At 43.4% G+C, this 60,948-nt stretch overlaps 1 pseudogene; it reads left to right on the top strand.

Moving 5' to 3' along the window:
* The first annotated feature begins 3,944 nt into the window (after positions 1–3,944).
* Positions 3,945–5,852, top strand: LOC137760603 (tigger transposable element-derived protein 1-like; annotated as a pseudogene).
* Positions 5,853–60,948: the final 55,096 nt, after the last annotated feature.

Raw genomic sequence — 60,948 nt, 5'->3', positions numbered from 1 at the left:
TGTATACGAAGACCCCATCACTGGTGGTAGGTGAAGTAATCATAGCCTCTGGCAATAGGTAACAGTCAATTGTTAAAACCAATAACAAGGGTCAAGTCATAATAAATCCCAGCTGGGGGAGTGCTGGGCCTGCTAAGAGAAGAAAGGAGTTTCAGGACCTGGCCAGTATGTACTGATAGAAACTGGGGGAGTGTGGATGGGACTGGGTCCTGAGCCTCCTAGGTCAAGGTGGGGTGGGGAGCAGGGTGCTGGACAGGACATAAGGTTGGATAAGAGAAAGTATGTTAGTTATCTATTGTTGCATGATAAGACTCCCGCAAGCTTAGTGCCTTAAAACAATACACATTTATTTTTCTCAGTTTCTATAGGTCAGGAGTTCTAGCACAGGTGAGCTGGGTCCTCTGCAAGGCTGCAATCATTGTGTCAGCCAGGGCTGAGATTTTATCTAAAAGCTCGACTGGAGAACGATCCACTTCCAAGCTCACACTGTTGTTGGCAGGATTCAGGTCCTTTCTGACGTGCCGACTGAGGGCTTCAGTTTCTTCCTGGCTGTCTGCCTCAGCTCTTTGCTCTGGCCCCCTCCTTGGGACAGCTCATGACATGACAGCTTGACAGCTTATTCAAAGCCAGCAAGGGAGAGAGCCTCCTAGCAAGACAGATGTCACAATCTTGTGTAAAGTAATCACACATATCTCAGCACATGTCCGGATCACACTCCAGGGGAGGAATTACACAAGTGTGTGAACACTAGAAAGCAGGATTGTGGGGTTCACCATGAGTCTCTTGCCACAGAGAGTTTATTGATATGGGAGAATTCTCCTGTGATACAGGACTGAACACCCTGGCATGGGCCCTGGGAAATAGTGCTAAGATGCTGCTCAGAAAAAGCAACATCCCACATTAAGCGAAGTAGAAATGTCACACTGCTGTGGCAGACGGTGGAAGAAAGGGCCAGAAGGCTCAGAGCAGTGGGCATGCAGGAGGGGCTACTTCATATGACACTGGAAAACCCAACAGCTCTGTTCTTCAGGAGGGCCTAGAGGACACTGTGTTTACCAAACTGGTAAGTAATGCAAAAAGGACAGGGATGCCTAGTGTCTGTTACAGAGCCTGACTTGACTAGTGGCAGAAGTGGAGAGGAGTGATGGATTCTGGACAAGATTTGTTGACAGGTTGAATGAGGAGTGTGAAAAAAGGAAAGGAGTAAGGGTTGACTCTAAGGTTTTGGGAACGAGCAAAGTGCATTTACTGAGCTGAAGAAAACTGTAAGGATAATTGCTCTGTGGATGTCAAAAAACCAAATTTAACTGAGTAAATTTTAAGGATCTTATTGGCTTTTTTCAGTGATTCATGAACCAAGAAGCATCCAATCCAGCAGATAGAATAACTCTGAGGAGCTGTATGAAATGAAAGACTATTACAGGCAAAAGGGAGCAGGAACAAGTAAGTGATTCTAGGCAAGAGAGCAGATTGGTTATTGTAGGTTTACTTTCCTTTAGGGGATGGCAGGGTAGCAGGCAGATAACCTAACTGGTGCTGATTAGATGATTCCTGATTGACTGGTTTAAAATTCTGCTCCTGGGATAGCTGAAATTGTAATTAAGTCTCAGTTTGGTGATGTGGGGCTTAGCATAAGTAACCCCAATTTGAGTCTGTTGTCTTGTTTTTTAACATGGGGAAATCAAGAGTTCTGTTAAGAGTGAGATGTCTGTTAGACATTCAGATAGAGATGTGAGTAGGCCGTTGGATATATGAGTCTGGAGTTCAGGAGAGGTCTAAAGAGATATAAATTTGGGAGTTATTAGCTTATGGATGTACAGACCATCCATGGGATTGGATGACATCACCTAGGGAGGAAGTATAGATAAAGAAGGGGTCAGAGAAATTGAGCCCCAGAGCATTCCAACATTTGGAGACTAAGGAGATGAGAAAGCCAGGGTTTGTTTTTTTTTTTTATAAACAACAGACATTTATTTCTTATACTTCTGGAGGCCGGGAAGGTCAAGCCAGGGTTCATCACAGGACTAACGAGGGAGGGAGAGAGAGAGGGAGAGAGGGGAGAGAGAGAGGGAGAGGGAGAGTGGGGAGAGAGAGAGGGAGAGGGAGAGGGAGAGAGAGATCTGCAAGAAATGAGGGGAGGGACCAGGATGTAAGAAGGAACGCTAGGTGGGAGTATCATCTGATGTCATGAGCTTCAGAGCTGAAGATTTTAGAGAAGAGTGAGAGCCTATGCTCTGCGGAACAGGCTGTGGCAGGACTGACAGCCCAGGAGAGGCTGAGTGCTCAGGGTGCCCCCAGGGTTCAGACATTGCAAGTCATGAAGGGAGAGATCAGAGAAGAGGTTGGGGATGTAGGGATTTTATTGATGATGGAGAGATTACTCCTCTCTGCTCCTGCCCCCTCCCCAGGCCACCAAAGAGCTTACAGTAATTTCCAGATCATTGCTCTCCTACCCCTGCCCCCATCTTCCCAAGAGAATGCCTCAGTCAGACTTTGGTGGAGACAGTTGTGCTCAGAAGTTCTGAAGACACGAGAGACTAGACCAGGGGACCGAAGGAAGGAAAGGATTTTGAAAGGGGTTAAGTCCTAGTAAATAGCTGGGGTGGGAGAGAACATGGGAATGTGTTCCAGGTGGGATTAGGAAAGAAGGGAAATGAGGAAGGTGGTAAAGAAATGCCTAGATTGATCTATATTCTTGTGGGGCTGGACAGAATTGGGGTAGAGAAAAGAGAAGGTATGAGAAGTCCTGCAGGGGTTATGAATTGGACTCCCTTGAAGGTCAAGATATGAGAAACAAATGAAAGTCCTTTTCAATAATTTCTTCATTGAACTGTACTTCCTTGAATGCAGCAGTGCTTTGGGGCTGAGCTTATGGGTACTGGCTAGGGTAGGGTTTAAGGTAAATAAAGAAACTTGGACCCCGCCTCAAGCCAAGGTTCTGGTCCCTGGAAGAGGCAAAAACCAGGTAGGCAATTCTTATAGAATACTCTCATGAAAATCTTCCCAAGCCTATTCATTCATTCATCAATCCATACATCATCCAATCAGTCAATCAATCAACCAACCAACCAAGCAACCAATCCCTATAACGTCAGCTCCAGGGGGCAGGGACTCTATCTCATTTTCTCTTATATCTCCAACACCTGGAGGAGTGCAACATACATCCTGCAAATGTACATTGCCTCCTGGCTTATGCAAGCCTCTGTGCCAAGTACTGCTTTATGCTGGTGTACGAGGTAGGCATATTCCCGTGTTGCCCTTATGATATAACTCTCTATTGGAATCACAAATGAATAAATACATTTATAATTATAAGATGTGGTTTTGTTAAATGCTATAAAGGAAATGCCCATGTTGGTGGGATAAAGAGTAAGGAGGGTCTTGAATTAGACTGGTTAAAGTAGGCCTCTCAGCTCAAGCCTGAAGAAGGAGACATGGCCACCCATGGTGGTGAGAGAAGGAGTATTTATTTTCTAAGCAGAGACAACAGCAAATGTGAAGGACGTAAGGACTGAAAGGACAGACATACCTCTTTTTATTGCATTGTGCTTTACTGTGCTTTGCAGATACTGCATTTTTCACAAATTGAAGGGTTTGTGACAACCTTGCATCAAGCAAGTCTATCGGAGTCATTTTTCCAATAGCATTTGCTCACTTTGTGTCTCTGTGTCACATTTTGGTAATACTTGCAATATTTCATACTTTTTCATTATTATAATATTTGTTTTGGTGATCTGTGATCAGTGACCTTTGGTGTTCCTATTGTAATTGTTTTTAAGTGCAACAAATCATGCCCTTTTAAGATGGCGAACTTAATAGATAAAAGTTGTGTGTGTTCTAAGTGCTCCACCGACTGGCCTTTTCCCCCATTTTTCTCCCCCCTTGGGCCTCCCTATTCCTTGAGATACAACAATGTTGAAATTAGGCTAATTAATAACCCTACAATGGCCTCTAAGCATTTAAGTGAAAGGAAGAGTTGCACGTCGTTCACTTTAAATCAAAAACTAGAAATAATTAAGCTTAGTGAGGAAGGCACGTGGAAAGCTGAGACAGGCTGAAAGCTAGACCTCTTGCGTCAAACAGTCAGCCAAGTTGTGAATATAAAGAAAAGGTTCTTGAAGGACATTAAAAGTGCTACTTCAGTGAACACAGGAAAGATAATTAGGTGAAAGAGCCTTTTTACTGATAATGGGGAAAAGTTTTAGTGGTCTGGATAGAAGATCAAACCAGTCACAACATTTTCTTAAACCAAAGCCTAATCCAGAGCAAGGCCCCAACTCTCTTCAATTCCATGAAGGCTAAGAAAGGTGAGGAATCTGCAGAAGAAAAGTTTGAAGCCAGCAGAGGTTGGTTCATGAGGTTTAAGAAAAGAAGCCATCTCCATAACATAAAAGTGCAAGTAGAAGCTGCAGCAAGTTATCCAGAAGATTTAGCTAAGATAGTTAATGAACGTGGCTACATTAAACAACAGATTTTCTTTTCTTGCCTTTCTTTTTTTTTTTTTTTTTGGCCATGTTGCGCAGCTTGTGGGATCTTATTTCCCTGACCAAGGATTGAACCTGGGCCCTTGGGAGTGAGAGCATGGAGTCATAACCACTGGACAGCCAGAGAATTCCGAGATTTTCAATATAAATGAAACAGCCTTCTATTAGAAGAAGATGCAATCCAGGACTTTCATAGCTAAAGAGAAGTCAATGCCTGGCTTCAAATCTTCAAAGGTCAGCCTGAATCTCTTGTTAGGGGCTAATGTAGCTGGTGAATTGAAGTTGAAGCCCATGCTCATTTAGCATTCTGAAAATCCTAGGGCCTTTAAGAATTAGGCTAAGTCTACTCCGCCTATGCTCTGTAAATGGAACAACAAAGCCTGAATGAAAGCACATCTGTTGACAACATGGTTTACTGAATATTCAAATCCCGCTGTTGAGACCTACTGCTCAGAAAAAAAAAAACAGATTCCTTTCAAAATATTACTGCTCTTTGACAACACACCTGGTCACCCAAGAGCTCCGATGGAGATGTACAATGAGATTAATGTTTTCATGGCTGCTAACACAACGTCCATTCTGCGGCCCATGAATCAAGGAGTAATTTCGACTTTCAAGTCTTATTCTTTAAGAAATACATTTCGTAAAGCTATAGCTGCCATAGATAGTGATTCCTGTGATGGAGTTGGGCCAAGGAAATTGAAAACCTGCTGGAAAGGATTCACCATTTTAGATACCATTAAGAACATTTATAATTCATGGAAAGAGGTCAAAATATCAACATTCATAGGAGTTTAAAAGAAGTTGATTCCAACCCTCATGGATGACTTGGAGGGGTTCAAGACTTCAGTGGAGGAAGTAACTGCAGATGCGGTGAAAACAGCAAGAGAACTAGAATTAGACGTGGAGCCTGAAGATGGGACTGAATTGCTGCTATCTCATGGTAAAACTTTAACAGATGAGGAGTTGCTTCTTATGGAGGAGCAAAGAGAGTGGTTTCTTGAGATGGCATCTACTCCTGGTGAAGATGCTGTGAAGATTATCGAAATAACAACAAAAGATTTAGAATATTACGTAAACTGAGTGGAGAAAGCAGTGGCAGGGTTTGCGAGGCTTGACTCCAATTTTGAAAAAAGTTCTGTGGGTGAAATGCTGTCAAACAGGATTGCATGCTACAGAGAAACCGTTCATGAAACGAAGAGTCAATCTGTGTGGCAAACTTCACTGTTGTCTTATTTGAAGAAATTGCCTCAGACACCCCAACCTTCAGCAACCACTGCCTTGATCAGTCAGCTGCCATCAACATCGAGGCAAGACCCTCCACCAGCAAAAAGATTATGACTCACTGAAGGGTCAGATGACGGTTAGCATTTTTAGCAATAAAGTATTTTTTCGTTAAAATGTATACATTATTTTTTTAGACATAATGCTATTGCACACTTAATAGACTACAGTATAGTGTAAACATAACTTTTATATGCACTGGGAAACCAAAAAATTCCTGTGACTCGCATTATCGTGATATTTGTTTTATTGCAGTGGTCTGGAACTGAACCCACAATATCTCCAAGGTATGCCTGTATATTTATGCTTTTTAATGAGAATGTTGTGACCAGTCAGTTGACTGAGGTCTCAGTTCCGCATCTTCCAGTTGACTCTCTCTAGTTTTCCAATAGTTAAAATTTGCGAATGACATTATTTCTTTCAATCCTTTCCAATCTGAGGGACACAACATGGTCCCTCATTGTTTTGATTGCATTTCTTTGACAACATTGGGGGTGAACAGCTTTTCAGGTGTTTATTGGGTGTTTGTTTTCCTTTTGAGAACTGCCAGTTCATATCCCCTGCCAATTTTTCTATTTGGGATTTGTCATATTTTTATTGATCCGTTAAGAGTATTTTAAATCCATTTCCACTTCAGAAATAAATATTTTTACATAACTTCTGCCAAGAGAGGAAGAGTAACCAAATGTCACATTTCAACGCTAAGATGTGAGCAGTCTGGAAAGGCTACAGGCCTGCAAATTGACTTTTTGTTTCCTCGGTCCTTAAACTCCAACGATAGGGAGGGAGGTGACCAATAAACGGCATGCGCAGTCAGGAAAGTGCTGCTCCGATTCAGCACCCGCCAGCCTCGGTTGCCACCCCCTTCCCTGGTTCCCACCCACTGGGCCTCCCCACTCCTACCGCCCCTTCACGTCGGGTGGTCTCCCGCTCAGGTTTGAGGGGATTATCCGGGATCAATATTTGAAATAGTTGTTATTTTTTTCTAACTGGAGTTAAGTTTATAAGCTTTTTAAAATTTAACCACCAAACACCAGAAATAGAAACCTGGAAGGGAGCCAGTATAGTTCTTGGTAGCCAAGGAGCTCGCGCCCTTCTCCTTGTTTTTCCTGTTTTTCCCCCGGAGTTACTGACATTCCCTTTCAAAAGCTGATTCCTCTACTTCTCAAATTCTTCATCCGAGTCGTTCATCCGATTCCCAGAGATCCAGCCTTCCCAGTCTAGCCCCTACCCCTGCCCAGCCCTGACACCTGAGCTGTAACTGGGGCCCGAGCCACGTGACCTGGGCTCCAGCGCCGGTCGTTCCTTGGGGGGAGCTTTAACTGCCAGCTCTGCAAATGGGAAAGGAGGCCCTGGTGGGCGACGGATGGGGCACAAGAGCATCTGAAGACTCTGAAGGCTGGTCCCTACAAAGAGGCGAGGGGAGGGTTTTGTTCATACCAATCCCTAAGGGCTGGAGTAAGTCCATGCATTTATTCCACTCATCGTCATCATCATCATCATTATCTATTAATATGATTATATCAATCATCAGATATGTATTCAGCTGTACTGTGTACCAGGCACTCTCGTAGGTGCTGGTGAACGAGACTAAATGGACTCTGGTGAAATTTACAGCTCAGGGGGAAAGACAGACATGGAATAAATAATTCCACATCACAAATTCAATAATTACAAGTGTGAACATTCTGCTTAGTCAAGTGGGAACAATTTCATGGCCAAGCTTACAAGCTTCTTTCTGAATCCTTTGAAAGGATTCAGCGGAACAGTAAGGAGACTGCCCCCGGGGACTTTTGATGGCAGTCCCTTTATTCTGCCTCCCATGTTTAGGGCTGGGCTGTCCTGAGAAAACAGATGGCCCTGACATGAGTAAGGAGACCTAAGGGGAGGGCACGGGCAGAAACCGGGAGACACTGAAGCTGCTTTCCCTCCCTACTTGGGAAAATAGTCTCGAGGTTCAGCCTCATGATTCTTATGACCGCTCGCAGCACTTTGGGACTGGTCCGAGACATGGCGGGATCATCCCGGCTGACCTTCAAAGTCATCTCTGAGTCAGCTCTCACTGACCTGCACATTCGGGCCTCCTCCCCTCGTCTCTCTGCTCTCACTCTTTCATGCTCAGAACTCATGTTCCAGATGGACTCAGCTGGCAAGTGTTTGAGACGTGTCTCAGCATCTTGTGATGTGTTCCTGGACCTCTGGGCCCCCGTGTGGGTTGAGTCACTGGCTCTGACTTGATTCCTGCTGCATGTGGTTCCCTTCTTCCTGGGTCCATAAACCGAAGCTTGTCATCTGGAAGCAGACCCCCAGGTCCCTGCGACAAGGCCTGGAGGGGACAGCTCTGCCCTCCAAGGATTCTTTTTTTCCCCTTTTTTCCTCTACACTGATTCTTTCTCAGATTCCATTTCTCAAGGGGTGGGGTTAAAAGCACCATCCACTGGGTCTTTCTCCCTCCCAGCTCCCTTCTTCACTTAACTTTTGTTATAACTTTTTTACACCTGGGCTGTGAGACTGAACGCAGCTGGGAAAACTGCCAAAGCAGGAGTATTGCTGTTCCATCCAAAAGGGCGAATTTCCTTTTTAGCAACTTGGAGGAGGAGGTGAGTTGGTGAAATCGGGAAACGCGAGGAGAGGGAGCTTTTGTTTTGTGGTTAAGAGACTGCTAGGATTCAAATCCTGGCACTGTCACTTCTTAGCTGAATGGCTTTGGGCAAGTCTTCTGTGCTCAGTTTACTCATCTATAAAATATAAATAAGCACCCAACTCATAAGACTATTGTGAAGATAAAAGGAGTTAAAACATGTACAGATCTTCAAAAAATCCCTAAAATATGTGTTAGTAGTAGTGCTCTTATTGAAATTGTAGGCAATTATGGAGGTTCCTTTTTATAGATTTTTTTACAACTTCAGGCTGGTAATAATGATTTTTAGGTATGGCTTCCCCCTTTCGGCCTTTTCTGGACTAGTACTCCAGAATAGCTAATCTGCCATGTTCTCTTCCATTTTCTGTCAACCCAGATCAATAGCACTTGGTTGGACTAATTCCTTTGCTCCAGTATCTCTGGGCTCTGCTTCACCAAGGTTTGGGTGAGGGCTGGACAGGGGAAACGCATTCATGATTGAACAATTCTTTTCTCCCCAAGCATGAGGGCTCCCCTCCTCCATGGCTGACACCTAGGGAGAGCCTATTTGAATCATCCATCCATCAATCCATTTAATCCAAATGACTCACTTATTCCACACACACTATTGGGTATCTACTATCTATTAGGTAGTGTGAGAGTTACTAGGTCTAAGAAGATGAAAAATAATCAGTTTCTGTGCTCAAGGAGCTCAAAGTCACAGGCAATTATAATCCTGGTGTATCAAGTGCTAGTATAAAGGTAAGTGTGAGGTGACTTTATGCTGGGTATGGGGGGTTGATGGTGTTCTGTGCTGGGTTCTGGGACACTAGGAGGATTTGGCCAAGTGAAATGAAGGGGAGGACATTCTGGCCAAGAAAGCAGCTGGTGCAAATGCCTAGAGAGAAAAGAGAGCAGGCTCTGAGCTGGGTGTGGATTCACTGGGAGGGGTGTGCCAGGATTGCTTGGGGGCTTCTCTCTAGCTTTTCCACTGATGATCGATCGGAATCTGTCGTATTTACCCTGTGCTTTCTTATTTCTTGATATTCCATCTCAATGGTGCTCAAAAAATGGTGTGAATTTTAATAATTGTCACTTGACCTATGTGAAGCTGGGAGATTCATTACGTGTTATGTATATGTTTTCACACTTCTGGTTAAACACAACGGATTGAACATATGTGTTTATCTCAGATACCTTGTAAAAATATCACTGAAATGAGAGTAGAGGACACAAAAATAGGTATAAACTCACAAAACCAAAGAGAGGAGACAACAGCAGATGAGAAATGCCAATAAATGTTTGGAATATGAAAATCAGATAAAAGAGAGCTACAAGGGGTCTTAGACTGAGCTCCTTGTGAAACAGACCCTGAGATGGAGATCTGATGCTAGAGGTTTATTGGGCAGAGCTCTTGGAAACCACACCTGAGGGGGAGTGAAAGATGCAGGGCTGGGCAGAAAGAGAAGTGGAACTGGGATGCAGTCACGGCAGTCTGAACTGACCTCACAGGAAGCTCTTCAGAGTGGTCCCAAATTGAAGCAAGGGACTCAGGCCTTTGTACCCCTCCACGGGCCAGTCATTGGATGCGGCTGCCCCTGGAAGGGAGATAATCTTGGATGAGGCAGGTTCCTTCATCCAGTCCCAAGTCCTGGGAAGGAACTCAGCTGTAAGCCTTCATCAGAAAATACTTCCAGCCGCTGGGAAATGAGAGTCTCCATCAGAAAGGGAGCATCTGGGTGGTGTACCCTAACACTCACTACAAAGAGATTCAAAGGAGAGGCAAGCCCATTCATGCCACAGAGCCCCGGAAAGGCTGAGGAACTAACAATGAAGGGGCCTCTGAAGGCAAGGGGGTGGTGTGAGGCTGAAAACAGAGACAGCGTCTGAAAGGGTATATGAGGAGGCCCCCTCCTCTCCCCAACCCTGGCAGAGCCTGAAGATTTACTGTTGGGGGGAGACTTTAACCAGAGAGGTTCCAGACCCCGAGACACTAGATATGGCAAGGTTGTGCAGGGGAGGTACCTGAAAATGAAAGAGTTGGAGACAGTCTTTGGAAAACAGGGAATTCCACATTCTGAATGTGAGACCTCCGGCTCCTTCCCCCACTTAGCTCACAGAACTTGAGCAGTCAGGCTTATAGAGACTAGGTGGGAGTCTAGACAGGAAATTCATCTCTAGAGAGATTGGCCAGCCCAGGAGAAAAGGCCTACCATATTGAGATTTGGGGCTTCTTGAATAAAAAAGCCAGCCAGTCACCTTATCACCCTAATGAAGATTACCAGGCACTAAACCTCACCCATGGTCACATAGCTTTTTTTTTTTTTTTTTTACTGATGTTCTTAAATTTTTTAAAAAATATTGAATCATATATTCACCTTTCTCTTTAACTTGCTGTCACAAGCCGGTAGATGGGGATCTAACGCTATTCTTTTAAATATTTTTTTGTGTGGGAGGGGGCTAGGCCCTAGATACACATATAGGAAATCTTCAAACAGTGGTACAGTCAGTAAAATATTCTCACTCCCATACCATCTCCCGGTCCTTCTGCCCAAAGATAAACATCATTTTCTCCTCTATGCTTCCAGATACAGTGTGTATATGTGTGTGTGTGTGTGTGTGTGTGTGTGTGTGTGTGTGTGTATGTACAGTCCCAAGAGGGATGTCCCCCAGCAGGAAATGAAGCTGGTAAATTGTCTTATTCATTTGGATCTACGGTCACATAGCTTTTTTTTTTTTTTTTTTCCCACCTTTTTTTTTTTTTTTTAACTTTGGGTTTATTTATTTATTTATTTTGGCTGTGTTGGGTCTTCGTTTCTGTGCGAGGGCTTTCTCTAGTTGCGGCAAGTGGGGACCACTCTTCATCGCGGTGCGTGGGCCTCTCATTATCGCAGCCTCTCTTGTTGCAGAGCACAGGCTCCAGACGCGCAGGCTCAGTAATTGTGGCTCACGGACCTAGCTGCTCTGCGGCATGTGGGATCTTCCCAGACCAGGGCTTGAACCTGTGTCCCCTGCATTGGCAGGCAGATTCTCAACCACTGCGCTACCAGGGAAGCCCGGTCACATAGCTTTTAATCTGTTTTTTAATGCTTCAATTTCAAATATGGTCAGAGAGTCAATGATCATACTCATATATTTAGGGAAAAACTCAACATGAAAGACAGTTGCAAAACAGAGAGATGGCAAAAGAAACTCAGAGGAAACAGACAATGCAGGAGGCAACAGAAAAGTAAAAACAAAACAACAAAAACCCTTCAATGTCCTCAAAGTGATACAGATGATGTTGCATTCTTGAAATAAGAACTGAATGCTATACAAAGGAACAATTACAGCATAAGAAAATTATTTCTCATTCACGAGTCCAATCAGTGGTAAAAAGATGGCAGAATGAGGTGAGACTCCAACTCCACAAAGTTATTCAAGCCTCAGCTGACAAAGTCTGTGCCATCTTTACCACGGAGCTTCTACTGTCACCCTGGGGGAGAGAAAGAGGAACTCTCAGAGGATTTTATGGATCAGGTCTGCAAGCGGCGAGCATCACTTCTGCTCACATTCCATCAGCTAAAAGAGACACAGCCTAGCTTTGTGCTCAGGGAGAAGGATCTGTTTGGGTGAACACATTGTAGTGTCTGCCACAAGAAGTGTTGGAAGTCAAGTCAGGGGATTCTCATAGCAGGCCTGGAAGTTAACTAGTCGAGATTAAAGCAGGCAATGGAAAGCTCCTGGAGGGAATGTCTCTAGGAAAAGCTGGAACTGAAAGAGCATGAGACATTCAACTGAAAATGAAAGTTGAATTCAGGGGTTTTTACTATGTTCTTGTGAGTGTAGAAGAAATTATGGTAGTGAAAAATGAACAGATGCTAAAAGGGAGGAAATTATCCCCTATAGAAAAAACAAACAGTGAAGGAAAGAAAGGTAATCACTAAGTAGTGATTTAACCAAAAATTGTAACAGATCTGTTTTGGAAGAGTGATGTAGGGTGAGGGATAATGAGAAGCAATAGTGCTGAATTCTCATCTTCTGTATACAGAGTCAATAGATAATACATAAAACTATTGACCTGAAAAGTAGCTGTATAACCCTATTGGTTAAAAATAAAGACATAAATACCAGACAAAGTAGAAGAAAACACTTAAGAGGAAGATAAAGGAGACAGGGAGGAGTTAGTTGGGCTTTTGTGGTTGTTGTTTATAAACCTTATAATATTCTTTGACTTTTGAAACCTTGTATATATATTACCTCAAAAATAATAACGATATGTGTAAATCAACTACACTTCAATAAAAAAAAAAAAATAATGACATAAAAAGTCCATGCATAGGACCAGCTTCAGGCATGACTGGATCCAGGAACTCATCCAAAGTTATCAGGGCTTGATTTCTCAGCTTTGCTCTCTGTTTTGACTTCATTTTTAGTTAGGCCCTTTTCATGGGGCATAGGACCTCCTGGCCTATGTTTTAATTCCCTCCTCCCTCTCTCATCCTTCCTTCCTTCCTTCTTTCTTTCTTTCTTATTAAAAAAAATTTAATTGTGGCTACAAAGCACATATTTCCATCTTAGCCACTTTTAAGTGTACACCTTAGTAGTGTTACGTATATTCGCATTGTTGTGCTGCAGATCTCCAGAACTTTTACATCTTGCAAAATGGAAAGTTTATATCCATTACACACAGCTCTTCCTTTCCCCCTCCCCCCAGCTCCTGGCAACCATGCTTCTACTTTCTGCTATTTCTTATAGCTATTAGTGGCAGCAGAAAGAAACCTCACTTTCCTGACAATTCTGACAAAAGTCCCAGGATTGTTCCACTGGAGTGACCAGGGATTGGCCAGCAACCCCCAAACAAATGGCCTGAGAGTCAGGGGTGAGTGGCTGCCCAAGAAGTGCTGACAGCAGAAGGGGCCCGGATTGCAGGCAAAGAAAACCAGCGGAGTCCACACAGGGAACAGTGGGAGGACCAGGCTGTGAGATAGCAGGCCCCACTCTGCTTAGACCCCGGCTGATTTAGAGCTTACTGTTATCTCCATGATCTTTCCAGCAAGCAAGTTTACCTCAACTCTCCACCGGACTCTTTTAAACCTCTTTAATATAAACTTTTTTTTTAAGAGTTATTATTCGGGTAAGAGGAAAACTGTGATGATTAAACTTTAACCTTCTTTGGAAATGTTCATTAGTTATTTGTTTCTTTTCTTATGAATTGTCTGTTCATGCTCTTTGCCCATCCACAGTATTAATAAATACATTTATCGGACTTTCCAATTCTAATAAATGTGCAAAAATATGTTTTAAAAAATATCTCATAGAAACTTGTACAAGATTTTAGAGATTACCTAGTAGCGTGACTCTCAATTTACAAAAAAGAAAACTAAAGGATTAAGAAGTGAAGTGTGCCAGCTCTAGAACCCTGTTGGTAACGGCCGAAGGAAGAGAAAACCCAGTTTGATCCTTCACCTGTTAGATTACGCAGCCCCTTCAATTCTGCTAAATTTGGTTCCCCCCAAAGTCACATTTCCTGCCCAATGAATTTTCAGGGATGACAGAGAGCCACCTTTATTTTCCCACAGTTTGCAGCATTTTTAAAAGACTGGGAATAAATAGCTGAGAAGATTTGTAAGCTAACTTGGGGCTTCTTGTGACTTCATGCATGAGGGCATCCCTCCCCATCTCACCTCGCAAATCTCCACTCCTGCTAGCACTGTATTGGACTGTGTTTTGCCATTTAAATTACACAAGTTACAGGGGGGGATAAAAAAAGATTCATCTTGTAACCCTATCAAAGAATGAGAATGAAATGCTGATTTTTTGCAGGGGGAGGGAATAAAAAGTGTAGAACAACCATTGCAGTGTTGTCCCCAGTGCCTTTTTACTTTGCAGTACTGGATTCTCATGAAGCTCTTGACCACAAAAGAGATGGAAAATACGCTGGCTGGAATGAAGCATTCAGTGCTCCTCACTTAGCGTTAGTGATACGGTTGCTGTGTGGGCCACAGCAGATGTAATTTGCAGAAGAGTAACTGGAGGGTTTAGTGTTTCAAAATGGAAACTGAGCTCTAAGGAACATGAGGCATTGGGCAGGATTTTCTCTCACTGAGGAAATCTCTTTGTCCAGAGTAAACTTTAAGCAATTGTGTTTTGTTGACTCTAAGTTTCAAGACTAATCAAGTATCTACTGCAGTTTGGAAGGCTAACTGTTGAACTCTATTTTTATCTGTTAACTTCGTGTTTCCTTTTTCCTTGACAGTGTGCACCACTCAAGTGATAATAGGTTAGACAGTTGGCTCAGTTAGGCTGCTGGTGGGAGAATAGATGAATTTTCTTCAGTAGATAATAGAGAGATTTAGAATTATTGAGAGATGGGACTAGAGCTTCAGATGGACAAATCTTCAATGATAAAAGCAGGAGGGCAGAGTTAGAGTTAATGATAATAATAGGTAGAGCACTTAGTATGTATCAGACATTGTAGGAAACCTTCACAGGTATTATCTCATTTAATGTTCATAACAATCCATGAGGTAGGTACTGTTATTGTTATTCACAGATGAATAGGCTGAGGTTCAGAGTAGTAAAGTTACTTGCCCCAAAGTCACACAGCTAGACTTCTTGGGGCCAGAGCAAGCAGTCTGACTCTAGGACCCTGGGCTCTTAGTCTCTCTCTTTAAAAGCTCCATGATTGCCCTGGAGGTTATATCCCCTGCTCCTGATATAGTGCTTGGCAAATAGTAGGTGCCCCCCAAATATTAACCAGCTGAATGTATGAATACTCCATGCTGCCTTGGCCTGGGTTAGGATCAGTGTGCTCTGCAAGCCCGGGAGACCTGAATGCTGCATTTAGATGGCCTTTCAAACTTCTCAGAACTTTCTTTTCAAACTGAGACCTTCTTGCATCATTGTCACAGTAACAAACCCCCTTTGTTTTAGCAGAATGAAAATACGTATTTAAAAGTGGTGATTATCATGATTATCAGAGAGTTATTTTTTAAAGTGGAAAAAACAAAGGTAATTACTGAATATCCAATGGCAGGGAGTTGGTTAAATAAATCATGGAATGCAATGATGGAAAACTTAACAGCTGTTAAAAATCAAGTTGTAGAATACTGCATGGCATAAAATACATTCGTGATACATTGTTCAGGGGAAAAAAACGGGTTACAAAATACTATGTAGAGCATTAGCTCAATAATGTACACATATTTATGCATAGAAAAAAGTCTGAAGGAAAATCTAATAAAGTGTAAATTGTAGTTATTTCTGTGTGGCGAGAGTATGGTGGTTTTAATTTTCTTCTTTGTGAAGTTTAAAATTTTTTTTCAAATTTTCTACAATAACTATAAATTTTATATTCAGAAAAAAAGCAGTAACATGATTTTTTAAAAAACAGCTATTATCAGATTTTGATTCTTGTTTTAAAGTTAAGATACGAAGTTATAATTTAATGAAAGACATCATAGTGTAGCTGGTAAGAACATGGTCAGTGGAGCCAGACTGCCACTGTTCAATCCCAGCTGTACCATTTATAAGCTGTGTGACCTTGGTGAAATTACTTATCTGTGATTCAGTTTCTATATGTGTACAATGGAGAAGATATTACTTCCTGCTTCAAAGAATTGTTATGAGGATTGAATGAATTACTATAGCTAAAGCATTTGGAACAGTCTGTATGAGTTTATTATTAGTTTATCATTAGAAATTCTCCCAGATTCTCTTATCCCATCTTTAAAAATGCACAGGCAGAGGCACACCTAGGTCAGGCATTTTAAAGCCTACTTATTTGGGACTCTGGTACAAATGTGTGACTAGGATATGCCAAAAGGACGCCAGGAAGACGCCCAGCTGGGCCTCCCAGGGCTCAGTATCACCATGAAAATAAGCAGATTTTGCAAAAACACAGATTTATTATGTCCTCACTTGTTAACTAGATTAACCAAAATATAGTTAAAACTGGGAAAAATATTCAAATACAAGGGAGAGAGAATTCTTCCTATCTCAACCCTCAAATCACCTTCTACCATGACCCTTGACCTCCCTATGTCCCCCAAATATAAGCCACCTTGTGAACCTTCAAATTCGTGTCTTCTTCTCTCTCACTCCTCATCCTTCACCCTCCTCACACCCCATCCCTTGGCAAGCACCCCACTCCCACTCCCGGACCTGGCTTTAACAACTGACCCCCACGCAGAAGAGGCTGAATTCCACACCAGCCTGCAACAGCCCTGACCTCTCGGACTTCTGAGGTCCTGGGAAAGGGAGCCTGAACCTGACCGTGTCAGGAAAGTGGGAAGTGGCAGTGAGATGCCCCCCACAGGACCTGCTCCCAGGCTGGCCTTATCCTGGTTCGGGGGCTGGGATTTCCTGCCCGGAAGCACCAGGCCTGGACACAATGGGAGTTATCAGTCACCATCGGGGGATCAGAACCACGGTGGGAGACCTCCACTTAGCTGTGGGTTTTCCAGGCCTTTCCTGTGTGAATCTTTACTTCCACGGAAGCTCTTGTTTTGGTCTTTTCCAAGATGGAAGCCCTTCCCCCAGCTTCCTACTCTCTGTCACTTTGGGTCAGCTGCCTTTCACTTCTCATCATTTGGATCTAAGTCAACTTAAGATGGTAATGACCAGAGTCTAGGTAAGGAAAGTGTTTCCACTCTTTCTAGATCTTTTTTACTTTTTAAAATTATAGGTGAACTTGATGTATTAACTTAATTGTCTTCCATGATAATAATATCATCAACTGAGAAAATTAATAAATTATACCTGTATTGAGGTTTACATTCTTAATCTAAGAGCTTATTTGGCTTATTTAACAGTACTCAATAGAGGGTCTTTTTATATTAAAAAACAAGGGTTTTTTTTTTTAAACCCAATAGCTTACTTACTAGAAAACATTTTAAAGGAAACATAATTTATCATGTTGCAAGTCTTAATAATACAAACAACAGATTCACTTTAAAAATTTATGTTACAGAATAATAGCTATCACTTAACTGCATACTCACAATATGCATCAAGTAGTTTACTCATGTTAGCTCGTTCAGTCCTCAGGACCACCTGTTTTATGAGTGACAAAACTGATCCTGAGAGAGGCTGAATAACTCACTGAGATCACTTAGGGTGTAAACCGAGTTTTGAACTCAGCCTGCGTGACCACAAGTTTGGTGCTTTTAACCCTACGCTCTACTGCTGCCTCCCAAAGTAGCTGAGACCACTCACATCTACCAACAATCGCGAATATTATTGCACTATTGGACATGACTTTAGGTCTGAAAGCTTGTCTCCCCTGATCCATACTAACCCCAGCCACAGCTTCTCAAAACTCACCTCGCCCACAGGACTTTAGCGTCTCTAAGCTCAGAAAAGAAGAACAGATGATGGTGTTTGTTCCCATAGACCCACCTGTAATTCAAAAGATAAACTAAACTAAACCACAAAGAAAGTGTCAACAAGTTCAACAAAGGTATGATTTTTCTGATTTTTCTGTATATCTGTGTATGTGATAACGTATATGATATAATAGCAGATACTTTCCAAACAATTCTTGGGATGTTCTATCTTTCTAGACTTTCTATCCTTATCTGCCTATAGGGTCATTTGAGTATTGCCAATTCCTACTTCCCAAGTTGGATGTGGGAAAAGAGAAAGCAAAGCAAAGGAAAAGAAAGGAGGGAAGGAGAAGGAGGAAGAAAAGTGCATCTGCTCAGAAATGGAGGTGTGGGATTAAAACCACCCAAGGACAACCTGCTGTCCCCTCCCTTCAGCCCCAGGATTCCTGAACAGGTGTCCCTGTGTCCTCTCCCGCAGGAGGGTGAGCTGCTTCGGGGAGTGTGCCCCACACAAGGGAGGAGGGGCAGCCAGGTCTGGGGGACCGCGAGCGGGAAGACTGCTCTGACTCAGAGGGGATGGGCCAGACCTGCACCTCCCTGTTTATACTTGGATTCCACTGGGACCCACTGTACAATGACTCAGATCAGCTCTCACTGCCCTGCGAAGCCTGAGGGATGGACGTCAGTGCCTGCTCTGGGTTAACACCCCAACAGTCAATTTAATGTAGTTAATTGATTTTTGTGACATTCAGCCAGCTGCCTGAGGGGTGGATCTCTGAGATCATGATGACACATATGCCTGTGGCTTCTCGGGTCTCTGCAGTTGCTATGGTTTCCACGGGACTTTGGGTCACATGCAGGGCCACTGGTGCACTTAGAGGAGCACCATCCTGGAATGTGGTCCATGTGAGAGCCTGGGAGGGAGGAAAGTGGGCACTTTCCAGGGAAGGATGGTGCTTTGCCATCAGAGGAGCCATCCTGCTGCACCCCTTAGGCTAGGTGACCTCATGCAAGTGGGTGCCTTCATGGCCTCCCTAGGAAAAAGCAACTGTGGGTCCTTTTGGGGTGCTGTGAAAGCCATGTGCCTTGGGGGAGCTTGGAGGTTTTCCAGGGGAATCCAAATTTATTGACCAAGGGCCCTGAGATTTCCTGGAGAGAGTTCTGAGTTTTGGTCAGGGATCCTTCTTCCCAAGTCGACGTTCATGGCCTTTGTACAAGTTCATGGTGACTCTTTGTATATTGGGAAAGCACTGCTATCCAGCAAGTCCTTGGCGGTCTTGTGACCTGGACAAGGAAGAAGTCCAGTGCCGGACTCCAGTGCTGAATCATCCAAGTGAATGGCTTCAATTCAACCACGATGAGGAAATTAGGCTTTCTCTGTGGGGACTGCTCCATCAGCCCGATGCAGAAACTTTGGATGCCCAGTGATATGGACTCACGAAGGTCTAAGGTCCAAGGTGGAGGGTGGGGAGTGAGATCTGAGGAAGGGCTGTTCCCACAGTTACCGGGGGCACCACTGCCCCTGCTTTCCCCCTTTGCCCTTACCACCCCTGTCTCCTAGCACCCCCTCGGAGGCAGCCCAACACCACCTTCCCCTGCCTGGGGTGAGGGTAGGGATATCCTCCCTGGGTCAGCTGGCTCAGCCCAGCCTACCATTTCCAAGTGCAACACAGACTTTATTCAACACCAGGCCAAGGTCTTGTGGCTGAGAGGACAGAGCCCTCAGCCTCCTCCCATGGCCTCCTGGCTGAAACGCCCACTCGCACCAGACAGTGGATGAAGGTTGCTCTTCCCAACAATTAGCTCTTGAGCCCTTTGGTTCCTTGTTGCCAGTTCTCAATCCAGTAAAGTTCCAGACGTGATTAAAAATAAAACAGGAGATAATGGTTTGGAAGACAAAGGAGATTTGTTCCCCCTTCTCCAGATGAAGGATGATTGTAAGGACAGAACCTGGTCTCTGAGGATTTTTTGGTTTAGGTAATATGTACTTTGGGAAGTCACAGTCTTTTCAAGGGGCTTTTTCACTGCATTGAAGAAAGTGCCTTAGCTTCATTTGGGAAATAGAGGCATTGAAAAATAGAGGTAAAGTCATTTCACATCTTCGAATAGGATATAAAGACTGGACTTGAAATTCTTTTAAGTTCATAATTCTGTTCTACCATGTTCCTCAAGGAGGAGGCCTGTGGACCCAAGGAGTCTTCAGTTGTAAAAATGTGTGTCCCGGACCGTCAATATTAAGTTGGTGGCAACATGTAACAGAAGCTTTAAGAATGCACTTGGACCCAGCAGCTCCACCTCCAGGAAGCTCTTCTATGAAATTAGAGCTGTGCAAAGAAATAGTTGTGATGTTCATCACAGGATTGCTTATAATATCAAAAAATTAGAAATAGCCTGAATATTGAGCAATAGGGAATACATGATTGTAATGTATTCATCATGTGCCATTGAAAATGATGCTGTGGAAGAATATTGTCAAAGAAACAATGTATTGTTAAATGAATAGGCAGGCTTCAAGACAGTATGTATAGTATGACCCCAGCTTTAATTTAAAAAATATGTATATGTCTCAGAAAACTGAGTGATATTACTTCTGGGTAGTTAAAATTTTTTTCCTTTATGTTTTCTAAATTCTCTGCATTGAATATGCATTTGTTTTTATTAAAAATATACACTTAATAAATATTACAAAAACAGTACTCAAGAAAGTAACTAAGGGGAATTCCCTGGTGGTGCAGTGGTTAGGACTCAGTGCTTTCATTACTGAGAGCCTGGGTTAAATCCCTAGTTAGGGAGTTAGGGAACTAAGATCCCACAAGATGTGCCGCGTGGCCAAAAAAAAAAAAAAAGAAAAAAGAAAAAGCAAGTAAGATTCTAAGTACTGGGAAACAACGAGTGTGGCCACTTATTGACCTTATTCAACAGTCTTAGCTAGGACCTGGATAAGTCATTTAATTCATCTCTGAGGCTTGAAGCTTCCTCACCTGCCCATCAGCCAGCTTTGGGGAGAGGCACAATCTCCTGTTGGGACCTATCCCTCAGAGTTTAATCATTTTATAAACACCTTACTCTAGATAATACTTACAGGTTCCATACATTACCTTCCATGACTCTCACAACAGGAAGTAGTAATAATAATAATAACAGCTGACATTATTAACCAGGCTCTATGGTAAGTAAACATTTTACATATATTAACCCATTTTTATTTCTCCTTTATTGACTTCCCTCTTTCTCCACGTCCCAGTGGATCTGTCAGCGAATTCTGTCAGTTCCTCCTTCACAACATATACAGAGGCTAATCATTCCTCACCACCTTCTCCACTGCCACTCTAAGCCACATTGCTCTCTTGAGCCTGGGCCACTGCAACAGCTTCCCAATTGGTCTTCTTGCTGCTGCCCGCCTGCAGCCTGTTAAAATGTAAATCAGATAATTTTACTAATCTGCTCAAAACCTTATTATAGTTCCCCTTCCTGCTCAGAAGAAAAGGCTTGTAACAATCTATAAGATTCTACATGCCTCAACATGCCCCACTCTTCCTTTGTACTCCCCTAAAACACCTTACCCTCTGACCTCTCATGTTTTATCCTACATCTCTATCACTCAACTTTGCTAAACTGGCTTTCTCTCTTTTTTAAATTTATATAGTTTAAAGTGAAAATTGTATACATTTAAGGTATAAAGCATGGTGATTTGATATTTGTATACCTAGTGAAATAATTACTACATGCAAGCAATTAACATATCATCTCCTCACAGCTGCCATTTTTTGTGGGTATGATGAGTGCACCTGAAATCTACTCTCTCAGCTTATTTACAGTGGTCAATATGATTAAGTATAGACCTTATGCCTGTACATTAGAGCCCTAGACTTATTCATCCTACATGATTGCAACTTTGTACCATTTGACCAGCATCTCCCAGTTCCCACCCCACCTCCCACTCCCTCAGTCCCTGGTAACCACCTTCTTAGTCTCTGCTTCTATAAATTCCACTTTTTTTTTTTTTAGATTCCACATATAAGTGAGATCATACAGCATTTGTCTTTATCTGTCTGACTTATGTCACTTAGCATAATGTCCTCCAGGTTCATCCATGTTGCTGCAAATGGCAACATTTCCTCCTTTCTCAGAGTTAAATATCATTTATATAATATATAAAAATATACATATATAACATCTTGTTTATCCATTCATTTGTCGATGGATGCTTGGGTTGTTGCCAAATCTTGCCTTTATGAATAGTGCTGCAATGAACATGGGAGTGCAGATACCTCTTCAAGATCCTGGTTTCATTTCCTTTTGTTATATACCCAAAAGTGGGATTGCTGGATTACATGGTAGTTCTATTTTTAATTTTTTTAATAAACCTGCAAACTGTTTTCCATAATGGTCATACAAATTTACATCCCTACCAATACTATATAAGGGTTTTCTTTTCTCCACATCTTCACCAACACTTGTTATTTGTTGTCTGTTTGATAACAGCCATTCTAACAGGTGTGAGGTGATACCTCATTGTGGTTTTGATTTTCATTTGCCTGATGAATAGTGATATTGAGCACTTTTTCATATACCTGTTGTCCACATGTACGTCTTCTTTGGAAAAATATCTATTCGGGTCTTTGGCCATTTTAAAACTGGGTTATTTGTTTTCTCTTTTTTAAAATAAATTTATTTATTTTTGGCTGTGTTGGGTCTTCGTTGCTGTGTGTGGGCTTTCTCTAGTTGTGGTGAGTGGGGGCTACTCTTTGTTGCGGTGTGCGGGCTTCTCATTGTGATGGTTTCTCTTCGTTGCAGAGCACAGGCTCTATGTGTGTGGGCTTCAGTAGTTGTGGCACGCGGGCTGAGTAGTTGTGGCTCACGGGCTTAGTTGCTTTGCGGTATGTGGGATCTTCTTGGACCAGGGATCGAACCCGTGTCCCCTGCATTGGCAGGCAGATTCTCAACCACTGCACCACCAGGGAAGCCCTATTTGTTTTCTTACTATGAGTTTTTTGAGTCCCTTATATGTTTTGGATATTAACCTCTTATCAGATGTATGGTTTGCAAATATTTTCTCCCATTCTCTAGGTTGTCTCTTCACACTGTTGATTGTTTCCTTTGCTGTGTAGAAGCTTTTTAGTTGGATACGATCCAACTAAAAACTAGTTTGGAAGTATTTCTTCCTCTTCAATGTTTTGGAAAAGTTTGAGCAGGATTGGTATTAATTCTTGTTCAACAGTTTGGCAGAAATCACCAGTGAAGCTGTCAGGTCCTGGGCTTTCATTTGCTGGGAGGTTTTAATTATTGATTCAATCTTCTTACTCATTATGGGCTTGTTCAGATTTTCTATTTCTTCATTATTCAGTTTCTTCATAACCTCACTGGTAGGTTGCATGTTTCTAGGAACATATCCATTTCTTTTAGGTTGTCTAATTTGTTGGCGTATAAACGTTCATAGTAGTCTCTTATGATCCTTTGTTTTTCTGTGGTGTTGGTTATAATGTCTCTTTTTTCATTTATAATTTTATTCATTTGAGCCTTCTTTTTTTTCTTAGTATAGCTAAAGTTTTATCTATTTTATTCTTTTTAAAACCAACACTTATTTTCATTGATCTTTTCTATTGTTTTTTCCAATTTCATTTATTTCTGGTCTGATCTTTATTATTTCCTTCCATATGCTAACTTTAGGTTTAGTTTGCTCTTCTTTTTCTAGCTCCTTGAGGTGTGGAGTTAGGCTGTTTGAGATCTTTTTTCCCCCTTAATGTAGGCGTTTATTGCTATAAACTTCCCACTTAGAACTGTGCTGCCTCCCATAAGTTTTGGTATGTTGTGTTTCCATTTTCATTTGTCTCAAGATATTTTTTAAATTTCTCTTTTGGTTTCTTCTTTGACCATTGGTTGTTCAGAGATGTATTGTTTAATTTGCACATGGTTATGACTTTTCCATTTCCTCTTATTATTGATTTCTAATTTCATTCCACTGTGGTCCGAAAAGATACTTGGTATGATTTCAGTCTTCTTAAATTGGCTGAGACTTGTTTTGTGGCCTAACATATGATTTATCCTGGAGAATGTTTCATGTGTGCTTAAAAAGAATGTGTTTGATGAAATATGCTGTTATGTCTATTAAGCTCATTTGGTCTAAGTATAGTTCAAGTCCAACTTGTTGACTTTCTGTCTGGATGATCTATCCATTGTTGAACATAGGGTATTAAAGTCCCCTACTATTACTGTGTTGCTATCTATTTTTCCCTTCAGTTCTGTTAATATTTGCTTCATATATTTAGGTATTCTGATGTTGGGTGCATATATATATTTATAATTGTATCCTCTTGATAAATTGACCCCTTTTTCATTATATAGTGACTTTGTCTCATGACAGTTTCTGACTTAAAGTCTATTTGTCTGATGTAAGTATAGCCACGCCTGCTCTCTTTCAGTTACCTTTGCATGGAATATCTTTTATCAGCTCTACACTTTCAGTCTATGTATGTCCTTAAAGGTAAAGTGAATCTTTTGTAGGCAGCATATTATTGGATCTTGTTTTTTTTTAATCCATCCAGCCATTCTATCTCTTTTGACTGGAGAATTTAATCCATTTACATTTAAAGTAATTATTGACAGGTAAGGATTTACTATTGTCATTTTGTTCATTATTTTCTGGCTGTTTTAAAGTTTTCCTGTGCTCTTTTCTTTCTCTCTTGCTGTCTTCCTTTGTGATTTGATGAAGTTTTGTAGTGATATGCTTCGATTCCTTTCTCCCTCTTTTTCTAAGCCTGAGCATTTCTTTAAGAGAAGTTTTAAAATTACTAATTTAATCTCTTTACTTGTTATAGGTCTATTCAGATTTTGTAGTTATTCTTTTTTTTTTAAATAAATTTATTTATTTTTGGCTGCGTTTGGTCTTCGTTGCTACGCACAGGCCTTTCTCTAGTTGCAGAGAGCGGGGGCTACTCTTCATTGTGGTGCACGGGCTTCTCAGTGCAGTGGCTTGTCTTGTTGTGGAACATAGGCTCTAGCCACGTGGGCTTCAGTAGTTGTGCATGCGGGCTCAGTAGTTGTGGCTTGTGGGCTCTAGAGCACAGGCTCAGTAATTGTGGCTCACAGGCTTAGTTGCTCCGCAGCATGTGGAATCTTCCTGGACCAGGGCTCGAACCCGTGTCCTCTGCATTGGCAGGCAGATTCTTAACCACTGTGCCACCAGGGAAGTCTGAGATTTTGTACTTATACTTGAGTCAGTTTCTATAGTCTTTGTCTTTCTAGGAATTTGTCCATTTCATCTAAGTTGTCTAATTTGTTGACATACAGTTGTTCATAGCATTCCCTTGTAACCCTTTTGTTTTTCTAAGATCAGTAGTGATGTCACCTCTTTCATTCCTGATTGTAGCTGCAATTGCATTTCAATGCAAAGATAGTGTATAACTATGGAAACTGGAGACATTTTTATTCAAGAAAACAAGTGTCTTTGTAAGATTTCAAAAGGAATAATGTAAACTATGGAACCAATAAGATCATCTATCTTAATGAAGGTTTGTTCCAGCAGTGCTGGAACACAATTCTTAAGAACTGTCTTACAGACCTGGCTAATTAGAGGGAACATCTCTGTGTGTTGGGATTGCTACCATTGGAGCCCCATGGTGTTACCAAAACGTCATGTCTCAGCCCATAGAGCAGCTGAGAATTATCTGATAATGTATGGGAATATTTTATGGCAGAAAGAATTTGAAAAGGAGATTTGACTTGTCATAAAATTAACCACCCTTATTCATTTACATGATAAAATCATGAAAGGCAGAATTCACTAATTCTTTATTGCTGTTTTGAATTGTTTTCAGAAAAGCAGTTTAGAAGAAGAAAGGGAAAATCATGACTTTCCAATTCACACAAACCATGTAGCACCAGCAAATCTGCTAATCATTGAATGTTTAGCTGTAGAATTAATAAGCCATTATTTGGGAATGAGCTAGAATATTTAGGAGAATGATAATTTAGGTCTAAGGATTTTTAGTGATTGGGGGTTATTCCAGTACATTCAAACTATAACCAGTTGAGGCATTTCCTATTTTTCATATAATTATACAAATGAAAATTGTCTATTTCTTTTAAATATGGTAAAATCAGGCCCTAAATCAGACACCACTCTGAGCTCTGCCATAATACTAAAAATCAAATGTTTGTCCCAGAGCAGCAGGAATTTTGGTTGTCTTATTTCATAGTTGTGTCCCAAGCATAGTGCTTTGGACCATGACAGCACCCAATGAATAGTTGTAAAATAAGTAAATGATTAATAGTAGCTGCCTGTCATTAAGGTTCCAGTTTAAATAATAATAATGGAAACCTCCTTTTTGTTGAAGAGGTATCATAGTTCAAAGGCAAAATAACCTCTTGCAGAAACTTCCCAAATGCAGCTATGCAAATCCCCTGAAGGATTAGTCCCCTGAGTGATGAAGCACCCCAATGTAAGGTTCCAAAAACTCAGCCTGTCGGAAATATCAGAGCTTAAAACAATCACGTTTAAAAACACTGTTGTTGTAAGGATTTTCTTTGATTTAAATGTTGTTTCTTTTGGAAAGGGTTTGTTATTTTTCTAAGCAAGTTAGGTCATTTAACTGGGCAAACCGGGAAAAGGGAAGATTAAAGAAGACATTTTAAAAACAGAAACTATGGTCACTTTTTTGCCTTGACTGAGTTTCTGTTGCCTTACACTTAGCTTTACCAATAAATGCTTTTTATTAAAAATAGATTGAAAATATAATTTGATACCGAGAATTTTAATAAGATATTTAATGATACCTTCCTCCCGAGGTCATTATGAGGAGTAAATGCTCTAATGAATTAGAGTACCTCAAGTACACAAGACAATCTTTCAATGTAGGACGTTCATTACTCTTGTTACGGGCAGAGCCTGTCCTTATTTAACATTTTGATATTTTGTTCATTGTAGATTGTCTAAAAGTTATTTTGCTCCTTTAAAACATTTCATTAAGATATTATTTATCTTGATTACTAAGTGTTTTGGCTCTCTCTAAATTTTGTGCCTGACCCAAGTACTTCACCTGCCCCACCGTAATCTTGGCCCTGGTGGATGCCTCTGTGATCACAGATGACTTAGTCACATTTTACAGTGTGTACTATGCCTGATCCCCTTATACAGAAAACTGTTCCACTCTTGACCTGTGGAGAAGCAGTGTCATTAGAGTCATTTTGTGTCAATGACCACAGTCCTCCCCAGTCAGTCTTGATTGGACTGGGTTGGTCACCTAACCCAAAGACATCCAATCTATGGGCAGTCCAGTTGTATGGTTAGGCTTGGAATGATGAGATAAGGTCAATCAGATTCTTTTTTGATGGAAAAGATCTAATTATATTAAAATATGGAAATTCAACAAAAGTATTTAGAAGTGAAATGAAATTATTTCTGGGATTTGCTTTAAAACATTCTAATAAGAGAAAGTCAGAAGTTTAGCAAAATGTTGATAATTGCAAGCTGGATGATGGGTTTTGGGGGTTTCATTATCTATCCTCTCTCTATTCTTATCTATTTAAATTATGGCTATTATAAAACTAAGCTAATGAATAGTGAAGACAAAAGCCAAATATCTATATCAAGAGCTGCCATTAGGTAGGGTCGTAGGTGGCCATGATAAGCCATAGGCATTCCAAAGTTATGAGGGATTTGAAAGTATGGGTAAGAAGAGGAAGCTGGTCAGCTTAGGGAGGAGAACGGAGTGGTCATTCAGAAAGAGGCAGATGCCTTGCCCGAGGAAAGTGGCCTCTGCTCCTTGTAGATTTCCAGTTCCTGGTTCCTTTTCCCATGGGGCTCAGCTATACTATAGCTTCTGTCCTTGAATGCCTATGCCATTACTGATCCCTTTTTGCTTTGTGTTTATCTTTAAAAGTTGATTCCCCTTTTTTTGAACTGGCTTGAGTCAAGCTTCTGTTCCTCCACATCAAAATAGGCATCCTCAAAACAAATGATTATTTGTAACTGTTACAGTCAGAATCTGCCCAAGTGGAGTGGCCCTGCCAATCTTGGGGTCAAATGATATTCAGCATCTCATGAAGGAGGGTTAGGAGAGACCCTTGTAGGAACCAGAATATCAGGTGATCAAAGCCAACCCAGCTTCCCTTCAGGTACAAATGTACCAGGAGAGAATTAAAAGCATTTTCTTAAGAGGTCTAGACAGTGAACAGAGAGAACTAATAGGTAATTTGCCATGGCAGTTTCCTGGGGACCATGTTGATCTAAGAAGTAAATACGGTCACTGGACAGTCAGGTTGACCTACAGGCTGTGCGCTAGACCAATGTTCTTGCCTGAGGTGTTTTACATTCTGAGTGCTACCAATGCAAGGTAATCTCCCATTTGGATAAAGATGAAGGGCTTGGAGAACGCCCCGCTCTCTTTGCCCTTCAATTTACCACAAACGATACAGGGTTTCTAGTCATCTAGTTTTCTAGGAGGTAATCCAGGAAAGAAGCCAGAAAAAAGAATTCCAAAGGGGAATGTCAAGAAACTAGTTATCGGAGGAAGTTAGAGCAGAGGTGAAATGCAGAACTTGGTGTTCATGGTAGGACAGTCCTCAGAGGTGTGGGTGAATGCATCAAGGGCACCAAAGGGAGAGGGGCCAACTCTGCAGCCTTGGTGTAGGGGGATCTTGCTAGAGCTAGAAGATGTAAATCTAATTCAGGGAAATCTGAGTTGGGAAAGAAAATATATTTGTTCTTCAGAGCTGAGAGGAGGGGGAATGGCCCACTTGGCTCCTCTCAGGAAAGTGAGGGGCTGCCATGTATATCCTGGGTGAGGTAAGGTCATGTACTCACAAAAAAAGGAAGAGATATGACAAAAGTGAATACAAGTACCTGTAAGTTTAAAGAAGAAAATAATAATCAATCATGCTCCACCACGCAGAAAGAATCATCCTAAACAATATAATTTATTTTCTTAGTTTTTATGCATTTACTGGGTTGAGATAATAATATATGCTGATTTTAAGTGTCATTTAATACAGGAATATTCACAAATCATATAATCTAAGAAGAGGCATTTAATGATATATAATGTCTGTCCATGGACGATTTATTGTCTTTCTTCATTAAAAAATAAATTCCAATGAGTTAGATCATTTAACATGAGGCTTAAAAATGATTAAATGATTAAAATCATTTCTCAAGTTCTTTAGCAATGAAAAAGTTCATTATGTCATTCTATGCAATGCTGCTTTTGTGAAGAGGGAGAGAAAAGACCTTTTGTTTAGTAATTTTCTTGGCACAGGGTCTTCGTTATATAATAAGCTGAGCCATTGTTAGAAAAATCTGGACAAGAACAGCACCAGTTATTGTTATAAGTGATCATCAAATAAGGCAAGAGATTCCATATGAACTGTAGGTTAAAGGATATGGCTCAAGAAATATGCTTTTTGGTACTAAGAGAGGAGTGGGAGCGGTAGAGGAATAGCTAAGTTAACACTTCAGGGCTGTGTCACTTGGGATGCTTTTTTGACTCTAAGTGACAGAAAAATCTGGCTCATTTGGATTAAATAATAAATGCACCTAGTATTACACTGCAGGCCCAGGTTTGGTTAATTCACCTAATCAGTAATGTCAGCAAGGACCTAGGCTCTTCTCCTTTTCCAACTTTGCCATCCTACATATATTGGCATGGTCCTCAGGCCAGCTTCTCTCAAGGCTGTGTGATGACAGCAGCAGTTCCCAGACATGGCAGGTCCAGAAATGGCAATGACCAGGGAAGATGACCCTGTATTCTATGAGATGTCTCTTTTTTTTTAAAAATTAATTAATTAATTTATTTATGGCTGTGCTGTGTCTTCGTTTCTGTGCGAGGGCTTTCTCTAGTTGTGGCAAGCGGGGGCCACTCCTCATCGGGGTGCACGGGCCTCTCACTATCGCGGCCTCTCTTGTTGCGGAGCACAGGCTCCAGACGCGCAGGCTCAGTAGTTGTGGCTCACGGGCCTAGTTGCTCCGCGGCATGTGGGATCTTCCCAGACCAGGGCTCGAACCCGTGTCCCCTGCATTGGCAGGCAGATTCTCAACCACTGCGCCACCAGGGAAGCCCAAGATGTCTCTTTTTAAGAGTGGGGAAATTTTCCTAGACGTCTCCACCTATGGACTTCCGTTATATCTTATTGGCCAGGATTATGTCGTATGTCCATAGCTAAACTAATTACAGGCTGGAGGTGGCCCAGTCACAGTCCACGCCCTGTGTCTGGGAGAGGCTAGCTTTCTTTGAAGCTCATGGCTATATAAGGAGATGGATATGAACAAAATCGGGGTAGTGTTGGAAAGGAGGAAGGAAGGAAGATGTTGGGTAGCAACCAACCATATCTCTCACAAAGGCTAAGTAGTCTCTGTGCTACACAATGTGCCAGACAACACACACAGTCTACTGAATCCCTGAGTATGGTTCCAAACTGTGTAAGGGAAGCCCTGCTCCTTTGTGCATGTGTTGTTAATTTTGATTATTTCATCAGTTAGTCAGTGTATGTATTCAAATAACGTCCAAGAAAAGACCCTGGGCTGATCTATTTTCTGAGTCCTTGACTATCTGAGCATGTCTTTCTGTTGTCTATATTAATCAATAACAACATGGTTAGATACAAAATTCATACATCACAATCCTTTTCCATCAAAAGTTTGTGCATCCAGTTGCACTGTTTTCTGGCAGTTAGCATTGCAAAGAAGTCAGAGATTAGACTAGTTTCTGCTTCTTTGTAAGTAAATTATTATTATTTTTTTAACCTGAGTACCTGAAAGATTCTTTTATCTCTTAATTCAAAAATGTGCTCAGGATGCATCTGGATATAGGTCATTTCCTTTAGTTTTACCTAGAATATCATGAGTCTTGTCAGTCTGCATACTCAAATATTTCTCATAACAAGAAAGCAATTTTCAATTATGTCTTTGATTTATCTCAGTTTCTCTTGCTCTTGTTCTTATCATGCTTATTAGGTTGAATCATGTTTTCTATCCTCCATGTCTACCATCTTCTCACCCACCATTTTAATTTCCTCATTTTCCTCTATATTATAGAAGAATATCTCAAGTGTGATCTCCAGAATACTAACTTACTTTTCCATAGGGCTGGTGCTGCTTTTTACTCATTCCAATGTACACTTTCATGCTATATTATTTAACATGAAACAATATATTTTTGGTGTTGTTAATATTCTTATTTACCCATCCTATCTTTCATTGCTGTTCGCCTCACTCTTGTCTTTGTATCCCATCCTTTTGTCTCTTTGTGACTATCTGCCCCTCTTTCCTGGAAGCCATCTCTTCTTGCATCTTTCTGAGGATATTACACAGTTTTCTAAAAATGTTTTCTGGTTCCCCTGCAGGAGGCTATTTTCAGAGGAATGTTCTTCATCTGGTCTTCTTCTGTGTAATGGTTTTTCATGTTTCCAATGACAGTTTTTCTTTTTCTGATTACTCATTTTTGAATGAAAAGAGAAAGAGCTAGTTTCAGATTCACCCACAGACACGATACGTAGGCTTTAGTTGATTCTATTTATTGGACACTGGGGTAATGATGGAATCTTCTCAGCTCTGTGAGTTGATGAGAACTGGGTGTCTGCCCAATTCTGATAATTTAACTAGCATTCCCATAGTATCGTTCTGTTGAGCTAGGTTTCTACCTCCATGTCTGGTCTTTGATACCTTCCTCACTGTGTGTTGCTACTGGGACAGTTCTTTACACATCAGATACAGCATTTTATTTCTCATGATTGTTTCTTTAAGAATACAATGAATCAAACACTCCCAGTCACGTACATTTCCTAGAATTAGTCTCTAAATGAATGTTGAGAGATGGAGATGGCAAAAAATGTTTATATCAACTAGAAATGTCACACCCACATGGTAAAGGGATAGCTGCCAGGTTTCTTGTGGTGTAGACCCCAGGTCTCTAATTAGGGAAATGGAGCAGCCAGGAGGAACAAAACCTCATCCTGCCTTCTTCTAAATGATCAGAGATCCTCTGTTTCTTGGGGGAAAAGCCAGACTGACAGCCAATTGTTTTCCCTGCTCATTTAAAAATTTTAAGCGTAAATTCCTTCTAGACTTTGGTAACTGATTTTCTGTTGGTCTTAGCCTTTGGTGGTAAATGGGGTTTTTATCTTTCTATGGCTTCATAGGTACTTTAGAAGAAAATGAGGCAAGTTTCTACCAGGGCAGTCAGTCTAGAGCTGTTTAATATCAGAAGTAAAAACCAATAGTTTTAGTTGACCCAGACTACATATGAGCCAATAATGTACTTGGCTGCAAAAAAAAAAAAAAAAAAAAAAAGGCTATGTTAATATACAGATCAACACTGGCAGTATTCTCATTACACTCTGCCTTGTTTGAGTTGCATCTGGGAGCTTTGGGTTTATTTATGGCCCCTATTGTTGATAAAATCTCCAAAGGTTCTTTTGCTACTGAGTCCGATTGCATACTACTCACTGCACGACAGACAATAAATCAAGAGAGGAGTTGTTGGGGCAAGGAATAGGGACTTTATTCAGAAAGCCAGCAGACCGAGAAGATGGTGGACTCGTGCCCCAAAGAACCATCTTGCCCAAGTTAGAATTCAGGCTTCTTTTATACTAAAAGTCAAACATTTCCTGATTCTGGTCATCCATAGGTGGGCCTGGTCATTCATAGGTGGGCCTGGTCAGGATGTTTCCTGTGAGCTAAACAAAGGTATTCTAGCTTAATGCTGGTTACCTGGGAGGCAGGGTTCCCAGAGATGGGCCATTATGTATAATTGAAGCTTATAGGCAGCTTCCCTTTAGTGGTTAACTTGTAGTAGAATACAAAACGTTCTTCCCTACTACACTTTGATGAATAAGAGCAAGTTAAAAAGTAACTAAACAGGATGCTAAAATTCTGTGTATCATGTTGAGGGAGTGGAGGTATTTAACTTTGAAAAAGAGGTGACGTGAATAGGGAATGGGGAAGACCTGATAACTGCAGTAAAATATTTCAGTGGTGGTCGTGTGGAAAAGGGATTCTACTTATTCTGATTTGCTCCAAAATGCACAACAAGGGTCAGTTGGAAGAAGTTACAAAAAAGTGGATTTGGCTCAACATAAGGTTGATTGGCGGTGGAGGGGATACCTCACAAGGAAGGCTGTGAAACACCTGGCTGTTTCTAGAAGATCCTGGCTGATTACCCAATGGAGGAAGCTGTGGAAGCAATTCTGATATTGGGTGGGAAGTTGGGTGAACTTGTGATCCATATTTTAATGATCTTAGTTTTGAAGTTTTGCCCTTGAAATTTCTGCCTTTTCAGCTGGATGAGGGACTCTGCTTCTCCTGAAGCACTGAAAGCACTGAAGTGTGAGAACTCAGCTGCTCCGAATACTAGGCTCCATCCAGACAAACGAGGACCCAGGAGAGGCAAGTTCCACTTTCTCCTGTGCTCTACAGTTCTCAGCGCACACAGTAGCAAAGGCTACTTCAGAAGCAGCGTGGGACCAAGCTTCTGTCAGGAAAAGTGGGGAGTGCAAGCAAACAGGTGGTCTCTCTGTCATCTCGTGCAGTCCTCACCACGGCCCCGGGAAGTCGCTTCCCGGACAAAGGACCCAAGACAACTTGCCAAGAGCAAGAAGATATTCATTCACGGAGCCAGTGGAGGCTTCAGAGTTTTGATATAAGAGGGGATCAGGGGCAACAACTGGGTTGGAATGAGCACCTGGAGACTTATCATGAAGCTGCGTTTGCCTCTTTTCCATTTTCTAATGATGCGTTTAGTGACATTTTAAAGGGTTGATATATGTGGTGTTATTTTTATTTTGTCTCTGGGGTGGCTTATGGGGGCAGATGGAGATGAGGATAGAGTCCCTCCGTCCCACCCTCAAGCACTCCTTGGCATCATGTGGGGCGAGTCAAGATTTAAATACTGGTCTGATTCCAAAGCTCAGGCTGACCTCATGGTGAGCAGAAAAACCTCTTTAAATGTTACTAGGGATTTGTTTTGTTTTTGTACTTCATTTAAACTAATATAACTAAATAAGGCAGGAGAAAGCAGACTGCATGATTTGGCCTGTTTTCCTGAAGACTCCCCAAATACAGAAAGCTGGCTGGAGGCTGGCCCGTCTTCACTCCTGCTCCGCTCTGGCTCCAGCCCCATGCTGGCCCCTGCCTCTGACCTGCAGGTGCTGCCCCTGCTTGCAACGCCCCCACCTGCTGCTTCCCAGGCGGGATGCTGCAGTCAGTCTGGGCCAAGGCTGGAATCTTTTTTTTCCTTTCCTCTTACAAACAAAAATTCCTCCCCTGTTTGTCCTATTGGGCTTGCAGTCCCAGATGTGTCAGGAGTTGGTTCTCGTAAAGCAGCCCAACCAAGGGGCTCTTCCACTGCATTACATAATGGCAGGGTTCACGTCACTTTTCCATTGGTTTTGGACTGTGCTGCCTAGTCCTTTGGGGATGTTCTGAAGTTCAAGCTCTTTCAGAGCCAGGAGAGAAAAGCCCAACAGCAAAACAAGTGGAAAGAAAGAGAATACTGGCCACGTGGTCTTGGGTCTTCTCCGATATGCCTGCCCATGTCTGTATTTTGTTTCTGGAAGGTTGTGAACGGTCTTCTTAGTGCTAGGTCTAGTATTTTTTGCCCTCATTATCAATCCTCCTCTCCTGTTGTTGGACATTTAACACTGCTGAGAACTTCTTTTCTGCTCGACGATGTGCCTCCCTTGATTTCTGTAACGCTGTACTTTGGGAGTTCTCCTTCTATTTCTCTAATCATCCGTCTTCTTTCTTTAGCTAAATATTCTGCTTATCTATCCCCTTTGCCCTGCCATTCACCTTCTACCTGACATTCCCTAAGAGCCCTTGTAGGCCAACCTTCGATAACAAATAGTTCCAAAAATTATAATGGCCCAATCACAAGTCTATTTCTCACTCACGTTTTAGTCCACAGTGGCTTTTCCTATTGGCAGGTGGATTTCCTCTACCCAGGGACCCAAGATCCTTCCATTCTATGACCCCACCATCCCCCTCAATATTACCTGCATCCCGCTAGCCTAAGAGGAAAAAGAGAATGGAGAACGCACATCTGCTTTAAGACTTTGGCCTGGAAGTGACTTCTGCTCATTCTCTGTAGGAGAGAACTAGTCATATGGCCACTTCCAGATGCAAGGGGAGTTGGAAAATACAGTTCATGGCTGGGAAGCCCCTTCCCCAGCAACAACTCTATGCTATGGTAAGGGAAATGGATTTTGGAAGACAATTGCCATCTCTGCCACAGCCTTTGAGTTTTCTCGCAAGACTCTCACCCTTGGTGAACTCATCCATTTTCATAGTTTCCATCTTTATCCCAGCATTAGTGACTTCTAAATCTCTGTTTCCACCATCAACCTCACGTATATATCTAGTCTCGTATCTCCAACCTTCTCCTAAACATCAGTCTCCCTCCCCTAAACTTAACATCTTTCCCCATCCAGAGCCGGCTCTCGTTCTGGTCCTCCCCAGTTCTGTCAGTGGATCACCATTCTTCTGGCATCATCTATAATTCTTGCCTTTCCTCCAGGGCCCATAGCCAGTGCATCTCTGAGGCCTCACTGATTTGTCCCTTTTCCTAACTCCAGTCTCTCCCTCTTTTCTGATCTATTTAGAATGCTTTTGACAGGCTAATCTTTCTAAAACACTTTTATTATATCACTGCCAAGAAATTCTCCTTAAGAACCTATGATTCCTTGTTGCCACTTTAGAAATGTGAAAGAGTTTTAAATAGTAACAGCCTATAAATAAGACAGCTTGTTAGGCAAAATAGTTATTTTTTAATCTGAAGGGCAAGTCAAGTTCAGTGTGATGAGGTATAACAAGTAACAGACGAGGAAGCAAGAAATCATAATTCTAGCTCACCCTCCATCTCTACCCAAATCTCAGAGCCTCAGTTGTTTGTTTTTTAAAATTAAGAAGGTAGCATCTTTCCTGTCTGAAATCTGTGGGCTAGGATAGATGATCTCTTTTGGTTCCTTCCAGCACTAGGACTGAAGATGTTAAAAATGCAAACTCCCTGCTTAAGTTTTAAGACCCTCCAAAATGTGACCCCACTTCCTCTCTAACCCACACACTATTCTGGATGCTTCCTCTATTCCGTCATGTTGTTTTCTCTCATTGCCCCATGTACGCTGAGTGTAGCTGGACCCAGTGTCTGCGCCGTGTTGCTCCCCTCATCCAGAATCCCCTTCCCTTCCCCTCTGCCCATCTAAGTCCCACCCATTCTCCCGGCACCGTCAGGAGCCAACTGGGCCACCTTGGAGGAGCTGAGGCATTTAGAAGGACATTGCCACCCACCTGGCTCTGCCACTTAGGAGCTCGGTGACCTCAGTAACATATGTAACTTTTGCTTTGTACAATGCCCTCACTACATACTTTAGTCCTATAATTGCTCATGAGTTAGTTTTGTTCCCCAGTGGAAATCTAGAAAAATGACACAGATGAACCTATTGCCAGGGCAGGAATAGAGACGCAGACATAGGGAATGGACATGTGGACACGGCAGGGGGTGGGATGAATTGGCAGATTGGGATTGACGTGTGTGCGCTGCCATGTGTAAAATAGATAGCTAGTGGGAACCTGCTGTATGCCACAGGGAGCTCAGCTCGGTGGGTGCTCTGTGATGACCTAGATGGATGGGATGGGGGTGGGGTGGGAGGGAGGTCCAAGAGGGAGGGGATATATGTATACATAGAGCTGATTCACTTCGTTGTGCAGCAGAAACTAACACAACATTGTAAAGCAATTATACTCCAAAAAAAAAAAAAAAAAAAAAAACTGGCTGGTTGGATTAATTGATGATTAATGGATTGATTCAATCAGCAAGATTTGCATAAAGTTAAACCATATGAAGTTGCTGATATTTGACTGCTTTTGACCTACAAAAAACAGCAATTTTCCATGTAAACCGAATCAAGTACTCTAAAAATATTTGTTATTCTTTCCACTCAGCTTAGTCAAATCCTCCAAGGCAGAGAAGCCAACAACTGAGAGTAAGAGTTGAAACCACTGTGGACGTAATTGGCAAGTTTTCTTTCAGTGGCCATTGTCTGTGCTGTGATTTAGGGGAAAGAGCTACACCCAGGCGGATGGCGCATTCTAAACAGTGTCTGCCCACCTCAGAAGGCTGGTCCTGGGGGCACAGAGCAGCAGGTGGCTCCAGACTGTGTGGGAGGATTAGAGTTTATGCCGTAGCTATGTCTCAGGTGGGCCCATGGTTTCATCTGCACCAGGCTGAAGGCTTGTGGTATTTGGAAGCACAAATCTTAGACCCAGGTTTTGGTAACTGGGCATCCCTACCTTAACTTTCCACAAGGGAACCAGAGTCACTTGAGTCAAGACCTTAGGAATCCAGGTCCTTCCATTGTTTCCTTTCTGTCCCTAGAATTCAGTCCTTATCAGAACTATAATAACATGGCCACTGTGCAACGCATGAGGGGTTCTGGGGGGAGAGAGGACATGAGATTTGGAATCAAGCAGATCTGGTTTAAAATCCTATCTCTGCCACTTACTAGATAAATAAACTTGGACAAATCACTTGATTTCTTTTCTTTTTTTTTTTTTGGCCACACCGTGTGGCTTGTGGGATCTCAGTTCCCTGACCAGGGATTGAACCCAGGCCACGGCAGTGAAGGCCCAGAATCCTAACCAATGGACTGCCAGGGAACTCCCTATTGATTTCTTGAATCCTCAATTTTGTCATCTGAAGGGGGATTAAAAATGGAATAAAAACAACAACCGAGGTTTTCATGAAGATTAAATGAGCTAATACATGCAAAATGGCTAGATATTATCTAATGCATAGTAAGCCTTCCATAAACAATAGCTATTATTATTCTAAAATGTGAGGGTGAGCAGACTAGGCCTTAATATTTGTATATGAGTTTTTCAAACGAGGGATGCTTTACTTGATGATCCTGGTGACGTCACTCCAGGCCAGGTTGCTGGAGAAGGTTCACACCCCAGGTGGTCGTGCATGTCAGAGGTGAGCCCTACTTGTGAGGGTTTGAGGCTGGCTGACAATGCTGGGCTTCTGCTAAATACTCAGCCCCCTTCTTACTCAGCCAGGTCCTTCATTTCCAGACTGGGTCTGGGGTGCCATCACCAGACAGGGTTAGGCTCCGTGAAAAGTCAACCTGGCTGTCCCTATGATCTGCTTCATTGACCATGGACCACAAGGCTGGGACATCTTAGTTGCTACTGACCAGCCCCATCAAGCCAGAAGAACCCCAACTTGGCCCCTTTTGTGTACATTGTGGAACAGCTACTCAGGGCTCCAGAGGGAGTCTGATGTCTCACTTTCCCTCTGTTTCCTTTGTCTTCATTTCTGCATTGTGGGAGGACAGAGATTAGAGTTGAGGAGGGGATGCATGGCCAGGAGGGCAGGAAGGAAGCTTCGCACAGCCAGTCCTTATTTATCTCCAAAGGAAGGAGTTCTGTGGGACCCATTGCCCTCTTCCCTCCTGGCCCCCGTCCATAGGGGAGGATGCCTTTCTGAGCAGCTTCACCTGATGAGCTCCTGGGCTGCTGTGTATATGAGCCAATCTAGGCAGCCCCCAGTGGCCCCATATATGTAGTCACTAACAACAGCACACTGTGGAGAAGCAGGGGGACCCTGAACCAAGCCTATCTGCTTTAGATCCAAGACAGGCAACCGACAATCTGGCAACAAGATGGTGTTTGGAAGAGACTGTGGGTTCCCTGGGTGGGGTTGGCGGGGGGTGCCTTGTGATGTGCTGTGACCATGAGGTAGGGGACCACTCCAGCTTACTTGCAAAGCCCCAGGGAGTCAGAGCACAGTGACTTCCGAGGCTCTGGAATCCCACAACAGGTGCTGCCGCTTCCCGCCATATACCTTCCCCAAACATGACAGGAATGCAAAACCTCCTGCCCTAAACCGTTTAAATTCACAGCCGGGGAGGAAGTTGCTATAGTGCCAGATTTTAGGGTCTTGCCTTTCTGTCTTCTTTTAAGTTTTTTAAAAGTTTGTTGGCAAAGATCTTAAGGCCAGAGAGTTGAAAGCCAGGGTCCAAGTTTGCAGGTAACAATGGAGGCTGAAAATGACAAATGTTAGAAATGGAGCAAACAATGTCATTATGTATATTAAGAATAAGAAAATGTTAAATATGACTTTGTGATGCATGGAATAATCTGCTGATATTGGATGATGACACCACCCATCCTTATACTCCCTTTCTAGGAAATAATAACTGATAATGATTTTGAGCACTTACTATGTGTCAGAGTCTGTTCTAAGTACATTTCATGCGTTAGATCATTTATTCCCCACAACAGCCTAATGAAAGAATTACTATCATTATTCCCATTTTGTAAAGGAGAAAACTGAAGTTCAGGGAGATTAAGTAACTCGCCCAGTGTCACAGAGCTAGTAAATGGCAGATTTGAACCCAGGCAGTCTGGCACATCAGTGCCCTGTCTCCTTTACCAGCTACACTGCCTCTCTAAATGTAAGGCCTTCAAGGCCATGGTCAAGTCTTCCAAAATCCAGCTTTCTATTTCTCTTCTCCACCACTCAAGCAAGAGTAGCAGGGTCTGCATATGAAATACACTTATGAATGAGCCAGTAAATTAATGAAAGACTTACCAGCAGAGGCAAACTTTTTCTGTTAAGAACCCCTTTGATGTTTTACCTAAAATACTTGCCCTTCTTACTACAATAACCCAAGGCCAGTGACTCATTCAAGACTTCAGCTCTCTCCTTTCCTCTCATCAACATACTTCTCACACTTCCCACCTTGAGTTCTTTCTGAGCTCCTGCACAAAAATACAAAAATGGGATTTCAACTTAATTTTTTTATATGGTTTTGCTTATCACATGGATCAAATCAAGTTCTGGAACCACAGTTACATTGGAAAGGCTACTCACCAACCCCAGAGTCAGCAGGGAGAACCCAGGTTGTGGGTTACACATGACAGTTTTTCAGTGAAAATGTTTTAGGTCTTTACTGTCTCACAAATGAAGTGTAGGAGCTGTGGCTCTTCTTCCCATTGCTGAGCTAGGGAAACTGAGGAACACAGGTGTGGCTGTCCAGGCTCCTGTGGGCAGAGCTTGGGGGCTGTCCTGAATCCTGGTTCAGGATGCTGACTGCAGGCCATTGTCTCCCTGCTGTAGGTGTCCTCAGGACTCCCTGGACATCTTGGCCTTCCCCCTAAGTCCCTCAGGCCACCCCTTGCCCTGGCAGAAGGACACTGCCAATTCTGCTTTTGCAGAGGAAGGGAGGCAACAATATATTTGTTCTTGCGCTCCTTCATTCATTCTGATTTTTTGGCTGTCTGGCAGGGCCAGAAAGTGAGGCAAGTCCAAGATGGTGCTGGCGTTTCTTGAGCCTCTGGGGTTCCCTTGTGGGCCTAGAAGTGGAGCAATCCAGAAAGTCTAAAGCTTGTCTACCATGTGCCTGCAACTGGGGCCTAGTCCAGATGACATGGGCCTCTTCAGGTCCCTCAGATGCTTAGGGTGGGTCCAAGTAACACTGAAAAGGATCCAGCAAGTTCGAAGTCTGGTCCACACCCATAATTCCCAGAGCCGAGTGACTCAGAGTGTCAGAAGAGTGTCAGTGCTAACTCACCCCCGACGCCTCCCGAGGAAAGGGTGTTTCACATGAAGGGCTGTGTTACCTGTGAGCTGGAAATAAGTTCTAGACCTTTCCACCCAAGCTTTCACTTTCACCCTGGGGTTTGCAGTAGGAACCGGCATTCTGCTACTATTTCCAACCAGAATATAGTGACATTGCCACATTTGTGAGGACTCCTTCGTGGGGAGTCATGGTGTCCTTGACCACCCTCTCCTCTCAGCCAATTTTTAATTTATTAACCAAAGAAGAGAGAAGAAGGGTGGGTGGTGTACATGGGAATAGGGGTAAAGGGGGATATCTACATAGCCCAGAGGCCTACCTGTGGGAGACTGCGGACACGGTTCTCAGTCACACACTGCAGGTGGGTGCACCCGGCTGATCCTCGGTCCAGGGATCTTTCCTGATCTCAGTACCTTGTGCTCTGATACAGTTGAGCCCTGGATCTTTAAGCTGAACAGCAAATTCTGTTCCAGCCCACAGGTGACACAGCCTTTCCTCGGGGGGTGATTTAGCACCAAGGTATCTTCTGAAGCCCTGAGTCAAAAGTCTGCCCCAAGCCTCAGCCATGGACATCTTGGAAGATGCGCTTTTAGATTCAGCTGAGACCTGGCCGAGTGTAACTGAGAACAAGAGTGTAGACCGTCTGCTCAGAGCACACACTGATGGTCACAGACATTCCCTGCAGGAACTTCTCAAGAGGAGGAGCAAGTGCCGAGTGCCGACAGGATCCCAGCCTTTCCATGATCTCCAAAGCTATCGTTATTTATATATTTATATATAAATTTATAGATGATTTACATATAAATTCTGCAGGTTCTGAGGCGGATACTGCAGAGCACAAGTTTTGGAAACAAGCACACAGCTTTTAAGTAGCTTCTCATCTTTCATATATATGTGCCTACTTTTGACTCACAGTATTTGTTTATTGCTGTATTTTTATTATATTAATAGCTCATGAGTTAATGTAAATGTCCATCTACAGAGAAATGATAAGGTGAACTATGGTACATCCATACAATGAGACGATCTGTAGCCATTAAAATCAGAATAATGACATAGGGAAGTACTTATGACATTTTGCTAAGTAAGAAAAACAGACTAAAATTCTATGGGAATTCCCTGGTGGTCTAGTGGTTAGGATTTGGCACTTTCACAGCTAGGGCCCGAGTTCAGTCTCTGGTCGGGGAACTGAGATCCTGCAAGCTGTGCTGTGCGGCCAAAAAAAAAAAAAAAAAAAAGTTAAAAAAAAAAAAAAGCAGACTGAAATTCTATATGAACTGAATTTTGAACCCCTCCCCCGACAAACCCAATAAAAAGCAATGTTTTATATAGATGTATGTGTGTATATATTGAAAAAGGCTAAACTCATATATACCAATATTTAGGCAATTATCTTTCTTATGTTTTCCTACATTGGTTATGTATTAATTTTATAATTTTTAAAATGTTATTGTTTTTTTAAAAGGACACTTACAAAGTTGTATATTTTGGAACCTCCTGGGGTAAGACCCTGGACCTTCCACCAGCACCTGCAAACTGTGTACTGAAATTAAGTGCTGATTACATAGTTTGGGCCCAGGGACCACAGGCCAAGGATTGCCAGGGTCACGGCTGCAACCTTCCCTTCATAGCCCTGAGCTGATTAGCCCTCAATCAGCCGACAAAGTAAAACAATAGCCTTTGTTATCAGGGCAGCATAACTCACATTCTTAACCACTCCACGGGTTATCCAGGCCTCTGCTCTGCCGCTCCTCTAGCCTGGAGCCAGTCCACATTCAGGGACCAGCAGGCAGCACCTGCGGGGGAGCTCCAACACCTGCTGGTGGCCAAGGTCTGCTGACCCACATTAATACCCTTAGAGGCAAAGGGTCCTGTTTACCCTCACCTTAACAAATGAACCCCAAGGGCGAGCTGGAAGGGTGAAAGGAGTCACAAGATGGCAGCACTCAGCCCAAAAGATATTGAAAAGGCTGGTGGTGATAGGGTGGAGGGTACTGTGTGGGATTCCTGCCAGCCACGCTCACGGGGTCCCAGACATCTCTCACATCAGCCAAAAGCCCCACTGATCATTGCCCAGATGCTGAACATAATAAAAGCCCCTTTCTTTGCCCTCCCAAAGAGACAAAGCATGAGACCTAATCCCCTTTGGATGTCTTCATTTCTGAGGGGATTCTACCCTTAGGGTGATGTAGAACATTTGGCTTTTGAGAGTCTAGAGGGCACATGGGCAGTGCAGGTGCTAAGCAAAGGTAGCAAAAGCAACAAAAGATACCACTTATTCATTCGTTCATATGTTCACCTAATGCATATTGAGGGTGTACCGTGAGCTCTGGGGTTATAGCAGGGAACACAACAGATAAGGACCCTGCTTTCATGGAGCTGACATTCCAGGGTGATGGGAGAGAGATGATACGTAGGCAAATAATAAATTATACTAAACGTTATAATGAAGCTATAACATCATGATGTAATAGAGAGTACCTGAGGGCAGGGGTGCTGGTTCCTGCGGATTGCCACCAATGTCCATCAGGGGCCACGAGAGGACAGAGGGAAATGATTCTCAGTAAAGTAGGAGATGCCCCTCTGCCAAGAGTGTTAAAATTCAAATTAGGCCACCGTGTGTGTGTGTGTGTGTGTGTGTGTGTGTGTGTGTGTGTGTGTTATCTTATACTTGGGCTCTCCACTATAGCCTGAATTGTTTCTCCTCCTGAGATTTGTCTCACTGACTGGTAAGGAGGACCCATGGGGTGATTTCATGTGTGTCTTTCAGAGACCGGAAGGAGTTCAAAAGAGCACCAGTGTCCTATGTAGATGGAGAAGACAGTAGGGATCTGGCTTGCTATCTCCTATGCACCCACCACCCCAGCCTGATGAACTCCTGTTTGAGCTTTCTGGAGGGAGGACCTGCAGACTAAAGCTAGAGAAACTTCTATCACCAAGGACTCTGAGCTGCAGAGAGCCATAAGCAGTTCTGATTGTCTATGGTTATGTGGGTTTGTGTCCAGTATACTAAATGCTCAGTCATGCTAACTATTATTACCACTATTTTAATGATAAAATCTGAGACCCCATTAGGAAGAGGGACATTTCATTTTCAAACATGGCTTGGTGCTGAGGCTCCAGGGCATCTGGAAGGCCTGGAGCTCTGGGGCAGGTGCGGGGGAGACCCAAGGCCTGTGCCCTCTGTGCAGACATCAGCCTTCTCACAGGAGAGCCATACTAAGGAGCCAGGAGGGCAGCGGGGTTGGGACGGTGACCTTACCAGAAGCTGGGAAGAGGGAGAGAGGAAGACACAGAAGGAAAAAGAAAGAGGGGACAAACTATAGTTCCTTTTCTTTTCAGTTCTTCCTATTCATCAGTAAGCTGAAGGTAGAGTGTGTTGGTAGAACATATGCATAGAAAGATGTGAAATAAAAACAATTGCATTCGTTTTGTGCAGTGTCTCCACTGTTCTGGTAAGAATGAAATACATAGACACATACAAACTATGAAATAAAGCTGTATAATTTCCGTGATTCTACATATGAATTAATTGCTCTTATATTTGCACTTAAAACAGGTATTACACAATATAGAGAGGAATGGTAAAATTCATGACAGTAATTTAAAATGTTAATTTTTCTTTACTTAGAACATTATATAAAATATAAAATATATAAAACCATGGCAAATAGAGACAATGGATGAAATGAAAAACTTTATATTTTAGTACCTTTAAGATACTTTTTTTCCTGCTTTTTTAACAAGGGACTCCATATTTTTATTTTGCATGGGGCCCCACCAATTATGTAACTGGCCTTGGCAGGAAGTTTATGTACATGTTACAGGTTTAAAATTTTTTTCCATATCATCGTCACTGGACCCCAGGGGAGCCTTAAGACTCTTCCTCACCTCCCCCTCATGAGAAAGAGATGCCTGGACCATGGACCAAGCAAAGATGCAGCGAGGCCGTGTTGTCAGAGGGAGCCTGAATGGGACATACAGCCTCAGCCTTTGTTTCTTTGACTAATCTTTCCTTTCCTCAAGAATGTTCAAGTCTAGAGGGCTCTGGTGAAGGTGCTGGCTACCCTCAGATTTTCACTAAGCCTGCAGACCTGCCTATAGCCTGTAAAATCTTGGCTCCTCCTAGCTCACCAGGAGATGATTTGGAGGTTTGTGGCCAAAGATCCAATCGGGAACACAACTGCCGCCCCACCTCCCCGGCCCGTATGTAAATGTACATGTGTACGTGTACCTCCTTCAAGACTTATCTTCATTGTAGGGACTTGGTCAGAGTTGGGATTCTTGGTTGGGAGCCCCAGACTATCATCTCAGAGTTAACAACCATGGGATCAGCTCCTAGAATCCATCCCCATGCCTTTTCCTCCTGTCTGTCAGTGCTCCGGGGCTGTGGACAAAGAGCGATGAGACTGATGAACTGGCGAGAGGCCCTGGGAGGGGCGGCCCTGGGAAGCTGCACCTGAGGACAGGGGAATCAATCACCGCCAGCCGGTGACACCACCGCAGCTCTTTCCTGGCAGCGGGACTGGCCTGTCTCCTCACTCATGCCGGGCAGTGGGGAAGCTGGCGGCATCCTGAGCGGGTGGGATGCTTGCCAGGGCAAGGCCTTTCCAAGGCTGAAAACTGCCTCTTGAGCACTCTTGGGGCTTTTTAAGTTGATTCGCCTGTGTCCAAAGAGTCAACCAGAGTAGAACAAAGCCCTTACAAATGACTGAGCTCCTCACTGACGGAAAGGGGCAGGGTTGCAGGTTTATCTTTCCATGGCACCACTTTTGGTCAGTGGGGAATCAAGGAATACTACTGGGAAAATTCATTCATTCATTCATCCGTTCAATGTTTATTACCTACCTATTTTGTAAAGGAAGACGATATTCCAGGAGATGAGACAGACCGAGAGAAGAAGAAAACCCAAGGCAAGTTTGGGTGACAGCAAAGTTTAGCTGGCATTTAAACAAAATGAATAGTAGAAGTGGCTAGAAAGGGTAGGGGGTCTGGTGTTTGGACTTTATTTTAGTTCCTTGGACAAATGGGAGCCACTCAATGTTTTTTGTTGCTGTCATCATTGTTTTTGAAGTATCAATACAATTTACATGCAGTAAAATTCATCCTTTTTAGAGTTTGCAGATGTATGTCGTGATGTAAACACAACCGCAAACAAGCTGTAGAACATTCCCAGCACCCACAGAATTCCTTATGTCTCTTTGCAGTCAATCCTTCCCCTACCCTAGCCCCTCATAGCCACTGGTCTGCTGTCTGTCTCTACACTTTTGCCTTTTCCAGGATGTCCCATGTTTTTGTGTGTCAACAATTTCTTCTTTCTTTCACTCAGTAGTATTCCGTTGTGTGACTACATCACGGTTTGTTCATTCTTTCATCAGTTGAAGGACATTTGGGTTATTTCCAGTTTTAGGCGATTAGGAATAAACCCACTAACAACATTTATGTACAGGTTTTGGTATTAACATAAGTTTTCAATTCACTTGGGCAAATTTCTAAGCATATAAGAGTAAGATTGCTAGTTCAAATAAATGTTTATAAGTGTATGTATAACTTCATTTTAAAAAACCACTGCCAAACTGTTTTCCAAAGCAGCTGTAAGATTTCACATTCTCCCCAGCAGTGTATGGAAGTTTCAGTTTCTCTGCACCCTCACCACCACTTGGTACTGTAATTTTTATTTTTAGCCATTGTAATAGGTGTGTAGTGGAATCTCACTGTGGTTTCAACCTGCATTTCCCTAATGACTAACGCTGTTGAGCATCTTTCCATGTGTTCGTTTGCCATTCTCCTTTGTCTTTGGGTGAAAGATCTGTTCAAACCCATTCAAGTGACATGATCGGAGTTATGCATTAAGAAGATTATCCTGGCAGCAGAGCACAGTCTTGTTACTCAAGTGTTGAATGAGAACCAGAAGCACCTGTTCTCCCGGGAGCTTATTAGAAAGGCAGCACCTTGGCCTCAGCCCAACAAGATCTCCAGGTGGTTTGCGTGCCTGTTAAACATCGAGAAGCACTGATATAACGGAAAAATTGTAGGAGAAAAAAAAATGCAGGGGCTAATTTAGGAAAGTGTTGTAATACAGAGGACTCAGAGAGGCTGAGCAGAAAGCAGGCTAAGGAAATAACAATCTACACATCTCCTGCTGACCCGATCTGGAAACCTGCCTGGCTCAGGTTTTGAGTTCCTATCTGTTTCCTTGCCTGGGTCCCACTGCTGGATGAAGGCCCATGTGGTAGCAAAGAGGGTCTTCAGAGGAAACTATTCCTGGGCCAGCAGACACATGTGTTCAGACCTCCAGTCACTGCCAGTGGGGCCAGAGTGTAGGGAGGAGGCCTGTCGGGTCAGTAAGGCAGGCAGGATGGGAGCCTGTTTAATCAATTACTCCAGCCAACACTGACAGTGCCTCTGTGTGGGCACACAGGTGAGGCTCAGCGCTCAGATGACAGTTCATGGTCTAGGTGAGGAGATAGACACAAGTGCCGTTCAGTATGCTGTGTCATAGCAGAGAGATATCTATATATAGTACTGTATGAGCCCAGGGACAGGAGAGACTAACTGGGGCGGAGGATATAGAGAGAAGGGCAGGAGGATTCAGAAAAGAGTTAACAGTTGACTTGGGATTTAGAATTTTATTATTAATAGCTAACATTTTCGGAGCCCTGGCTATGTGCCAGACCTGTATTTTGTAAGACCGTTGCATTTAACCCTCACAAGAGCCCTATGAGGAGGGACTGCTATTAGCCCCATTTTATGGATAAAGTAACCATGGGCGTAGCGGATGCAGGAACTTGCCCCAGGACTCACAGCTCAATGCCCACTCTGTCTGGCTCCAAAGTTTGCATCCTTAACTGACCATGCACTATGAGCCGGGGGCTGGCCAAAAGAACCCCAGGGAGAACAGAGGCAGAGACCAGTCCCTGGACCAAGCAGCTCCCGGCCCATGCCCCAGCCCCAACTCTGCCCAGAGGGACTGAAGACACTGAACAGATGTCTAGACCGGGCCTTCTAGCTGCCTGCAGAAGACTAGGGCACAGGTGGGGGACACCTGGTTTTCTCATTTGCTGCTGAGCTAAGCTTGTTCAAGCTTCCATGGTCATCCTCGGCTCCGGCCGCTGCCTTTCTCTCCAGGCAGAGCTGGAGAGCATCAAAAGCCTGGCTCTGCTTAGATCTTACATAACTGTGGATTTCTCCTCTATCTAAGGAGATAAAGCCAAAGGCAGGCTTTTGCTATTTCTCAGCCTCCCCTGACAGCATAGAGGCCTGTGCATTGTAAAGATTTCCAAAAAGGAACTCTGTTATAGTTTTTTAGAAGTAAACCTGGAGATGCAGGGTAGACATGACCCTCAACATGTCTTTGTAAAGGCCTCATGCCCCCTTGACCTTAGTTGGACCTTGCAAGCTCCTTGAGCCCAAGGACACTTATCTCTTTATGTTTCTCTCTCAGTGCCTTCAAGCCATGCTGGCCCATGACAGGCACTCAAGGAGTGCTGGCTGTTGACAACCTAGGAGGCTGGAGCTCGGAGAGACTGTGGCTCACAGGGGTGAGGGGCGCAGACTCTGGAGCCAGGCTGCTGGGCTGAATCCTGTCTCTGCCGCTTACTAGCTGTGTGATATTAGGCAAGTTACTTACCCTCTCTGAGCCTTGGTTTTTTTCCTCTGTAAGATGGAAATAGTAGTCCCTTCCTCCTAGAGATGTTGCGAGGTATAAATGAGTTGTTACAAGCAAAGTGCTGAGAAGAGTATCGAGCCCATAGTAAACACAATATAATTAGCATAATGGAAGAAAGCAGTCTTTGGAGTCAGACCTGGGTTGAAATCTCAGCTCCATGCCCCTGCTAGCTATAACCTCAAGCAAAGTACTGAGCCTGAGTTTCAGCTTCCACATCTGAAGAATAGGGAGAGGGTTAAAAGCAGTAACGTACGTAAAGGGACGGCGCAGTGCCTGCTCAGAGTAAGACGGCTGTAATCATCTGGTTTCTTAACCCACTTGTCCAAATGATCTGAGGGTGAGGGAGACGTGGCTGCTGACTGGTCGACCTAGTAGTGTGTCCTCAGTGCAACCAGGGCAGAATTGTGAAGCAATTGAAGGTTGTGGGTAACTAGGCAGCAGGGCTGTCCAGAGAGAACCTGCTACTTCTGGGGCAGAACTAGCAAGACCCAACTGGTGGGAGGCCTGAGGAAAGATGAGCAAAATTACCCCTATCCCAGAAAGCAAACACCAGACAATGTGGCCTCTTCAAGGCCCCAGGGGAGGGGGTAGGGCCTGATGGATGCTGGGTCAAAACCCCTGTGCATCTCTGCCTTTGGCAATCTACCAGCAGCCTGGTCTCTGCCCTGTTGCAGTAGCTCACTACCTGTTTCTGTGCATTTCAGGTTCCACATAGATAAATCCGTGCCCTTTGCTACTGCTGGGACTCGAGCTCTCACCAAACCCAACAGAAAATGTGCACGATCAGAGTGCTTCCAGCAAACCGGGGTCAAGAACAAGGGCGAAGAGAGAGAAGAGGCAAACGTCTGCTGAAGATCAGTGGAGGTATGGCACAGAGTGGGCAAGGACAATGTCTTCTGGGTTTCTATGCAGGTGACCTTGGGTGGATGGTCTGATGAGGCCTTTTATCACCTTGGTCTTCTGAAGCATCTCCACTGTGACCACCGCACTGGGGCCCCTTTGACCCCTTTGGGTACAGCCTTCAGGAGCCCCTGGAGAGGGAGTGCATGGAAGGGCGGATGGGAGCTGACTCCAGAGAGGTTAGATGGGCAGTGCAGGATCGCAGAGGATCCTGGCTATGGAGCCCAGGAACCTGACCTGTGATCTGTAGGCAACAGGCAGCCAGTGATGAACTATAGGCAAAGAAGCAGAATGATTTGTTGGGTGTTTTTGAAACTTCTTTCCCAGCTGTGTAAAGGATACGTTCCTTGAGAAGATGAAGGGAACATTGGCTAATGTTTTTTCTTAAATGTACTGTATTTTCCAAGGGAAGCCTAAATCACTGACTTTGTTTTTCTTGAAGTATGCACTTTTGATTTGCTCTCTTTAAAATGTTGAGGAACACTTTTATTATCTTAAGCCTTTGATGATGCCCTCATTTGTCCTCTCCCCACCACGTGAAGCGGGGCTCAGAGAAAGAAGGCTACTCTCCCAACTCACGCAGTGGGTTTTGACACGACCAGGAGGACTTCACGCAGCCTGGAGTCTCAGCATTGCGCCCGAACGAGATCCCCCTGCGGCCCCCACACGCCCACACTCACACTTACCTTCTAAAAAGTCACTTTAGAAAGAACACACCCAACCGTTGGAAACTCGGCTCTGAGTCCAAGTCCCAAGTTAGGCATTTGCAGATCACTGCCTCAGTTTCCTTCTGCCTCCCCATTCTCTCATTGCTACCGTTTCTCAGTGAGTTCCTGCCAGTTCCTTCACTGAATTGTAAATGCAGACACAGTACCAAAGTTGACCGTTAGCCCAGTGTGGCTCTGAGGCCCAAAAGAAACCCTCCTTAGGAAATGCGAGGGGTAAACAAACAGTGAATAGAGAAGTCGATGTTGACGGCCTTCTCTTCTGCTATCTCCAGTGTCCCTCTTCCTTTACCATGAACATTGGCCTCAGCCGGGAGAGCATGTCAGCAGGTTGTCCTAATTGGCTCAGAGCTGTGAGAGCTGCCCCGTGGTCCACCCCACTGCCCTCTGTCTCCAGAGCACACCCGACAGGAAAGACCCGAGTGTAGAGGAAGTTCAGGAGGCTGCATTTATAATATACCGTGGATTTCACATAAGTAGAAAATTGTGCACTGTACATCACTTTAACTAATTGATCTCAAACTTTATGCTATTCCCAAAGGCAACATATATGCATGACTCTCCTTTATGCAAAAGGCTTCCAAACTACAATGCCAAAGAGGTGTGTTTCTGCATATTTTGCTCTTTCCATAATATTATGTAGTACTTTGCTTCTAGCCCACATATCACACACCTACCCTTGAGTCCTCCGATGAAAACAAAAACCAAAAAAACCCAAAAAATGAAAAACAACAACAACAACAAAAAAAGTGACAGCCCCTAAGTCACAGAAGTAAACAAAGATTGAGCTTTTGAAACCGGATGTTGTTGGACTCATATTGGACTTTGGGCTAAATGATGGTTTTTACCACAACCTCAGGCTTCCAGAGAAAAGTACAGCAGGCTTGAAAGGAATCAAGCTTCAGGCAAGTTAAGACTTTTCCAAAAAAAGCAAGAAAACAGAAATCTGTTTGTACCTTTTGAGCATCAACTAGTAAGATATTTTCAGTTAAGTTCATAAAAGCGTGTTTAAACCTGTTTGTGGAGGCAGTCTCATCAAAACGTCCTGGCCAGAAAGCAGAAATGGGGGTGGGGGAAGGTGGCAGGCACTTTATTTTCCCTCCAAGAACTAAGGGTTGTCCCAACAGGATACAATATCCCCCTTGATCTGAATGAAGCCTGGAGCAGTACAGCCGGTGCCGTATTTCACTGTGACACCATCTGGCCCCTATTCTCAGAACTCAACTTCCTCATTTTCTCTAAATGAAACACTAACCTGGCACAAGACTGTGCTTACAAGGGGACTCACGTTCAGCTCAGTCCCCGATGGGAGGGGGTGGCGAAGGGTGACCACAGCTGGCAAAAATCCAGGTGGGAGAAACCTGTCCACATGTGTCGTCCAGAAGTCTGAGATGTCCAGTCCCTATTGTACTACAAACCTCTCTCTCTTGATTTTTTAAAATCTCAGAGGCCATCTTTTATTTACAATCAGTCATTTGTTTTACTCTGGGATGTATTTCTGTCATTAAATGATAGTTTCATAGCTTCGTTTTAATTTTTCTCTTTTACCTCAAGCCTGCTTTCCCAGGCCAAATGGGGACCTCAAAATATAACTATCGTCAATTATTATCCCAGGGAATTCAGGAAAAGCTGAGAATAACATCCCTTAGGATCACTTTCTAGAATCAGCATTTAACTGCGAGCCTGAATATTTCTTCCTTTTGCCACAAGAGAAAAAATAATTCACTAGAGAAATTGTGTTGCTGATGAAACTGAAATGAGAGCATAAAGTCAAATGTCTCCCATAAATCTCCCAGCTGGGGAAATGAGAGCAGCTTCCCTAAAAAGGGATGAGACTGGAGGGAATTGTGTTATCATCCTGAGCCATGTTTACAAGACTCAAGTGTAGGGTGAGCACAATAATATCAGGACAAAACCGACTTGTCCAAATATATTTGAAAAAGCCAATTAAAGCAAACTAAAAATTTACAGAGGGCGGAAGAGTGATTTTTTTTTTAAAAAAACAGGAGGTTTTAAAGCCTATTTGCCCAAATTTCCAAGTTATTAGAACTCATTATTAAAATGTGAAGTTGACACTTGAAAAGCTTAAACCGGACACCCATTAGCTTAAACCGGACTTGACTTATACAACGTCTATACTGACTTCCTCCTTACATTCTAACTACGTCATGTTGGGTTTTTTGCCCCCACTTATTATATAATAAGCATCTTCTATGCTGTAGTCTTCATAAGTTATTCTTTATACGTTAATATTCCAACCACTGAATGCACTATGAAAACATTAATTTTTCTTTTTTTGCTTAGATCGTTTCCAGTTCCTCACTATTATAGATAATGCTGCAATGAACATTTTGAGGACTTTAGCTTATTTCAGTATTTGAATTACTTCCTTAGGATTGATTTCTAGATGTAGAAATAATGAGTTAAATAGTATGCCCATCTTTACGCCTCTGGATACAGTTTGCTGGATTGTTTTTCCAAGAGATATACCGTGCTACCCAGTCATTTAGCCCTGAGTGAAAAGCTTGTTCTCACCAGCAGTGGGTACTAATATGTAAAATTTGCTCATTAATTTAATAACAAAATAATTTACCTGGAAGCCTTAAAATTTTTAGGAAGGCAAATATGTCCCTCTTTCTTTCTTTCTTTCTTTCTTAAATTGCATCAGCTTAGGAGGTTGCTCCTTCACCACTTCAAGAGCATCCCAGGCCCCAGCTGATGGCTTCGTGCAGCCAAGGCTGAGAACCACTGGTACAGAACATGAGGCTCCAAGTCCACTTTAACGGGCCATATAAGAAAAGGGGTGTTGGGGAGGGGAGACAAGTTTTCCCTCCAGGGAGTTTGATGGAAGGCAAAGACATACAGAGTTTAGTCTGAGGAGGCAGCCGCGTCGAAGAAAGGTGCTTTTAGCAATGGAATAGGTGACCTGCATATGTTTGAAGGCAGAGGGAAGAATTCCCTGCAAAGGGAGAGAATGATGTAAAAGACTGAGAGAAAGAAAGATGAAGCACGCAGAAATGAGGGAGGGCCAGGAAGAGGGGACAGCACGGGTAAGGGAAAGTAGTTATTGCTCAGGGATGTGAAGATGAGAGCATGGGCGAAAATGTAGGGACATGTTGAGGTGTGGGAGTTTGTATCAGCAGGCCCTGATCTTTTCCAGGGAGCAGGTCATCTCCTGGGAGTGGGATCAGGGCAGTGGAAACCATGGGAACAGCTTACTGTGGAGGAAGGGAAGAGAGGAAATAAAAGGACAGAATACTAAAAGCAGCTGGTTTGGTCAACTGGTCAACAGCACTCTTAATGATAAAGTCCCCATTGAGAAAGGGGACAAAAACTAAAGGCGGAAATTAGGGTTGGACATTATTAGCTGTTGTTTATTCACATTATCTTTGCAAGTTTGGGCCAATGAACTGGCTCTTTACATTGTATCCGCCATGGTTCAAACAGAAAAGCTTAACCACTATGTGTAATAGATAATGAGATTTTTTTTTTTTTAATGTAGATTAGAACTGAAGCAATTGTAGGATCTGATGGAGAAGTCTATGCAAGACTGTTGCCTCTGCATCTGGCATTGGGATTGTAGTCACCGTAGATCAGCAGGGACTGAAAACTGGATATGCAACGGGGGAGAGCAAAGACAGGCTGGACTTCTTGAGAACAACTGGTACCCACGTCTGTCTCCCCGTCTCCAGCCTTGAGGATGTGGGTGACTTGAGCAGCGGCTCCTGCCCTTTGTCCGAGTTGCACACGTACCTAGTCCAGGACCTGGAGCCCCACACTAACAAGGTAGGCTGGCAGATCTAACAACATGTGCTGGCTGCCCAGGTGCCTGGTGCCTACAGGAGCTTCAGAGAGTAAAACGGCTGTTGCCTCACTTTTGCCTCCCAAATCTCGCCTGGAACCATATAGGGAAGGGAATTCCGGGAAATTTGGCTTCATTGTGGTTGAGCTGACGTCTTTCAAAGTTACCAGGCACACTCCCTATTTTCAGAAGTGCTTTAAAGCACTCCACAGAGTCATGCAGGAATCTGGTACACGAAGTAGACTGCAAGCAATATTTTAGTTTTATAAGAGTCAGAAAACGCCAGCCCAAAGGTTACAATTTGGACCCAAAGTCACATCTTGTTCCGGCAGGAAGGGTGACATTTAACACTTAGTTTTCTGGTCCTACAACCAAGCTGAGAACTGAGGTGCTCTCTCTCCTCTGACGGCAGCGGCAGCGAGAATGCCGTAAATGCCTAGGGAACTCCTCTTGCAACTGTTTTACAACTGTCATTGCAGCAGGAAGTTTGGGGCAAGAAGAGTTCCCAGGGCGCTTGGAAATTCAGCCTTACAGGAGCTTTTTCTCATCTCAGCACAATCTCCTAACCATGACCTGCTGGGGGATGGGAGGCTTACACAGCCAGCACTGCAAACAGCGCCTGGCGTGAGTGATTAACTCGTGTGTGGGCAGCTCAGCTGTGAACTTGAAGGCTCGGCAACGTCCTGGATCCTCATAAAGCAGCTCGCATATTTGCAGTCCAACGAAGCATGGCTGAAATAACACAATCTCCTTGTGGTAGGTTTGGGGGTGCAGCGTCAGCTAGCCCTTAGGCCCTGTGGCTTCTGCTCCTCTCCGTGGAGGTGGCCAGCGGAGGGGTCAGCCCTCTTGGTTCTGAGGCAGGGGGGACCACGTCTGCTCTGGCATGGCCCTGCTTGATTCATCTTTCATCTGGTTTCAAACGCAAACGGAATCAACTCCAAGCAGAAACTAGGCAGCCAGGTCTTCCTCTAGCATTTAAGCTCAGTGACACAGCTGATGCCTTGGAGAGGGTTACATTTTAGACAGACTCAGATGTCATATAGTTTTACTACACATGTGCAATCAAGCTAAACTGGAAAGCAGAGCCATTTAATAGGACCTGGGTTGGAAGGATTTGGGAAAACGTTTTTGGAACCATGAAGCTCGCTTCCCAAAGCTTTACTCAATCTCTCTTTTCTTTCCTCCTCCTCAGTTCCTTCTTCCTCCTTCCCACTCTTCTCCATCCATCCTCCGGTCTCATTCCAGAAGCACATAGCCAAGAGTTTACTGGGATCGGGCCTGTGATGGGAGCTGGGAGGCTGAGAAAACACAGCCTCTGCCCTCAGGGGACAGACTAACAAACACAGCGTTGCCTGCGGCTGAGCAGACCAGGGGTGGCTGGAGCCAGGTGAGCTGAGTCTTGAAGCGAAAACAGGAGTTACCTGGTGGTCTCCTTTGTCCTTTGGTTCTCATTTCTCTGCCCAAACGTTGTACCCTTTGCTGACCACTAGACCATCTGAAGAAAGGAGGAGTCTGGCAACGGGTAGTAAACCTTCTTATGGCCATCTCTGGACCCCATCTCCTGCGCAAAGAAATCATTCTCAAATGCCAAACTCTTCTAACTTCCTGACTCTCCAGAAGGACCCAAAGTAAAGTTTCAAGAGCCCACGAACCCACCCACTTTTATTAAAGCCGGTTAAGTCCTCTCCGCTGTGTTGGCCTGTTAACATTTCTGCAATTCTCTTAAAACACAGATACACTTCGCTTTCCAGTCTCTTTCCTGTTATTCAGTTTTCCCGGCTGCTATGCTAGATTTTGCTGATGCCTCGACTTTCACTTATGCCCTGTCCACACCAAAGCTTGTAAAGTGGTCAGAAACTGTTTTAAACATAGTTTGGCTCCCAGCCTGAGAGCTGAATTTATCGTCCACCCGTCCCCTGGTATCAACCTGTCCTCCTAATAGCAACCTCTGGTACCTGGCCCAACTGCAGCCCGAGGCATTAACTGCCAAGGAATCAGAACCAGCTGTTAGGGAAGGGGCTTCAGAACGATGACGCCACAGTCACCAGATCTACAAAATGGTATTGAGCAGAGTATGAGATTGCTCTGAGACTGAAGGCTCAACTCAGTAAACATGCAAGACCTTGAAACTAGGTATCAAGAAAGAGCCACTTTTTGCAGAATCTTTAGGAGCAGCATGTCATTTATCGGCACTGCCTTATGGATGTACCTCTGGACAATTTGAGGGTCTTGGAGGTTGCTGTTGACCTGATAACCAGAATGCTGCCTTTATGCTGTATCGCAGCAAATTAGAAGAACGGGGGGGGGGGGGCCGGGGGAGAGGTCCCTGGACCAGCAGCATTCGAGTCACCTGGGAGCTTTTAGAAATGCCAGATCTCAGTCTCCAAAGCTGATCTATGGAAACAGGCTACAGTTTAACAAGATCCGCAGGTGATTTGTATGCACATTATTGTTTGAGAAGCTCTGCTATAGAGTTTATGGTTAACAAAGTGCTGTCAAATAAACTCTTCATCTGAGGAGGCAGAGGAAACCGAGGATTTGAGGTGAATGACTTACCAAAGGTCATTTGGCTGGAACTATAAATCTCTTGCCTTCTATGGTTTGGAGCTCTTTCCACTGTATCACTTTGCCTCCTGGCAACAGTCAAGAGAGAATACTAGCAATGGCTGCTTTTACTGAGCTCTCTCACCATATGCCATGCACTGTTGTGAGTTGTTTAATTTCACTGGCTCTACGAGGGGGGCGACCTTTTCTTCTCTCATTTTCAGTTAAAGTGGTGGAACACCAGAAGCAACCAGTGTATTCCAGACTCTGTTGGAGTTTGGATTTCCCAGTAGTAGCTGGGAAGCAGCAAGGAACCAGGGAATGATACGTAGACAGAAAACTAGCTGTGCGACACGGGACAGGTAGCCTCACCTCGCATGACTCAGCTAAGAAATGAGGTTGAACTAGATGATTTTTAAGGCAATTTCCAGTCCTGAAATTTGAGGATTCTAAATCCTTCTAAATCCTTCCTTTGGTATCTACTGATAACTTTTCTTCTGAGCAGCTTTGATTCAGGATCAGAGATGATCTGCCCAGACCAGAGACGGGGGATGTGGGCTGAAGGCAGAGCTATATTCTACCGTAATGGGGACAGATGGCCCGCCGTGCCCAAATCCCATACCTGGCCTGCTGGCCAGCCTCAGCCCAAGCTGCTGTGCCGCATCTCGGGATCATTTCCAAGTAGTATGGCCGTCCTACAGAAGTTTCTGAGAATGACTTAAAAGACCCTCCTTGTGGCTGCACCACACCCTTCCAAGTTCAGCTGGCAAGAAGATCCCTTTAAAGAAGCAAAGGTGGTTGGGCCTGGAGTGTTTCCTACATACCCCACACCACAGAATGAGCCAACTGCCAATGAATCAGAAACATATGGTACTTCACATGCTTTTCTCAGAATGCGCACTGTTTAATAAGCTAGGGAATCCCTGTTTCTCAAAACAGTTGGGGCTTGTTACCAAATCCAGGACCTCCAAAATCCAGTTTGAAATATATTGTCAAACACAGCACACTCCCCAGGGCCAGATTAATGTATCTTTGCTCCATCCACAGGAGATTATTTTCCAATTGGACCACTTGGTGATTGTGACTCAAAACAGGGTCTGATTAGGGCCAAGGTTTAAAAGACACCTGACCAATTATGCCTGAGTAAATCCAGCTTAAAACAAATCACAAGTAAGCACTACTTTAGTCACAGTGCAAAAGAACACACGCTTGCTTCTATTTTCAGAAAATTAATGAACGATTTCAGTTATGGCAAAAACAACCCTGCAGAACAAGGGTTAGCTTGCTCTTTTAATCAAGAAGCTTTGCCAAATATTTACTAAAATAGGGCAGACTCCTTGTAAAAGTATAAATAGTTTTGTTTCTTATTTAAAATAAAAAGGTCCCTAGCACCTTATATGGTCTGATCCTTTGATAGTACTTGAGTGTTTTTATAGTAGGATTTCCATTGTGATCTCTGCTAAGGAAAAAAGAAACAAGATTGCAGCACAAGGTCAGAGAAAAATGATACTTCACATAAAAATCTGATAGAAAATTCTGCAGAGTAAACTGAGTAATGTTGTCTGGAGAGGATAAAGCGTGTGGTAATGCTGTACTCAGACTCAGTGAAGACCAGGGTTTCTGTAGCAGACCTGGTTGGTTGCTCACTCAAGATCCATCCCTCCACCCTCTTCCCGCCTCCCTGAGAGAACTCTGATTCTGCTTAGCTATCTGTCTCTCCCTGACATGATTCAGGGGGTGGGCTCCACGAGCAACTTCTGTTTAAGCCAATCATGGGGGTTTCATTGATTGGTTTAGGACCAGGCATGTGATCCAATTACGCCCAGTAACAGGTGGGAAGTCTGCAGAAGGGATTTGGGGAAAGATTTTCCCAGATATATTCTGTCATTTGCTTTCAGAATTTCTCCCCCACTTTTTTTCTTTTTATTGCCTTCATTAAAGGTCTTTATAGTACAAATATTCCAGAACAATGCAGTAAAAAGAGTCAAGGGGAATTCTAAAAGCATTCTTTACCTATTCGCTGATGAATGAAAAAGTTAGATATTCCACCTTTAATTATTTGGCGTATTGCCTCAATTTTCTGCTTTCTTATGTCTTCGAAGACCTGCTTTAGCGCTCTCCAGCAAATCCCTCGCAGGAGGTAGTAACTGGATGTGCTACCAGCTCTAACAAGGAAAGCCTCAAGGAATAACTCCATGAGAGCTACTGGCACTTAGATTTCAGGTTGGAGGAATGGTGGGTAATTCCCAACCAAAACTGAATCTGGAAATATTTTTCATCAGAATGCTAACCTTTGCTCTTATATACACTCAAAACTGTAAATGAAATAGAGGTTAATTTTTGTGGGGGGCTGGGGTGAAAGGTTATGAGAATGTTGGCTGGAGAGGAAAACCCACAAATCATAAAGCAAATGTTGTTTATAATTTCTGTGTTGATGCATTCTTACAATGGCAAGGATACCTCTGGTTGCACTGACATCTTGGCATACATGGTCACTCTCTTCAAAGACTGTAAACAGTGTGGTGTGTGCTCTGCTCAGAAAGAATCACTACTCTATAAAGTTACAGAGGCACTGAGAGTCTTTCATTTCTCCTTCTTGCAAAGGTACAGTGTCTTCCTTGCAGACATTGCTCTGACCAGTCTGATGTACAGACTCAAAACCCACACTCTATAACATGCACAGCTTGACCCCAGATTCACAACCTTTGGGACTCTTCCCTTTGATGCAAAATCAAACCACAGGGCTCATGAACTATGTTAACACAGGCCTTTATCCATTGTATTCGTTACAATTCAAGCAAAGGGAAAGTGACACGGTGCAATAGTACCATGGGACCACGGGCTTCGATGCTAGTTATCATGTCTTCTAGAGCACCCTTGGTTTGCAAAATGATTTTCCATACATTATTTTATGTGAACCTCTCAATAAAACTAGTGGGATTTTACAGACAGGAAAAACAGAGATGAAATCAAAAGGCTCAAATTACTTGCCCAAGTGTACATTCGGAGGCAGAGCTGGCATTTGAGCAAAGTTTTCTTACTCCAAATCCAGCGATTCTGGATTGTACTGTCTTGAAGAAAGTGGCATAAGGGCAGTATTATGTGCGGGTTAAGAGTGCAGTAGATCTGGGTTCCAGTTCCAGCTCCGCTAGTTATTGGCTCTGTGAACTTAGGAAAGTTCCTAACCCTCAGGGCCCTGCCTTGGTTTTCCCATCTATAAAATACAAATAAACATCACAGGGTTTGGGGGCGCTGAATGTGATAATGCATGAAGAGCACTAAGCATAGTGCTAAGCACAAAGCCCAATACTTACCGAGTCCTTAATGACTAAAAGCTGTTAAAAAAGGAGAGAGAAAATTAGTCTTGGATGAGAACTTTGAGTACAAATCCCATGTCTGTAGCTTTTCACTGTGCTATTGGCTGTGTTAGTCAAAGATGTCCTGTGAGCTCCAGTTTCCTGCCCCACCACATGAAGCCAAGGGGGGCTTGATAAGAAAACCTGAAAGAACCACTGTGACTTCTATTTTTAGCACAGGGCTCTCTATTGTTTGTGGTGTGTGTGTGTATGCGTGCACACGCGTGCGCACGTGTGCACACCCTAGGTGTCTGGATGGGAGTGAAGGACCCTGGTATCAAATTTACCAACTTTTCCTTGGTGTTAACACTCACCCAGCACCCAGCCAAGGAGTTTACCGTGCGGGAGATTAAAATGCAAAGGAAAGTGGTGACATTTGGAAACTGCCACAGCTGTCTTGGAAAATACACACCAACACACAGACAAGGCTGCTTTTGATTTCAAAAGACAATGATTCTAGGATGGCAACAATATGATTTGATAGTTAGATTTTTAAAATTTACATCATTTGTTTAACATGCTACAGGGCACAAACAAGTAGAGTGAACCACAATATTCACATCAGGTGGCAGGAACGATAATAAGATGAGAAAGCCAACACAGAGAAGAGACTGTTTCTTATTACCGTGCTAAATGAACTGGACATTTCAACTAGGGGTGGTTTACTTTGTGCCATCAAACCACTCTAACTGAGGCTCAGGGGGTGGGGGGACTTCCAGAGGTTGAAAGTCCTCTCTCCAACCCTTTCAAAGGTAAATTGAGCAACCATATGCTGGGACGTGCCACACAAAAAGAAAACAAACAAGAATTAGTACAAAGTCCGGCACAAGGTCAAAGTGATTCTTGAAGAAGGACAGTACTCCTTAGGGTTAGACTTGGCCAAGGAGGTCACAACTCAGGCTCCCAAAGTTATAACTTTGTATTCAGTGCTTAGTTGTTCCCAAGGAGCCCAGTATCATGGGGGTGGAGAGTGGGGAGGATTTCAGTTTGAGCCTTCAGATCAAGTCTTCCCTCTCTACATCTCCTGTCCCCCTTTGACAGCTCAGGCTCCAGTATGGATTCTAGGACCCACGCCACTCCCCCTTTCCTCCCTAAGAGTTTGCACTTGTAACCCCATGGTGTCCTTTCCCAAAAGCAGACCATAGTTTTGACCCTCTACCCTCAGAGAAGCTCTAATAATGTGAAGCTCTTCATAACCTCTGTATGGGAGGGCAGCCTTTGTCAAGGCTCAAAAAATGTTTCTCTTACTCCCCTCTCCTGGGGCAATATGTGTCTGTGGGCTTTAAGGACCAAAGAGGAACTACTCAAGTGATTCTTCTCAGAACAGAGATTTACTCCAAGGCGATTTATTGTCTCTTCTTAGAGCACTGCTTGGCAACTTTTAAACAAACAGCTTTTGCTAAGAGAAGTGTCAAGGTCTGCTTAACCTAGTACCCTGATGCATTAAAAGCAATGGATAGTTATGATATGGTCTCTTTTCATTGCTGCGATGTAGTAGGCTCTATGTCTCCAGTAATGTTTCTGAAAGTCTGGTCTGTTTGCTCCAGAATCATCTGAGGTGCTGGTTAAAATGAACATCCCCACCTCTGACCCAGTGGATCAGAATTTCTGGGAATGGGCCCAGAAATGGGCATCCCAGGTGATTCTGATGCACACCAAAGCTTATACTGACCGATGAGAATCT

The sequence above is a fragment of the Eschrichtius robustus genome, chromosome 3, assembly GCF_028021215.1.
Source record: "Eschrichtius robustus isolate mEscRob2 chromosome 3, mEscRob2.pri, whole genome shotgun sequence".
Lineage (NCBI taxonomy): Eukaryota > Metazoa > Chordata > Mammalia > Artiodactyla > Eschrichtiidae > Eschrichtius > Eschrichtius robustus.
This window is presented reverse-complemented; position numbering and strand designations above follow the sequence as displayed.